Raw genomic sequence first — 72,089 nt, forward strand, 5'->3', positions numbered from 1 at the left:
CAGGGCAATGTTCTAAGGGAGTGAAAACAGAAGGTGAAAAATCTCTCAAAGCCTAGCTATGGAAGTCATACAGCATCACTTCCATGATCTCCGATTGGTCAAAGCAAACTGTACAGCCACTGCGGACTCAAAATGTAAGGAAATCTTCATCTCTTCTTGGGAGGAGCAACAAAGTCACACCGAAGGATGTGCTTACTGGGGTGGGTGGAATTTATGGCCACCACATACGCAAGAAGAAAGGTCTAGGGAGGAGAGTCTCCTGGTGGTCATCTGGAGGAATGTGGCTATGAGAAGAAGCAATCGACATATGATGGGACAGCAGATTGTGCAGTTTGCACCTGCATAAAGGTATCCTATAAAATGGCAAGTAGGACTGAAATGTGAGTCTGTATCCTATTCAGCCATCTTGGCCTGAGGAATTTTGAATATTTCAAAACTGATTTCCTTTAACTTAACTGTATGCTGTGATCCTTCTGTAATGAATATGAATTGCTTAGATGTTGAATAAAAAAGGTTTACAGAAAGAAGATACACTTAGGAAAAGAATGAGTCAAGGATACCTGCAATATCTATAGCAGAGGTCAATGTTCATGCAAGATTATTAGCATGGTTTTGCATGAAATCTCCTTTGGTGCCACTGTGGGAATTTAAAGCTGGCTAGATGGAATATTCGTCTGACTCAGTGTTGCTTCTGTTTGGCTCTTATGCTAATGCTTAAGTACCCTGGAGTGGACTTGTTTCTGATAGGAGGAAGAGTTCATCTACTAACTAAGCCAGGTGTTCAGACTGTTTCTGCCTCATGATAACACATGCTAATTCACTTGAAGTATAATACCTACATGTGAATCAAATATGCATTGTATCCTAGCCAAGAGCTTCAAATATTCCCCTCAGCCCTTCAGAGGATATCTCACCTGGATGATCCCTTTGTCTGCCATTCTTTCCTTCCTTTATCACTTCCTAAGCTCCCCCCACCCCCATCTTTTGTTTTAATTTGAAAAACAGAGAAAGAGATAGGAAGAGAAACAGAGACAGAGACAGAGAGAGGATGTAAGAGAGAGAACACTTCCATCTGCTGGTTCATTCTCAAAATACCTACAATGGCTAGGGCTGGGACTGGAAGTGGCCCTAGGCTAGGGCCAGAGCCAGGAACTAAATCCAGATCTCCCACAAGAATGGTAGGAACTCAATTACTTGAGCCATCACTACTGCCTCCCAAGGTCTGCCTTAGCAGGAAGTCAGAGTCAGGTATTAACAAGGGGAATTAAGCCAGATACTGTGATGTAAGACACAGGCAGATTAACTGTTTGGCTAAATGCCTGCTTTTCCTCAGCCGTTTAATCCTTTTTTACCATAATATCACCACTCTACTGTCCTTTTATCTGTAATCCAAAAACTTGTCCAACAGAAATAAAGAAAATTATTATAAATGTTTCAACAGCTGAACAATATGATCCTCATAGAACTGCTTGCAATAGCAGATTTGGAAGCATTGTTCATTGTCCATCAGTATATGACTGATTAAATACATCCATACAAAAGGATACCATGTGCTCATCAAAAATCATGATGTAAAATGAACTTATTGATATAGATTGATATGTTAAGTATTAAACTCTGGCTGCAAAATAACTTCCCCAAGTGATCTTGTGGTGTTATTTTACAAACGTGGCTCTGCTTTTCTCTATATTCACCATTCTACTGCCCAAAGATTTTCAAGAACAATGACCAAAAAAATCTGAAAATATACCCAATTAGAAAGGTCTGATAGCATTGAGACATCTTGGTATGAGGAATTTTGAGTATTTCAAAACTAATTTCCTCTAACAAACTATATGCTGTGATCCTTCTGTAATGAATATGACTTGCTTAGATGTTGAATAAAAAAGGTTTACAGAAAGAGAGAGATACACTCAGGAAAAGAAAGGGTCAAGGATACCTGCAGTATCTATATCAGAGATCAACATTCATGCAAGATTATTAGCATGGTTTTGCATGAAATCTCCTTTGGTGCCACTGTGGGAATTTAGAGCTGGCTAGATGGAATATTTATCTGACTCAGCATGGCAACTCTTTTGGCTCTTACGCTAATGCTTAAAAGCTTGACACGCTGCACTCTATTCGATATAGTTCATCAAATATTTATTGTGCACCTACTATGTGCCAAGCATCAAGGATACAAGATTAACAAGACATAATTCTATTGCAATTTAAATCGATAAGTGCACTCTTAGAAATGTGTACCTCTTTGAAAATATGAGATGGTTCTTCCGTTAATATTTTTCAAGGCGAAAAAAAATCATTCAAAACAGTATTCAAAAAAGTTCATACTTTTAATGTTTTCACTGTTTTACCACTAATAATATTTTAAATACAATGTAGCATTATGCTGAACCATTATTTTAAAAATACCCACATATTTGTGGCTCTTCCTTGTGGTACTACCACTGTTCTTTTTTTTGAATCAATAGTATTTCAGTTCTTTTACATCTTTTAGTAGAAATTATTTCAATCTGTTTGGTCTTTGAGCCAAATATCTCAGCTTGAGTTTGAGATCCTGACCAGAGAACAGTTCCCACATGAGGAAAATTTGTTTTTAAAGTATACTGAAAACTACGTTGCTAAGTCCCAGGTAACCAGCAAGTTAAAAATAACTAAAAACATTTGAATTTGGGCTTAGTGAGTCTGCATAATTTTACTCATTACATTACATATTGCAATTTTGTATGAGTTAAAATTTTGATTTCAGTTTCATCACTGCTTATTATTATTTTTATATCCAGAAGGTTGGCTTTTGGGCTATAGTTTGTTTTTTGCAAGACAACTGTCTTGGCATGTTTACATGAATCAGAATGAAAAGGAACTTGAATATCATGTTGTATAGCTATCTTGGAGTGTGGAAGAAAAAATTTAAGCCCAAAAGTAAAGTAACTTGTCAGAGTATAAGTTGTTTTGTATAGTAGATTATGGAAAATAGGCATGTGAAGACTGGTGGCTATTGGCATTAAATTTTTCTCCTGAGGCCTGAGCTGTCGTACAGTGGGTTAATCCTTTGCCTGTGACACCAGCATCCAATACGGGTGCTGGTTCTGATCCCGGCTGTTCCTCTTCCGATCCAGCTCTCTGCTATGGCCTGGGAAAGTGGTAGGACTCTCTACTTCAGATTCCCAATTTATTACTCTTATTTGTCCCAAACTATTTTTCTATAATATTGTATTAAAACATTCCTTGGGGGCTGGCACTGCGGAAAAACAGGTAAAGGGACATCCCATAGGTCCACTAGTTTGAGTCCCGGCTGCTCCACTTCTGATCCAGCTTTCTGCCATGGCCTGGGACAGCAGCAGAAGATGGCCCAAGACCTTGGGCTTCTGCACCACGTGGGAGACCCAGAGGAAGTTCCTGACTGCTGGCTCCAGATCAGCCCTGCTCCAGCCATTCCCACCATTTGAGGGAGTGAACCAGCAAATAGAAGATCTCACTTTCTCTGTCTCTCTGTCTCTGTCTCTGTCTCTCTCTCTCTCTAATTCTGCCTTTCACATAAATAAATGAAATCATTAAACAAAGTTCTTTGTATTTGTAATTTGCTTAAGACACTAGGCCTATTGTTTTCTTTATGGTATTTGATGAATCAATTGCTTCATTTAACATGTACTTATTGAGGAACTGTTAAATGCCAGATATTGATCTTGGCATAAATTTAAATGTTAATATTATTAAACACTGAGTATTGTTTCAAATATATATAAATGAACATTTTCTGGTTAGTTCTCTGTGTGTAGTTATACACAGGAATACATAGGAAGAGAAAGATATGTTTGTCTTTTTTCCTGTGTTAAATCTTCCCAATTTTTTTTAACATAATTGCCATTATATACCTAACACGCATTGTTAAAGGAAGCTTTTTTTTTTTTCTGAGAAGCATTTCTACATTATGTCTTCTGGATTTTATTTTCTGATGAAATGCTAATTTTCCTTTTATAAAATAATTTTTTATTTCATCACTTTGGATGGGATGACAATTTAAAAAATCTTATGTCTGATTAAAATTATGGTGTTCAACATTTCAGCATACTAATATCTTTCCGGGTCTTGAAGCATTTCAATCTTATTATAAATTAGAAAAAATTTCATTATTTTAAGACCTTGCCAGCAATGTTGCATGAAACAGTATAAGTAATGCCAGAGAGAGAGACCACTTTCCTTAGTTACATTAACTGTGTGGATTATAAAACTGATGGCCAATCTTTAGTAACTACTGATCATTATGGGTTTTTTTCCCTGCTCTTTTCCCCTCATCATGCAGCATTTTGGGTCCTGCTTGCTTGCTCTCTTTATAAGTCGGCCCTAGCTTCTCTTTTCAGTTGTCATTTGATATTACTAGTCTTCCCATCAATGCCTCTCAGGCCTTGGAGTCCAGATTGCTATTCTCTACACCCATCTGCTGTGTCCCAATTGTCAGTGAAAATTATTGCTCTTTAGCTGGTGGGACATCAAAACTGAAAATTTTTGGCTTGCTGCCTCATTCAGGGCTGGGTGGTGCATGGCAAGTATAGACTTCTTGGCTACACCTTTAGGATTTTTCCCACATTCCCCACAGACTAACATTAACCTTCATTTAAAGGAAAACAGCAAAGCAAGATGTAAAAAATCTCTGAACCAAACAAAAATGAAAAAGAAAAAAATTGGTGGTGGGGGGGCGTTTGTGTTTTCAGTTCTGTATTTATGGACAAACACGACTACGTTAGTCTGGTGACATGAGGATAGACAAGCAGCTCCTGAAGTATTTTGTGGAGGAGAGGGAGCTCAAAAATTGCTTGCAGGATCTAACAATAAAACACCACACACACACACACACACACACACACACACAAAGGGCTCCTTAGAGCTTAGAAAATAACAATATCCAAAAACAAACCAGAATCACCTAACTAAAACCCAATTCCTGGGTGTTGCAGCATAAAACAACAGTGTGGCAGCTAAAACCAATGTGTTAGACTAACCAAGTAGAGGTGCATCGTTGTTAGTGTCCTGAGCAGTATTTTGAACCGCAAGGTTAGGCCACAGACCAGGACACCCGTGAGTAAGCGCCAGGAGAGTATGTGTCAAAATGCAGGAGGAGCACAGCTCAACGTTAGAGGAAAACCTGCCACCATGTATTTAAATGCGCCAGCAAGCCGTTTTCAGATCTTTCTAAACGCTTATCCCCGTGCACTTTTGAAATACAGCCAAAAAAAAAAAAAAAAAAAAAAAAAGCCCTGGGGAAGGTATAAAGACCGTTTTAAGTTCTGGGTTTGAGTGTGTCAGTATCTGTCATAGCAGCAGAGAGAAGATTGAAACAGAAAGTTGTGTCAAACTAGGAAAAAACACGTTAAAAAAAAGTTTTGTGTCTTAATTGCAGCAGCAAAACCCACCGTCCTCCCAGAGCGTGCGTTCTCACGCTCCAGAGGAGATGTGCAGATTTTACACAAACCTACGACAGATGATGCCCTGTCCAGAAAACCACAGCCCGTTTCCACACAAGGACTGCGTGGTGGTGGGGCGGGGGGGAGTCTCTGCCGTCGCTGCTTTTTCTCTCATCTGGGAATTGCTTTGGCTTTGGACCTGGGAAAGGGAGGTGCGCCCCAAGTTAGCGAGCCTCTGCCAAATGCCAGAGGTTCTTCTTCGGAAGGAGGCTGGCTCCTCCTTTGGACGTAAGGCGCCCCTACCAGCGCGCCCGCTCGCAGAAGCGGAAACCACTAGCTGCACCCAAGTGAGTCAAGTGATGAAATCAAGACTGCTTGCGAAGGAAGCTCCCCCCACAGACCCAGCCAGTGACAGAAGCCGCTGAACTCGACCCGAGGAAACCACACGAGCCAGACGTTGCTGCGCCCCCGAAGTGCTCCTCGGAGGCACTGAGCCCGCTCCCGGGCCGCCGCGCGCCCCTTCATTCTCGCGACCCGCGGGGGAAGGGGAGAAGTGCTCGACGGAAAGCTAGATCAAGGTCCCCCAAAGTCCCGCGCTGTGTGCTCAGGTTACCAAGTGGCCACTGCCACCACGTCAGTGCAGGGGTCCTCTCAAATGTAGACGAACGAGTAGGCACACCCGGCGCAGAAAAGCAGCCGTGCCCACGGCGGAGTGGGAAGCGGCTGCTCCCGCGCTGGGTGCGCACCGCGCCCCCCACGCTGCGCGCTCGCGGGCCGCGGTCCTCACCTGGAGCGCTCAGGTAGGGCTTGGGCGGGGCCGGAGGCTGGCGCGCAGGCGCGGGACGGGGGCCTCGCCCCTGCCGACGTCGCAGGCTGGAGCTCACCTGGGAGACTCCAAGAGGAAGCGGAGGCTCGGTTCGGCCTCTCCTGGCAACGCGGGAGGCCCAGCGGGAAGCAGGAGGCGGCGGCGGAGGAGGAGCTCGACTGAGCGGCAACTGTAGCGACAGCAACTCGAGTCGCCGCCGCCACCACCTGCACCTGGCGCCCGGCCCACGTCCGCTCGGCCGCCGCTTCCCGCTGTCCTGCCCTGCCCAGCCCACCCGCCAGGTAAGCCGGCCGGCCGACGCGGATGCCGGAGGGTGATCCCGCCGGTGGCCCCCTGGTAGCGTCGGAGGGGGTGGTGGGACGGCCGTGGGGGTTCACGTGGTGGGGAGAGGGCGGGGGTCTCGTCGCCGGTTAGAGACGGTTGCCCCTCGGGGAGAGGCCGAAAGCGACGCCCGCGGCGGGGGGAGGGGGAGGGAATGGCACCCCGGGGGGGCGGCCAGGTCACCCCTTCAGACCCTGAATGGGAGCCCCAGCCAGGAGCGCCTGGCGGGGCCTCGCCGTCCGGTGGCCCCGGGCTGGAAGGTGGGAGGGCCTCCGAGTCGGGGGCCGGCGGCCGTGGGCCGGGCTTGAGGCGGCCGCGTTGCCCTCGCGTGCTCGCAGGTTGCCCGGCTGCCCCCTGGCTCTGCCCGACAGGGACAAATCCGCGACGGGGAAGGGCATGGCTTCGCCCGGCAGTTTCGCCAGCCAGACCCTAGACAGCTCTGGGCTGCAGACCGCGGCCGCCAAGCCATTGACAGGCTGTCCGAGCGGTTTGGAAGGCGCTTTGTGGTCGGGACGCGGACGTCCGTCGCCCTGCCGGTTTGGACGCTGCACTTTTCCGGGTGCGCTCCCCTCGCTGGAGCTGCGCCTACTTTCCAGTCTGATGGGGGAAGAACTGGTTTCTCCGTGGTGGCAGGAAACCCAACTGCCACGCACCCACCGCACGCCCTCTCTTCCGAGGACCTGTTGACTTGAGGACCTGTGTATCGCGCCTGTGGTTAGCCTGTGGCATATGACTCAAAGGGTCAAAAAAAGCCTTGTTTCAGGGTTGTGCCACGTCTGAACCTGGGTGTGCCTGGCCTGGATTCCAATCCTGCCTCACTGGACTCTTCTGACGCCCAAGAATTGAGGGTGAAACCGGCTCTTACCTCTTACTTTCTTGCCTTCCCTCTCAAACTCAGCAAAGAACCATTTTTAGAACTGCCATCAAATTGCCCATTTTTCTGTTTTCTAGAGAACGTTATGAAGCTAATATATAACTTGTATAGAAGTTACCCTACATTTAAACTCAAATTCCATTGTTTTAAAAAAAGCAGGGAGTTAATTGCATTTCAACTTGCTTTTATTATGTAGATTTTTTTCTTCAAGATTATGAATAAAATACATAAGGTTATAAATCACACTCTAGAATTATGTTCCTTTAAATATAACTTTTGCTTTTAAAATCTGAAGCCGAGCCTATTTGTTAGTTTAAACATTCTGAGCAGTTTATTTGTACCAAGCATCTTTCTTTTTATATTGCTTTAACCAATATTTTTACAGGGGAATTTATAATAAGTAGCAGTTTCACTCCTTAGATGTGTTTAGCTCTATCTCTGCTAATTTTTAGAACATTTTCAATTGCACATTTAATTTAAAATGCCTTAAGTAGTACATGTAGTTTTGAAAGGAAGATGCAATTAGAAACTAAAAACAAAAACAAAAGCAAAAATCCACAGCCAAAAAGGACATAATCATGAATTCACCCAGGGCTTTCCTGCTTTCCTCAAAAGAGACTCACCTGCTTTCTTAAACTTGTCTCCGTACAGGGAAATCAATGTGCTAACTAGTGTTTAATAATTAAAGATAAATGCTCTGTATGTTAATCTTCATTGGTCACTGGGCAGGTGTTATCACCTATCTTTACCCTACCTCTTAGGCAGATGTATAACATGATTTTATTAGCTACAGTAAAAATGTGTCTGCCGGCGCCGCGGCTCAGTTGGCTAATCTTCCGCCTTGCGGCTCCGGCACACCGGGTTCTAGTCCCGGTTGCTCCTCTTCCAGGCCAGCTCTCTGCTGTGGCCCAGGAGTGCAGTGGAGGATGGCCCAAGTGCTTGGGCCCTGCACCCGCATGGGAGACCAGGAGAAGCACCTGGCTCCTGCCTTCGGATCAGCGCGGTGCGCCGGCCGCAGCGCGCCGGCTGCGGCTGCCATTGGAGGGTGAACCAACGAACCAACGGCAAAGGAAGATCTTTCTCTCTGTCTCTCTCTCTCACTGTCCACTCTGCCTGTAAAAAAAAAAGTGTTAATCTAACTGTAAAACAGTAAATATTGCTTCTCTGGAGCAAAGAGGCCTTGAAGAAATCAGCAATATCCACTAGCTTTGGCCTTCCAGGGTTCCTTTTCTCACCTTGGCGATCTGGTCTACCAGTCCAGTTTGTGCTAAGCTGAAGCTTAGCTTTGGGAAAAAAAAAAATTATTTGAAAGGCAGAGAGAAAGATAGAGAAGTCTTTCATCCACTGGTTCACTCCTTAGATGGCTGCAGTGGCTGGAGCTGAGCTGATCCTAACCCAGGAGCCAGGAGCTTCTTCCAGGTCTCCCACGTGGGTGGCAGGGACCCAAACACTTGGTCCATCCTCTGTTGCTTTCCCAGGCATGTTAGCAGGGAGCTGGATTGTAAGTGGAACAGCCGGGACTCTAATCAGCGCCCAGTGTGGGATGCTGGCATCACAAGCGGCAGCTTTTCCCGCTATGCCACAGCACCAGTCATGAGAGATGTTGTAACTTCTCACTCTGTGAATTAGTACTGCAGATGGCATTGTTATTCCAATGGCTTGACTCACAGCTCCTGTATCTTTACTTTCTCCACCTACATTCTCACTTATTATAAGATGTTTATCATTTTTTTCTCAGTACTGTGTAAGCCCCTTCTAATTATAGAAGAGTTGATTGTTCTTTGCTCAGCTCTAATTTACCCTAATTTCTACTAGTCCAAAGGATGTCAGCCTCCATGAAGACCCACTGAGGCCATTGCGTCCTTCCTCTCCTTGTGGATGTCCTGTGTTTTGAAGATGCCATACGGATCATGATTTTTGATCTTTTCTTGGTATTTCAGAGCTGCTGTTCATTTTTTGAGTCAAAACAAACAGCATCACTTAGTCTTCTGATCTTATATTGACTTCAAAAATATTTTATGAGTCAGCAACCCAGTGTCTTTTATCCATTTTGCAGCACTCTAGGTTTTTTGTTTACCTACCTCCTTAACACCAAACTTTTTTAAACCTTTCTTTCCCTGCAGGCCTCAGTGAAATAAACAAAATGCATCTTGTGCCTCAACTTGGTATACACTACTGTGTGCACATATAAATGAAATGTTTCACAAAATAATATTTGGCTTAAAACATAGGTATTCTCTATTTTGTTAAATTGATCTCAACACACTGGATTAACTTTATGACCACTAATGGCCTAGAGCCCACAGTGTGAAAGTACTGCTGTTCTATTGGATTTGCGTTATTTTGGTTGAATTTTCTGCCGTGTTACTGTGTGTCACTCACACAACAAAAGAAATCAAACTTCTTTTTTCCTAACGTCATCCTGTCATCCTAATTAAACATTTACTACAGAGCTTCAGATTCTGGGACCTTTTGCTAGATTAAATCTCTCAAACATTAGGAACTGCATGGGATCTCACTGTACATTATTGTATTTTAAATGGGTTCTCAGCATGCTGTAGTGTATTTAGGGACAAGAAAATTACCAGGAGATTCTGAAGCAACATCAAGTGAAAGTTTGAGAGAGAAAAATAATTATGTTCAGCTGTATTCTTAACTAAGCTTCATGACTGAGTTACAGTTTTCAGTGGAGTCTGAAAAACTTAGAAAAAAACATAGCCCAGTTTATGATTTGTTTTGTATTCTGTTAATATTTTACATTTTTAAAAGATTTTATTTATCTATTTGAGAGGTAGAGTTACAGACAGAGGGAGAGACAGAAAGGTCTTCCTTCCGCTGCTTCACTCCCCAGATGGCCACAATGGCTGGAGCTGTGCCGATCTGAAGCCAGGAGCTTCTTCCGGGTCTCCCACGCGGGTGCAGAGGCCCACGGACTTGGGCCATCCTCCACTGCTTCCCCAGGCCGCAGCAGAGAGCTGGACTAGAACCGGCGCCCATATGGGATGCTGGTGCCATAGGCAGAGAACTAACCTATTGCGCTCTGCCCCAGCCCCTATATTACATTTTATTTATTATGCAAGTATAAGAGGCAGGTTACAGGATTTACATACCACCTCCCTAACATAGACTAGTATGTGAGATTAAGTTAGATTCCTAAGTGATCTGTAGGGAAGTAAACTCTGATTGGATAAGTAAGCCTTCCATAGAAGCTTTCAATATTAACTTGCTTTCACATTCCTGGTAGAAGGAATTTTTTTCCTAAAGAAAATAATACCATTTTTAATATTTTGAGAATAAATAGCACCCAAATCATCTTCAAGTATATTCAGTTCTCTGGTCCATAAAGTGAAAAAAATACATTTGCAATAACATATTTTGTTATTATAAGATTTGATTGAGATGAAAGGTGGTATTTTAAATTACCTATACAAGTATTCGTCTACTTAATATCAGAGTAATTAGTGTTACATATTTAAGGTAACTTTAACACTACTAATGTACTGTCATGGCAACACTGAATTCAAGTTAATTCCAGCAAAGGCAAAAGACCAAAGCGCATTAATTTAGGGCAAAGCAAAGACAAGTAGGATTCTGAATTCTAGGTCATTAGTCACTATTTACAATTAGGTGAAACTTCTGAGTCATTCTCTGAGTTGGGCTCATAGTTTTGGCACTAACTAGAGAATTTCCCTAGGAACACCTTTTCTCCATAATTGTTTCAGTTTCAAAGTCTTCTAAACTGATTTGCTTATCTGCATGATTACCTGCCCAATGTCTTTAGGTTGTCAAAGTCATTGAGATTATAGACATGTAGAGCAGAACCTTCTCTCCATCAATGACCAACCAACCTGTTTCTCTCCTGGTGTATGATCTATGGATATTGGTTCAATTGCCACTTCTCCACAATTCCAGAATCAGCTTTTGAAAACCACAAGCTTGTGTGTGACTCATTTGTTAGTGAAAGTGGAACTCATTTGGAACAAAACAGGAGTGAATTGCCAGGAGGCCATCACCTATCCCACTTGGTGGGGTATGTCTTTCCATAGAAATAGTACTTTGGTTGATTATATGACATTGCCCCAGGCCCTGCTGGAAGAACACTTTGATATTGGATTTGTGAACCATAAAACCTTTCTGTCTCCAAACAGTTTCTGAATTTTAAAAAGCATTTAACTTCAGAGATTTGTGAGACTAGATTATGGGTCTGTACTGCTATTCAGTTGTTAATGCCAGAAATCCTGAGGTTGTTTTGAACTCTTTTTTTTTTTTCTTAGCGCCCACAACTGCTGTGGTCTTGAATGTTTGCCTCTCTCCAAAAGTCTCCTGTTGTAATCTATTCTCCTCCGTGGTGGTATTCCGAAATAAGGTCAGCGGAGCCCTGCCTTCATGGACAGAATCAGTGCCCTTATAAAGAAGAGGTCTCAGGGCACTTGTGAGCTGCTTGTCTTTCCCATGACCTGTGAAAAGGCACCATCTATGAGGAAGGGGCTCCCTCATCAGATGTTGAATCTGCAAGCACTTTGCTCTTGGACTGCCTAGACTCCACACTTCATAGGTGTGAGTGGTAAATTTCTGTTGCTTATAAATTACTCAGTTTACAGTATTTTGTTACAGCAGCCCAAACAGACTAAGACAGTAGACAGTACCCATCAGATCGCTGGATCTGCTGAAATTCCCCCCTCCCCTTCCTGCTCCACCTCCCTTCTGCGTTTACTGCCCTAGGGCAGGATTTATCAACACTTGACCACTTTACCACAGCTGCCTCCTACCTGGTGTCTCCAGGAGAGTCTTATCATCCTTAAAACCATCCTCAGCAGAAACCTTTAGCTAATTCTCTTAATAAGAAAAAAGTTTATTTGAAAGGCAGAGTTAGAGAGAGATCGAGAGAGAGAGATATTGAGATCTCCTCTAGCTGGTTCCTTTCCCAAATGGCTGTAACTGCTAGGGCTGGGTCAGGAAATCCATCCAAGTATTAGCAGTGAGCCGGATCAGAAGTGGAGCAGCTGATACTTGAACCAGTGTTCACATGGGTCGCTGGTGGTGGCTTCACCTGCTGTGCCACAGGGCCAGCCCCATCTAATGATCTTTTTAAAGATGTAAACTGAAGTTTCTTTCTACTCTTTGTAAAATTCTTTAACAACTTTCTAAAACTGCCGGGTAGAACAGATGGTACTTAAAAATGGTCTGACAGAACCTGACCTTTGCTTAAGTCTGCATTTATACTCCACAAACCAGTTTTATGGTGTTTGGTTTTTTTTTTCCTGTGTGCTTACCTTTTCTTTTGCACTCACCAATACTGAGAGTACCTTTCTCTCGATCTTTACCTTTCTGGTCTGTGAAGTTTTTGGCCCCATTTGTAATGATGTTTTATTAGAATAAAAATCATTCATTCATTCATTCATTCAAGAGGCAGAGACAGCCAGTCAGCCAACCAAAAAGAGAATTCCCGTTTACTTGTTCACTGCACAATGCCTGCAACAGTTGGGGCTGAGACAGGCCGAAGCTGGAAGTTGGGAACATAATCTATGTTTCCTTTGAGGGTGGCAGAGCCCCAAGTATTTGAACCGTCACCTGCTGCTTCCCAGGGAGTGCATTAGAAGGAAATTAGAATCTGTAGTGTAGCTGGCACTTGAACCTAGTCACTCTAATATAGGACTTGGGCATCCCAAAAGGTGTCATATAACTGCTAGGCAATGCCTATACCTTTTATAACTCTGTAGTTTGTTTTTTATTTTTGTTTTGTTTTTGTTTTTTAAGATTTATCTATTTATTTGAGAGGCAGAGTGATGAGAGACAGAGCGCGCGCTCTCGTCCATCTATTGGTTCACTCCCCAAATGCCTGCAACAGTTTAGTCCTGCCCAGGCCAGGAGCCATGAAATCCATCCAGGTCTCCCATGTGGATGGCAGGGGCTGCAGCACTTGGGCCATCTTCTGCTGCTTTCCTAGGTGCATTAACAGAGAGTTGTATTGGAAGCAGAATAGCTAAGGCTTGAACCAGTGCTCCTGTGATGGGATACCCGGCATCACAAGTGGCAGCTTAACCTGCTATGCCACAATGCTGGCTCCCAATTCAATAATTATTTAGAATCTGGGGGCTGTTGTTGTGGTGTTGCAGGTAAAGCTACCGCTTGCGACTCTGGCATTCGGTGTCAGCGCCAGTTAGAATCCAAGCTGCTCCACTTCCAATCCAGCTCCCTGCCCAAGTGTTCAGGCCCCTGACATGCATGAGGAAGACCCAGATGAAGCTCCTGGCTCCTGGCTTCAGCCTGGCCCAGTGGAAGGTGAACCAGCGGATGGAAGATCTCTCTGTCTCTCCCTCTCTAACTCTGACTTTCAAATAAACAAATCTTTAAAAAACAAAAGACAAACAAAAACAACTTTTAAGACTCAACTGAGGTCTTGGGAGGAAATCATACTCCCCACCATCACCTTTATATGCACCTGAGCTGGGTGAGGTATCCAATGGGTACTTTTATCATGTGCGTTCCACATGTGATATAAACTGGTTTTGTGTCTGTCTGTGTATACATACACACATACATCTTTTAGATTATTTGCAAAGCCTGGAGAGTTTCTCTTTCCTCTCAGCCCAAGGTGGGGTAGAAATGTTGGAGGAAAAGTGTCACAGGAAGGGGGAAAGTATTGGGCAAGCAGTGAAAGTCAGTTTTCTTTTTTATGGGAAGTGACCAAAGAAATTGGAGAGTAGGAAACTTGCTTCACTTGCTTAGTCTATTTAATTTGGATTACTGTTATTTCTATCTCATCCCTTTGAATTTCATGTTATTTTAGGGCCTTTTGATTCTGTTCCAAAACTGAGGTTTTACTGTTTAGAAGTGAAAAGTTAACTTTGTTATTGAAATGTCTTACAACTTTAGAAATGTTTCACAATGGAGTGCATGAGTAGCAGTGAAGATCCGGGGATCTGGGCAGCGTTTACTTAGGGATTAGTTTGAACTCAAACAGGGCAAAAAATTCCTGCGAGTCTGTGTTCCTTTCGGCAGCCTGGCTAGTCTTTGCCCAAGTTCTGCCAATTTTACCTGCTAAATAAATGCGTCTGAAGTCCACCCTCTCTTGAGTCCTATCACGACCATCCTCTCTTGCCTGGGCTTTTCCAGTGGCCTTCGTGTTGTCGCTCTGAGCTCTTTCTGACTTCTTTCTGATTGATTCCTCACACTGCTCTCAGAGTGACTTGTTTCTTTTAAAATTAGATTGTTAGCCTAATTTTTATTTTATTTTATTAAAGTTTTATTTTATTTATTTGAAAGAGTTACAGAGAGAGGTAGAGACAGAGAGAGAGGCCTTTCATCCACTGGTTCACTCCGCAGATGGCCACATGGCCAGAACTGCGCTGATCCGAAGCTAGGAGCCAGGAGCTTCTTCCAGGTCTCCCACATGGGTGCAGGGGCTCAAGGACTTTGGCATCTTCCACTGCTTTCCCAGGCCATAGCAGAGAGCTGGATCGGAAGTGGAGCAGCGAGGACTAGAACCGGCGCCCATATGGGTTGCCGGTGCTTCAGGTGGAGGATTAACCTATTGCGCCACAGTGCCGGCCCCCATATTTATTCTTGTAGTAAGTGTTGGTCCTTATTTACTGTTTTACTGTTGAGCACTTATGTGCCAGGCATATTTTAAGCAATTTATGTAAGTTAATTCAATGTTCAGAACAACTCTACAGTGTGCATTACTATTTTCCTTCTTATTTTAGAGATAGAAAAAGTTGAGAGATTAAATATTTTGCCACTATGAGGTTAGTGAAATGTCAGATCCAGGATTCAAATCTAAGAAGTCTGATTCCAAATCAAACTTCTCTCCTGCTTACATGCAAATAAAAGTAAACAAGGCTAGTAAAAGGTTATAACAACAAAACAGATTAGCAACAAAAAATTAACCCGCTCTTCTTCTGCCATCTCCTCAGAACTGATGCCTAAAATCAACCACTTTCACCGTTTAGATGTTTTCATAAGCACCCTTTGAATTCATTGCTTACACTGCTATTTCTTAATGTAGTGTTAGGCATTATCCACTGACATTCCCATTATGGTAAATAAATACTTAGCTCTTTTGCACACATACTTATGCTCTCTGTTCTTGGATCTCTCAATATGATCTCCACATTCTTTTGGCTTCATCTTAGTATTTTTATTATTATGATTATGTAGGTACTGTCTACCTTATTATGCCTTTTTACTTGTAGAAAATGTTTTTATACTACAGTTAATAGTTAACCCAAGAAAAGTAATTTTCTAAATTTTTCCATGTAACAGCTGAAATACATTTTTTATGTACTCCAACATTTTCTCAGTTTGACATTCATCATAGTCAATATCATATTTATTAGGCCCTCTTTGGTAATATGTTTTATTGTCTGTATTTGAGCTATGGCTCTCTCTACTTGAGATCTGTTCTGAAGTTGTTTGGGATTTTTTTGCTAACATATCTGATGGAACTTATTCCTTACTATAACTTCTTTTATTTACTTTGTTTATTCTTGTTTAGAGGTACATGTCCTCCATTAGCTCTCTGGAAAACAGCATGTGGAATTGAGGAAGTTGACATATTGCATGTTGGGAAACCTTTATTCTACCTTCACACATTTTCCTGTGTTATTTGTTTAGTTAGTTACTTTATTCCTGGGATTCACAACTTTCAGAAGTAAGACATGTTGTGTTAGTCTTCCTTTGACTGCTTCTCTCTGACACCCAGGTTTCCTCTCTGGAGGCCACCAATACCATCTTTTAAAAAGAAAAACCCAATATGCATATACTTTATCACTTTTTAAAATGGAAGTAAACCTTGCTTTCTATGGAGATCATTCTTTGTGAGCATATAAATTAGTTTTGTTTCCTGCTTGGCATATTCCATCATATGACACTATCACAATTTACCTTTTTTTTCTATTGATGGAATTGATCCTTTTGATACTCAAACAGTGCTTTATTACATATTTACAGTTCTATCATTTCATTTGTGTGTTAACATATCTGTCGGGTAAATTTCTAGAAAGTACCCTCACCTCTAAATGATACTTTGATGGAGACCAATGTGAGAGCTTGCACGTTTGATAATTCTGAGTCAAATGGGATAAGGGTAAAAGGTGAGAATACCTGGTAGAAAATACCTGAGGGCAGAATGGCCTGATTCTGGAGGACAATTAATTAGGCAAAGAAGTTTTTTTTTTTTACTACAAATTATTGTTTTCCTTATGTTGTTTGAGCTTTTGGATCATGACCTTTGCTTTTTCAGGTATCTCCTATCACTTTGAATTGAATAAAAATTGTTTCTGTTGTCACCTTAGTTACTTCTTTATATCTTTTTTTTTTAAAGATTTATTTATCTATTTGAAAGTCAGAATGACACAGAAAGAGAAGAGGAGGCGGGGAGAGAGAGAGAGGGAGGGAGGGAGGGAGGGAGGGAGGGAGGGGTTCACTCTGCAACTGCCCTCAATGGCTGGAGCTGTGCTGATCCAAAGCCAGGAGCCAGGAGCTTCTTCTAGGTCTCCCAAATGGGTGCAGTGGCCATCTTGTACTGCTTTCCCAGAGCTGGATTGGACGTGGAGCAGTTGGAACTTGAACTGGTGCCGTGGCTTTACCCACTGTGCCACAGTGCCAGCCCCACTTCTTTATTGTATCTTCTGTTTATTTCCATTCAACCCCGCTGATCTCTTGCTCATATTTTTTTTTTTTTAAGTTCCAGTTCTGTCCCTGCAGATAATCCGAAACAGAGAGCACTCTGTTAGCCAGTCCTTTTAAGCAAGTTAACAACCTATCCTTAACACACATCATGACTTAGCAACCTCCCCAGGCTGCACTTTGATTCATTTGCTGAGTTCAGCTCAAATCTCTTTCCAAGCCTCCACCCCCCTCCTGCTCATCCCTTGCACGGATTACTTCTAATAGTCTCCTAATTGCCTCCAGCTCCCTATCTGGTTTTTCTGCTCTGCCCCCCAAAATTCACATTCAGCACAGCTTCAAGGACAGTCATTCTAAATTTCAATTCTGATTAGGTCATCATCTTACTTAAAACCCATCAAGGCCTCTCGCCTCGGCCCACAGAATTAAGTATAAATCCCACAGGGTTAGTTACCTCTGCCTTCCATATTGGGAGGTTAGCATTCAGCAAATGTGGAATAGGCCTCAATGTATATGTGACTGACTCTGTATGGTCCTGAGGAAAATTGCCCTACTTGAGGTCCACTGTTGAAAAAGGAATTAAAGTTTAAACTGAATGTGGTTATTTCTAACTGGAATTTGCATTTTTTGAAATTTAATAAATATTTTAATGAAAAGTCTATATTGTCTAAGACAAAAAGGTAGTACCAAAAGTGGCATTGTTTTACAGTTTTGTAAATTTTAAAAAATAAGAATATAAAAACACACATTCTATGAACTTGTATCTTAAAGAGACTTTTCATACCTTCATCTTGAAATTTGGGGAATGCAATAATTTCAGAGGTTGTTAGAGAAATGGAGGGATAGTGTATGCTCTAAATTAAGGGTATGTGTGAGGGGGGCTAATCTTAAAGGCAGATACTGCTTTTATATTTAATCAAAATATTGATGTTATAAATGATTTACAAAAGTTTTATTTTGTTATTTTATGTCTGAGGAGGTGGCAACTACTAGGGAAAGGGGTAAGTATAAGGCAATTTGTAAATAATGAGATTGACATCTTTTAGAATTTCTATAGCAGAGGTTAGCAAACCACAGTTCCTAAGCCAAATTTGGTCTGCCACCCATCTTTGTAAACAAATTTAATTGGAATGCTGCTATGCTCATTCATTTATATATTGACATTTTTTTGTGTGTGCTATAACAGCAAAATCTATCCGTTGCAATAAAGACCATATGGCCTGCAAAGCACACACAAAAAAATTGCTGTCTTGTCCTTTATGGAAGTTGCTGACATTTTTTGTAGAGGGTAATTGAAGTTGAAAGGTGGAGAATGAGCATCTACTGAATGAATTGTGGATAAACCTATAGAACTGTGAATGCAAAGTGATAGCAAACAAACAAGCAATCTTACTCCCTCACTCCCCACACTTCTCCATTACATAATATTCCTATGTCCTTTAAGTGCGCATGAGTGGTCAGAAATTGCACTCTACTTGTGTGGTTTTTGGATTCCTTCCCCAAAATTTTAAAAAGTGTTGTTTGATTAGATTTACAAAATAAGACCTATATGACCATCCTCCAACTACAATCTCCAAAAAGACCCAGTAGACATTCCCTTCAGTAAGGTATAAAGAAATATATTAGTGAGGGAAGTCCTTGCAACCATGAGAAAAAATGTGGTTGCTCTCCTTAGTAGGTCATTGAACTTGGCTCTCTGACTTCAGTGGAGATGATGAGATCCCATAGTAACAGAAGTCAAATGGAAGTAGGATTTAACTACTGAAGACAAAGTAGGTACATCTTCCATAATGGAAAGCAGGGACATACAGTGCTCAGAGTGCATTGCATTGCATTGACTAATGCATTGCAAAGACTAATGTCTTTGGTGGACTCCTAGAGGTAGCTAATAAATGAAATGGATGGGCTGCATGAGAATTTCTCAGGCATGGAAAGCCAAGACACTATGACCAAAAAAAAAAAAAAAAAAAAAAAAAAAAAAATGACCTAAATGAAAGATCTCTGTGAGTGAGATCCCAGCGGAAAGAACAGGCCATCAAGGGAGGAGAGAACTTCCACTTTGACTATGGCCTTGTCTAAATAAGATTGGAGTTGGCGAACTCAAGAGGCTTCCATAGCCTTGGCAGCTCATGACAAGAGCCTCGGGGGATTGCTGACATCATAAATAAGAGTGTCAATTGTTAGATCAACAACAGGAATCACTGTGCACCTGCTCCCCATGTAGGAGCTCTGTCTTTAATGTGCTGTACTATGTGAATTAACGGTATAACTAGTCCTCAAACAGTACTTTATACTTTGTGTTTTTATGTGTGGGTGCAAGCTGTTGAAATCTTTACTTGGTATATACTAAGTTGATCTTCTGTGTATAAAGATAATTGAGAATGAATCTTGATGTGAATGGGATGGGAGAGGGAGAGGAAGATGGGATGGTTGCGGAAGGGAGGGAAGTTATGGGGGTAAAAACCACTATAATTCATTTTTTTTTTAATTTTTTGACAGGCAGAGTGGACAGTGAGAGAGAGAGACAGAGAGAAAGGTCTTCCTTTGCCGTTGGTTCACCCTCCAATGGCCGCCGCGGCCAGCGCGCTGCGGCTGGCCCACCGCGCTGATCCGATGGCAGGAGCCAGGAGCCAGGTGCTTTTCCTGGTCTCCCATGGGGTGCAGGGTCCAAGCACCTGGGCCATCCTCCATTGCACTCCCTGGCCACAGCAGAGAGCTGGCCTGGAAGAGGGGCAACCAGGACAGAATCCGGCACCCCGACCGGGACTAGAACCCGGTGTGCCGGCGCCACTAGGCGGAGGATTAGCCTAGTGAGCCGCGGCACCTGCCAAAACCACTATAATTCAAAAGTTGTACTTTTGAAATTTACATTTATTAATTAAAAGTTGAAAAAAAAAAAAGAAATAGATGGGCTGTGTTACAGTATCACTTTATATAACTGAAAAAACCTTTTAGATAGCAAAAACCCTGGCTTTAGTTGCTACTGTTGAGAATCATGGTATCTCACCCAGTTTCCAGGCCCAGAATTTTTTCTCAAAGGAAACTGCAGCCGTTTATTAGAGACTATGTTTAGGAAAAAGGAAGTACTCAAAGCGTTCATACTGATTCCTAAGGGCCCCAAATATCACTGTGACCCACCAAAGTGGAGTATTTGCTTAGTTGAACTCACCATGAGCTCGAGTGGTAAACAGAGCCATATTATTGGAACAGTCTTTGGGTAACTGGGACTATCTCTATATTGAGTCTAAACCATGGATTGAAGATCAAATGGTAAATTCTTACAACCTCCCCTCTCTTCTAAGATAGCTAAGCAAGTAATATCATATCTCTGAGAAAATTGTTAATATATGTAAGACATATGACATCGCATCCCCTTCTAATCCATTTGGCTGTGCAGAAGTTGAATGTCTCTTAGAAAATGACTGTGAACTATTGAGTGCTTCTAAATGTAGTTGGTCACCCAGATGTAATATATTTATCAAATCATACAGCATCTAGCTTTTTTATGTAGCTAAACAGTTTATTAATACATACTCATTTATTCATTCCAATTTATAAGGACTACCAAACCTAATTTGTTTTCATCTTGTAGGCCAAGTTTCCCTTCATAGTCTTCCCTCAGGTATAGGTTAGTTCTCCTGTCCTAGAGATCTTACTTCCTAACATTCCACAAATTATCATACTGGTCCATAGTGATTATATATGATGACCAGAAAGTAGCAAGCGCATTAGATGGCTCAGTAAAACATGTGAATTAGAAGGTGATAGATCAACTCTACAAAAATTCAAGGGCCCAGCATTTTAGTAACATTTCTGGGCAGCATTTTAGTAACATGTCTGGGCATTCAGTGGCCACTATTTTGAAGAGCTGTTTTGAATGTTGGAAGCAACATATATTACATGTTACTGTGCTACTTCAGCATAAATAAAGAGTAAATCATAAAGCTTCTAGTTTTGACTGATGATCAGAGCAAAAACCAACCAACCAAGAAACAAAGACTGGGGGCAATATAGCCAGTCAAGGACACAATGCAAGGTGTATTAAGACTTCACTTTTATGATCTAGTAAGTCCAATGATTGTCTTAGAACCTGTGTAACTAGGCCTGCTCCATGGTGCCTTTGGAAAACAGCAATAGCAGAATGACAGTGAAGACCTCTACCATTCTGAAATAGATACATTCCTTCTTCAGGTAACTACCTCTGATAAGCAGCCTCTGGCTTGCCACTAGGTACTGAATGAATAATCGTGGGACATCAGGTTGCCATAAGGACTGAGTTTCCCATCTTTCAGTGGTGTTATCTGAGTTACCAAGACATAAGTTAGACCATGCTTGGTAATGGTCTGTCATCAGGTGAATATGATACATGAGACAGAGCGTGGACAGATCAGGAAAGTACCTGTGAAAGTTGCTTGAGAAAGTGATGGTGCCTCCTTTGATACCAGCTCCTGTTGTACTTCCTTATCTTACTCAAACAATGCCTATGGGTTTTTGGAGATTTTCTCAGTCTTGTTGATAGAGGAAAGAAAAAACTTAAGCCTGGTTTACAGACTAGTCTGTCCAGTATGCTGATACCACCCAAGAATGTACAGCTGCAACACTGCAGTCACACTTGTGAGCACTTGTGAGTAACCGTGAAGGTCAATGAAGAAGGAAAATTATTCCAGTTGGCGTGACTGTTCACTATGTTTGAAGTGAGAGATAGTAGGAAGTATACGTCTATATTGGTTGATGGACAATCGGATACAGGTAATATGTTCAAGACTTTGGAAGGAACAGTATTAGAAGATTGGTAACAAAGTCTGAACAAGAAGTATGTATGAGCCTTTGAAAATGGGCTGTCTGCAAAAAAAGTTCGTCCCATCTGTATGCCCAGTAAAGGGCATCCACCACAGAAGAGGTTTTTACTAATCAAGAGGGCAAAATGACATGCTCTGAGGTTGTCAGTCAACCTCTCTCCCTAGCTACCACAGTGCTTATTCAGGTGGCCTGTGGACACTGACATTGGTGGCAGGGATAGAAGTTATGTATGCATGGGCTCAGCAACATGGACTTCCCATTTCTAGAGTTCACTAGCTAGTACACACTGCCTGGTTTTGAAACTAGAGATCAATATTGAGCTCTTGGGGAGGCCAAGGAAACTAGCTAAAGCTATTCAAAATACTAGAACATGCTGCTTATGAATTTTTTATGTCTCAGCTCCAAATTTCTGGCCTGCTCTACAATATTGGAGCAAGGCCTCATAAACATTTCTCTTTTACCCAATGGTGTGATGCTAAACCTTGACAGTAGAGGGCACTGGAAGGACAGATGAGGGTGAAAGGGACCTTTCTTCTTGACTTCAGGGTTGCTCACTGGCCCAGCCCTTTCTGGTCTTTCTTCTCTTCACTGCTCAGCTCCCCATGTGGTTTTTCTTCAGTAAAAACCTGCAGAGCATAACTTTCTCTGAGCCTCTAGCACTTTTTCCAGAGCTTGACATCGTACCAGTGGTATGCCCTGGAGCCACATCCACCTGTTCCCCATCCCAGGCCACTGCTTTCTAGACTCTCTTCTCAGATCCACACAGTGCACATTGGGAGACTCACAAAATTGGGTGTCTTGAGAGACAGCTGCTCAACCTTTGTCCTGGGAAGCCACCCCAGAGCCATTTTTGCCAGGTGGCACCAGGAAGTAGACTCCTCAAAGGACAGCCTCTCCAACTCCAGGCTCCAGCAGTACCCAGCAGTCACTAGTTTCCTTCAGCACCTCGCTACTTCCAGTGTTCCGCACATCTCTATGAATGCTTCTTTTGGGATTCCAGAGGACAGATTTCTGGCACATCCCACCAGTGAGGCAATTCTGTGTTTTCCACCATGTGGAGAAGACCTTACCCTCTTTCTCTGTAGAGATTTCTGGATCTCAGTCCAGGTGAGAGGGTGATTCTTTCTTGGGCATTCATCTCATCCATAGAGGTAGCTGTTGCCCCTTATGTCTGCAACTCCTGTTTTCTTTGGACTCTGTGAATCTGAGTAGCCAATTCCTTGGTATCCCAAGCCTCTGTTAATACAAGATTGTATTAAACCCTCTTTGTTCAAATCACTGTGTTGTTTCTGTTTCCATATGAATCCAAAAACCAACAATTTTTAAAAATTAACTTATTTGAAAGGCAGAGTGGAGTGACAGAGAGACATAGGGAGAAATGAGGGGTAGGAGATCTTCTGTTGGTGTCTATCTTCAATCCCCAAATGCCCACACCAGCTGGAGCTAAACCAGGTGGAAGCCAGGAGCCAGCAACTCCATCTGGGTCCCCCACGTGGTTAGCAGGGACTTTGAGTTATCCACTGCTGCTTCCCAGGCATATTGACAGGAATCTGGGTCAGAAATACAGAGTAGCTGAGGAATTGACCAGGCACTCCCATATGGGATGTGAGCCAGGGTTTCAAGCAGTGACTTAATCCTCTGTACCACAATGTCCACCCCACCAGTTATGTTTATAGGATAACTAGGTGGAGAAGTGTTTTAAAATTCAATCCTCTACTTGGGGGAATGGGAAGTACTTCAAAAAATTCATGGAAAATGGAATTAAAAGATAAGTTCATTTTGATGCAAAAGAAATTGAAGTTCATGCATAGAGGATTCTTCAGAAAGTTAATAAAGTGTATGTTATGAAAAATTATGCATGACTTTCAAGAGTTCTTTGCACCAAAATAGGCTTTTTGTTTGAATTCTGTTTTCTTCTTTTTGAAGTATCTTCCTACCAGTTCTGTGGGTAATCTGTGGATTCACTGAAATTGCTTCTGAGAATTCCTGTACTTCCTAGTATGCCATAAATAATCTATATGTGTCTTTCCTGTTAGGTGAAATTCACTGAGAGATGTAGATGTGGCAGGACAGCGTGGGAGTGTGTAGTTCACCTCCCCATGCAGCTCCCTGTAATTACTTATTTGCCCCAAAACAGGCAAAGATAGAATTGGCTGGCCCACAAACCAAGATCCTACCAGCAACCTTTCATATTCAAAGGTGTTAATGGAGGTGCTTATCAGACCATGTGCAAGTGAAATGAATCCTGTGCCTCACTGTTGCTCCCTGTCACCTCTGTCCCTGGGCTTTTTGTCTTTAACCAGAAGATAGATCCCTTTGTTCAGAAAGTCATCTAGCTCTGTAACAACTGCAGGCTGTCAGCCTCCTAGAGCAACTCTACTTTGTCTCTAGCTGGGATCTTTGAAATAAGGCTGCTGCCGTCCCTGCTGAGACAGCATGTGGCTGTCCCCTTGCAGTTTGCTTTGCATCACTGTGCATGTCTTGTCGTACAGCCCCAAGTGGCTTCCTGCATATTCCAGGCAAATTTGATTCCACCGAGGAATGCAGAAATGACTTCCTACCACTCCCTCATTCCCTAACACTTTCACCAGCAGATGAGGGGAACTTAACAGAAGAACTTCTGCCCAAGCACCAGCTAGTTCATTATCAGGGCAGTTTTGTTTTGTTTTAAATGCAGTTAGGAAATCTCGATGATAATGTGTGGCAAGGATCCAATGAGAATTAATTCACAATAGTGTACTTTTCTTACTCTGCAATCTGTACTAGGATTTTAGGATATAATTTTGTATTTCCCTGCTTGATGTGGTTATCCTTAACTCTTTACAGCATGCTTCAACTCAGTTGCAAGGACGTTTTATATATCAATTAGGCTTTGTGCCAGTTAAATTCACCTGGAAACAGAACTTCCTCCCTGGAATTGCAGTGCTTTATTGTCACAATACAGAAACAAGAAATGCTAAGAATGCTGTCCTCTTATCTTATTAAATGTTACTTTCGTGTGCACTTACAAATTCTGCTTTTCACTGCTTTAGAAAATTGCTTCGGGGGAATTTTTAAGTTGAGCTAACAGTGCTGTAATGTATGCTTTCCATTTGGAGGCAGAACCATGACTATAATCTTGACATTTTCTCTTATGAATCTACATTTAAACAAGATGCCCAGGTGATTCACAGTCACATGGAGTTTGAGAAGCAGGAGTCTAGATAACTGCAAGCCACAATGTTGTGGTTAGATTATTTTACCTTTGCAACATTGTAGGGCTGTCTCTTCAGATAGAAACATATTTTTACACTGAGAATAACCCATGAATTTTAAGCCAGTCTTGCAGTCTGAAAGAATTGTGCATATTGTTTTAGCTTTTCATTTTGTGGATTTTTTTTATTGTTATTAACACTTTTTTAATGATGTTGACATCTATACTGAGAAGCAGATTTATATTTTTAAAGACCAGGCTCTCAATTTATTTTACTTTTAGAAACTTAAAAAATATAGAATTTAGAAACTCTTCAAATTTTTTTTCTGAGTTTTAAAAAATTTTTATGGTATTTCCTTCTCTTCTATGAATCTGTTATTTAGTAATTAGCAAATTGCCATTTTGAATAGGTGAATTTCAGGGTTTTAGGAAGATTACCATAACAACCCCTTTATCTGCTAAGCGTTTCTAATATTCAAATATAACCTGCTATGTCCTGAGTGGGCTACTGCTGTTCAACTTTGGGATTCAACTGATAGTTTACTATAAGAAAAATTTGTTTTGTTTTGTGAGCTGTTTTCACATAGGTTTTCAGATTTGGCAGGTAGCATGGACTGTGAACATGAGATTATTCCTGGGGAAAAAAATTAAGAATACTGGTTTTATCCTACTCTTTTATCTATTGCATCTCTTTCAGATTAAGTGTTTCATTCATATTTCAATTTTCATATTTCATAGTTCAATCATAACATTTATGATAAGAATAAAGCATTTAAAATGGTTTTATAGCATTATAATTTGCAGTAACACTTCAGTACCTCATTTTTATCGCTATTAATCCTTGACCTTTTCGGAAAATACTGGGCTATTCTTATTTTAGATTTTCTCTTACTCTAAGTCTAAATAACTTTAGCTCAATTTATACCAATAATCATGAGGAACAATGTGTCCTTACATTTTTAAAAATTAATAATATGGTTGACTTTGGGCAGATAACAGCCCACTGCTTATCAGGTGTTAGTTATGATTTGCCCGATGTCTTCTGACCTAGACTATCAGTCTAAACCCTTGCTACCCCCTGGAATTACCTAGGAAGCTTAAAACAACAACAGAAGTATAGTGTGGTGCCTAAGATATTTCATTTATTTTTATTATTATTTTATTTTTTAAAAGATTTTATTTATTTGAATGACAGAGTTACAGAGAGAGGTAAAGATAGAGAGGTCTTCTATCCACTGGTTTACTTCCCAGATGGCTGCAATGGCCGGAGCTGTGCTGCTCCGAAGCCAGGAGCCAGGAGCTTCTTCTGGGTCTCACACGCAGGTGCAGGGGCCCAAGGACCTGGGCCATCTTCTAATGCTTTCCTAGGCCATAGCAGAGAGCTGGGTCTGAAAAGGAGCAGCCAGGACTAGAACTGGCGCCCATATGGGATGCCGGTGCTTCAGGCCAGGGCTTTACCCTGCTGCGCCACAGTGCTGGCCCCTATTTTTAAAAAGATTTATTTATCTGAGTGTCAGAGTTACAGAGAGAGGAAGAGACAGACAGATGTTGGATCTGTTGATTCATTCCCCACATGGCTGCAGTAGCTAAGACTGGGCCAGACTGAAGCCAGGAGCCTGGGACTCCATTATATCTCCCATGTGGGTGGCAGGGGCCCAAGTACCTGAGCCATCTTCCCCTGCTTTCCCAGACACATTAGCAGGATACTGGATGAGAAGTGAAGTAGCCAGCCAGGACTCAAATCGGCACTCATATGGGATGCCAGCATTTCTGGCAGCAGTTTAACATACTGCACCACAATGCCAACCTCAGGCATTTCATTTTTAAGAGCTTTTTATTAATCTGTATCCAGGGTTGAAGAAAATAGATGGGAATGCTTAATGCTGAGTGTAATTTTTCATGACTGGAAACTTAATATTGCACATTAGGAGCCAAGGACAGATACGTCTATGAAAATCCCTGGAGCATCTGTGTTGAAATCTTCAAATGAACAGGAGTTAAGAGAACATTCTTCTCTTCAGAAATAGTCTGAAAAGAGCAAGCCCTCCTAGTCTACTCCTAGGCTACCTCTAGAAGATTCTTGACCTCTTAATCCTCCTTCATTCTCTACTTCGAGGCTGCTTCCAGAAGGTTCTTTTTTATTTCAGATTTATTTATTTGAAAGGCACTGTTAACAGAAATGGAGAGAGAGATTCCATCTGATAGTTCACTCCCCAGATGGTTGCAATGGCCAACACTGGACCAGGTTAAAGCCAGGAGCCAGGAACTTCTTCCAAGACTCCCATGTGGGTGACAGAGGCCCAAACACTTGAGCCTTCTGCTGCTGCTTTCTGAGGCCATTAGCAGGGAGCTGGATCAAAAGTGGAGTGTCCGAGACATGAACTGGCACCCATATGAGATGCCGGCATTGCGGGCAGCAGCTTTATCTGTTAACGCCACAGCGCTGGCTCCCAGAAGGTTCCTGACCTCTTAATTCTTGATTGTCAGGATCTACAATCTGATACTTAGTCTTCATTTTTTTAAAATATGCTTTGAAAACAGGTTTTAAACTCACTTTCTGTAAAACATAATCTGAAGTGATATGAGGCTATTTGTAGTTTTAGGGGCATTTCCTTCAATTGTTTTCTTTTGTCCTTCTATTTAGGGGGGGATAAGTTCTTGTCCTTAAATAGTCTATTTCAGATATTTTCAGTTAAAAGCCCAGAATTTCACCTGAGTAAATGCTATTCTTGTGTTTAAACCAAATGGACTTGGCCAACCAACCCGATTAATCTATTTGACTCTGTGTCTGTAAAATTGAGAAAATGTAATACTTCAGACTAAAGAGATGGAGAGCTTACATGTTAAATGTTAAAGCATCAGGAACCTAATGAACTTTTCACAAATGTTAAATATTGTTTTTATAGTTATATCTAATGAGGTCTTGGCCTCATTTTCCCTTTTCCAGTCAGCAGACACTTGCTGGGTATGCACACCATCAGCAACATTGTAGTAAGTGCTGTAAAAAATGACCTTGAATAAGAGAGGCACTACCCATGCCCTGTCTGGGCTTTCCTGGACTCCCTTGTTAGAGGTATTCTAAACTAAAAGCTACTAATTGAGTGATTCCTGAGGTAGATACACATTCCCACACACACCAATGGGAGAATTACTGCCCTATTGATGAAGAACTGCTCTACTTTATGATTTATCGCTAAAAGAGAGAAATAACTCTCTTCCAAGTGCTTCATTCTTCCCTTTTTTAAAATTCTCCACCCTGGCCATATATATGACTTCTGGCATAAATGTTTTAGGAAAGCCATCACTACTGTACAAAAATCTTAACTCTTCCTACTCTGTGTTTTTCCTGTTCTTTTTCTTGTTCTGTGTCCTGTTAAAATATGTTGAGGCCAGCTCAATCCTTCTGAAATTCCTCATCTGTCCTATCTTTGGCACTGAGGAATCTAGTATTAGTGGATAGCACTGGGGAAGGAGATGTCTTGTGGTTCCATCTGGGAAAGAAAGAAGAGTATGTGTAGGTTGATTAAAATCTTCTATCAAGCTGCAGTTAGAGTTGATCAAGTTGATCTCACAGGCTGGGAACTATTGTAATGTGGGATCCCAACAGTTGGCCTGTTCTTATCTTCCTAGCATCTCTTAGACTGGGTTACTGCCCTGTGTCTAAAGGTTCTCTGAATCCTAAGCCCTAGGATTTGGGGGGCAGGACTGCTGTTTCCCTCTGCCAAGGTTTATTTCTGCTTTTATAGTAAAGCCTATTGGACAAGATTTCTTGATGTTTACTTTTTAATGATCAACCAATTGTCAATAAATATCTCTGAAGAATAGCATGAAGATTGCAAAATCTACCTCCACCTGACATGGATACCTTATTTCTTCTGTTTGTTTTGTTTTCTTATTCTCCACTGCCTGGTCCCAGAATAAAACAAAGACTGGTCTCGGGGCAGGCGCTGTGGCACAGCAGGTAAAGCTGCCACCTGCAATTCCAGCGTCCTATGTGGCTGCTAGTTCAAGTCCCAGCTGCTCCTCTTCTGATCCAGCTCTCTGCTATGGCCTGGGAAAGCAGTGGAGGATGGCCTAAGTGCTTGGGCCCCTGCACCCATGTGAGGGACTTGGAAGAAGCTCCTGGCTCCTGGCTTTGGATTAGCCCAGCTCTGGCTATTGCAACCATTTGGGGAGTGAACCAGTGTATGGAAGATTATCTCTCTCTCCCTCTCTGTAACTGCCTCTCAAAAAAAAAAAAAAAAAAAAAAAAAAAAAAAGATTCATTTATTTGAGAGGCAGAGTTACAGACAGTAAGGAAGAGACAGAGAGGTCTTCCTTCTGTTGATTCACTCCCCAAATGGCCCCAACAGCCAGAGCTGTGCCAATCTGAAGCCAAGAGCCAGGAGTCTCTTCCAGGTCTCCCAGGTGGGTGCAGGGGCCCAAGCACTTGGGTCATCCTTCACTGCTTTCCCAGGCCATAGCAGAGAGCTGGATTGGAAGAGGAGCAGCCAGGACTAGAACTGGCACCCATATGAGATGCCGGTGCCACAGGCGGAGGATTAACCTGTGCCACGGCACTGGCCCCAATAAATAAATCTTAAAAAAAAAAAAAAAAAAAAAAAAAAGAATGGTCTTTCTAGTGTCTCTCATTTCCTCCCCCTATAAATGTGTTTCTCTGACCTTTTTGTATACTCTGCTGGTGAAATCTTTTGTACTGAGACTAATTATCAAATTTTTATCTCTAGCACAGAGCTTTTCCCTGATTTATAGTTATAGTTTTGTGTGTGTGTGTGTGTATAGAATGGAAATTCTCTTTGGAAATCCCATTAGCATCTCAAATCTAAGACTCAACCAATATTGTTCCTATTACTTTTTAAATGTCATCAGTTTACTGACTCATCTCCCATTCTTCCATTTTTCTTGTCAAGTTCTGTTGTTTGCTTCTGTTTCCTAGACTGTGTTGAATCGTTCTTCTCCATCCTAGTAGCTCTCTTCTCTTTAGTATATTCACCTTGACTGGGGCTGAGAAGCCTATGATTTTTCTAAAACGTAAATTTAATTATCTTTCCTCAAACTCATTAAGTTCTTTGCAGTTCATCCATTTGGAACCAAATTTGTAAATTCTGAATTCACTTGCAGATATACAATAGGCTTTTCATGAGTGGGTCTTTTACTGACCTCTTAGCCTCCACCACCATTCCCTTACTTGTGCCTTACTCAAGGACTGACCTTGTCTTGTCTTCCTTCTCTGCCTTTGCCTCTGACATTCCTTCTCTCTTCTCTGTCTTGTCTACCTGCCTGAAATTTGCTTATCCTGAAGATTCTGCTCAACAGTATCATTTGTGGAGATTTTTCATAGCATGTCTTCTTGCTGCTGATGGGACTTGTTTCCTAGCTGTTCTTTCATGCTACTTTCATAGTCTCCTAGCATAGCTCAAGGACGCTGCTTTGTGGTTGCCTGTTGATTCACCATATTACATACTGGTCTGCTTCTGGAAGCTAAGGGGCTGTCTTTAATTCTGTATCCATGGCCTAGCACAACATTTGACCCAGCTGTAAGTGTGTGATTCTGCAACTCTTTACATAAGTCTTCAAATGAAATAGGAAAAAGGATCATATTGTTCTTTACATAAAGTTCCTAAGCAACACTTAAGAAATATTACAACATCATGGGCAACATCATAATTGAGTTATTTTTAGGGGCAAAAGTGTGCATTCCATACTGAAAATATGAGGTCACCTTAGAAATAGTATATAGAGCTAACTGCTGCCTGTTTTGTTTATTCAACTTAAAATTTCATGCCAAAGGCCAGATTATTCATCTTAGAACTTGCTTTTCTTATTTTCAACTTCTGATAACTTTGGAAGAGAAGCTGAATAATGTGTCAGAGTTAATTTTCATTGTTGTAAACGACATTTGCTTTCAAATATATCAAGGGTTCAGTGAGAACAGGCATTTTTCAGTCTTTACCTCTGCCAGCTACTTGAATGTAATGATGCATGATATGCAGTTGTGTATTAAAACCCCTTCACATGATATTATTAAAGCATCAGCATCATGAAGAAAGTCAGTGTTCACTGATTCATGTTGTCATTAGTGCACCATTTTTTTGTCCTTTTTTTGCTCCTGGTGTCTCAAATTTGGGTTCAGAAACTTATTGCTCCATTCTTAGAGTCAATTGCAAGCAGAGTTCTGGTTTGGTTCATCAAGTCAAATTCTGCTTTTTTAACCCTAGAGACTCAGAGACACTTCAGGTAAAGCTAATGCATTTTCTTCTTGCTATTAGATTTTATATTTGTATGAGCTATTGAAAATAGCATTTGTATAAGAACTAATTGGATGCTCTTGATTTTCTTGTCATGGGTCTGTCAGTAGTCACAAGTACTATCAAGTGAATGCTAGTTTACTTATTTATGTAGCTGCTTTATTATTTTAATTGGATTAGTTGGAGTAGCGGTTCATATATTGAGGGCAAACATAAAATGAAGGCCACCTCTTTAGAGGGATGTGATGGCCCCTGTCAGTGTACTTGCTTTCTGTGGCTGCCCCCTTTTTAAAAGTATGTTTAATGAAGATTTTTCCTTAGTTACCAAGTAAAACTTATTTTTAAAAACTCAAAATATTTTACAGAAAATAGTTTTGTGCATATCATAGTGTAGACATTAGCCAGGGTTATAGAAAAATGTTTTCTACTGGAGAAAAATCCTTGACATTTTGCAAACCAAACAGATTATAGTTAATTATAGCTATTTTTTCTTCCAAAAGTGTAATGTTCTTGAGAGCAAAGTGTCTTTGTGTTCTTGTTAATCATAATAGTACATTGTATTTTATGTTCAGTTGTTGGTTGAATGAATGGATTAAACCATGCCTGTATGAATGAATAGCTATTGATACAATCTATCATTTCTGTTTATAGGTTTTACCAGTTAAAGAAATCTTCTTGCCAGCAAATCTATGATAAAAAAGATAAGTAACAGAGGAAATCATAACTGTTATTTGTCAGGTGACAAGATTTTAATGTCAGAATGGCTCACCTAAAGCGCCTAGTGAAATTACACATTAAAAGACATTATCATAAAAAGTTCTGGAAATTTGGTGCAGTAATTTTTATCTTTGTAATAGTTTTGATTTTAATTCAAAGAGAAGTAAGTGTTCAGTATTCCAAAGAGGAATCAAGAATGGAAAGAAACATGAAAAACAAAAACAAAATGTTTAATTTAATGATAGAAGCTGTAAACAATATTAAAGATGTAATGCCAAAAATGCAAATAGGAGCACCTGTCAGGCAAAACATTGACATTGGTGAGAGACCCTGTTTGCAAGGGTATTATACAGCCGCAGAGTTGAAACCTGTTCTGGACCGCCCACCTCAGGATTCCAATGCACCTGGTGCTTCTGGCAAAGCCTTCAAAACAACCAATTTAAGTATGGAAGAGCAGAAGGAAAAAGAACGTGGAGAAAAAAAACACTGTTTCAACGCTTTTGCAAGTGACAGGATTTCTTTACATCGAGATCTTGGACCAGACACTCGACCTCCTGAGTATGTTGAGTAATATTTATTGTTAACTGTCACCAGGGTTTGCAGGGGGAGAAGCATTTGCTAAGGAAGTTGCTTGTTCTTTAGCCGTTCTAAGGCAGAAAATCAGCAAATGCTGTTTTTTTTCAATCTCTGTTATTTATTTATTGCTTATCATTGTTGTGCCTAGATGTCCATGTCTGTGCTTGATGAAGCAGTACAGATGTGAAAAGTTGTTAGCTTAGATATTAGAAAATTGGAATTCTATATCAAATGCCTCTCCACAAGGAAATGCTTTATTTTTAAATGCTGCAGTTTTCTCATCTGTTTCGGAGGAAACATTGGACAGTTCTTTTATGGGAAATGTAGAAGGATAGAGGAGGAATTGTTTTGTCTCTTTACCTGTTGCTATAGAATAGAAATGTTAAAAAAATATGCCAAGATTGTAACACTGTGAGATGATAGTAGTCTATGGGTTTTCTAGCTAAGTCAAAGACTCTGGCTACATTCCCTATGATTTGTAAGCTTTCTCTTAAGGGAAACTATTGTTACAATTAATATCCCCACTATGACTTTAGAGTTTTGCTAATTAAGTTCTCATATCTGTGGAATTGCCTCCCATTGGCTACTGGAGAGGCCAATGTTCTTTTTTGTTGAGTCACTTGGTTTACGTGCTTGCCTATAGTATTCAGTATTTTGGTTAATATTTCCCCCCAGTTTCTGTTATGTTGTCTCTTTATCCATTTATAGCTGTTGTTTTCTGTGAGGCAATGTTCAAATCCTATATTTGGACTGCAGTGGTTAAAATGATGCCAGCACTTTAAAAAAAAAAAAAGATTTATTTATTTGAAAGTCAGACTTAGAGAGAGATTGATTGGTCTTCCAGCTGCTGGTTGACTCCTGACATGGTCACAATGGACAGGGCTGGGTTGAGCTGGGCTGGGCTGGCTGAAGCCAGGAGCCAGGAGCTTGTTCTGGGCCTCCCGCATGGGTGTCAGGGGCTTAAGCTTGTGGGTCACCCTTTGCTGCTTTTCCTAGGCCATTAGCAGAGAGCTGGATTGGAAATGTACTAACTGGGATTTGAGCCTGCACCCATGTAGGATGTCAACATCATAGGTGGTGGCTTTACTTGCAAGTCACAACACTGGCCCCAAATTCTAACACTTTTAAGCCCTTGGTAGAATTTTGAGAGCACGGGATAGGCAAACAATTCCTACATATTTTGCTTTCTGGTTACAACAGAAGTACCTTTGGCAGAGAACCTGAAGAAAGGGAAGTTTGTAGGCTGTGCTATATTGCTTCACTCAGATTGTTCTAAATTGCTAATGCCTGCAAAAAATTTATTACTCCCTTAATGTAGAAGTTATGTTGACTTCTGTTCCTGTGTTCTAACCCATGTCATCCATGGTCTTGCTTATTGTTTTTTAAAAATATTTATTTGAGAGAGATAGATGGTGTTTCCCTTCCCTGATTCACTATCCTGAATGCCTGCAAATAGCCTTGAACCTGGGTCAGGGCTGAGTCTAGAAGCCAGGAATTCAATCTCTCCTCCCATGTGGGTGGCAGAAACCCATAGTACTTAAGCCACCACCACTGCTTCCCAGGTTCTACCATAGCAGGAAGTTGGAGTCAGGAGCCAGATCCTGGAATTGAACCCAGGCATTCCAGTGTGGGATTTGGTGTCTTAACAGGCTAAATGTCTGTTGCTTCTCATCATTAGCTTTTAAACTTTTAATGTATTTCATTTTATTTGAAAGGAAGAGAGTGAAAGAGTGAGAGCAAGAGAGACAGAGACAGAAATAGAGAGAGGAGAGAGAACTACATCTTTCTTCCCCTAGCTCACTCCCCAAATGCCCACAATATCCAGAATTGTGCCTGGCTGAAGCAGGATACGAGAATTGCATCTAGATCAGCCACATGGATGTTAGGGACCCAAGTACTTGAACCATCATCTGCTGTGTCCAGGATATACATCAGCAGGAAGATGGATCAGAAGTGGAGTAGCTGGGACTTCAACCAGGCACTCCAATATGGATTGTGGATGTCTGAAGCTGTGAGTTAAGCTACTGTGCCGAATGCCCACCCCTCATTTTTAAATAAATATGTGAAGAAATGATATCTATAATATATTCTCCCTGTTACCATGTTGTATAGTTTCTTTTGTATGTTAAGAGATTTGAACAAAACATTTCACTTTATTGATTTGGAGTGAGGTCTTGACTGAAAAGCAGTCCCAGAAATCAGTAATCATGTTGATTCTTTGACAGGACAAACCACTGTTAGCTCAAGGTGAGCTCTCCCCCTCCTCACCATATAGCATTAAGAAGATGTGGTAGTTTTCAACAATGTAAATCCTTAAGAAGTGAAAAACAACTAAGTGTATTAAGTATATTTTTATTAGAGCTGAAGATTTAATTGTAGATTACTTTGAGTAGTATTTTGCTGATGTGATAAAAATTTGATTGTTTACTTTGATTGTAACCTGTATCACAAAGGAATACATTTTCTGAAGAATTGCTAGTCTTTCTTTCATACTCAATATAAGTATTAGATCTAATGTCTTCCGAAACCATATGGGCATGTGATTAATAATTTAAGTGTGTCTATAAATTAGTTTTTTCAAATGGTTTGACTAGAAATATACAGTCAATTTGGCAAGTTATTTTAATTGCAATATTTTAAAATAGCTTGAAATAATTTTTAAACTATAGATTTAGTGTGTTTAAAAATAAATAGAATTTGTAAGATCATACTGTGAAATTTCATCATTTGCATTAATGTGTAACATGACACTTTTAACTGATATTAGCTGCTATCAGTTAAGCAAATAGTTTTCCCTAATTTAAACTGCAGAGAAACCCTGAAAGATTAAAGTGATAACATTTTATTAGTGTGAACTTTTATGTAGTTTTTTATCTCAAGTCTTCAAAACCTGTTAGTAATTCTTGATAAATACTGTATTCATTAACTAAGTGACAAACATAGAAAAAAATTTAATCATAAATTCCCACTCCTCCCCCAACTGCTTATAAGATGATATTTCATGAGATTTCTCTCTTTTTTCTTCCAAAAGGAAATACTATATTATAAAGTTTTTCATAATTTTTATTTATAATTTACATTGGTTTCTATACCATTATGTATTACAATATAAGCTTTTATGTATATATATGTATAAATATGATTCGAATGTACTTAAATGTATGAATCCACATAAGTGTTGAACTTTATTTTTAGTTGATGCTTTATACAAAAATTTAATTTAGAACAAATAATTTGCCCTCTGCCTCAGTGAGGAAGAATGTGATGATTTCCCTCTGACCACGCATCTGTGTTGCACTCTGAAATCATGAAGGCATTAGAGAACAAAGCCACTTTCACCCAGAGTCACCCTCCCCTTTTCCCACTTAGTGTTGTTGACACCTTATCTTGATATTTTATCTCTAATCTGATACACTTTTTGTCACTACATTTCCATCCTGAAGACTTCCTGCTAAAAATGGAGCTAAGGCATGACAAGCTATTCCTCTTGAGGCATGGTTGTGAAAGTAATGAATGAGAGAGTTTGTAGATCTTTTTTAGGGTGGCTTTCCCCTCATATGACACTGGGGGCCACAATTGCCCTTTCAGAGCAACTGAAGTATATTAGGCTCTTATCTCCCTGAGTGGATGATTTGCTTCCTTATCTTTGGGTTTGAACAGCACTATTTGTTCACATGTTGTATTTATAGTGCCTTTGGACTGGCTGGGAAGGTATTATAATCTGTTGTCCAAAATGGTACAGCGGTTTTTTTTTTTTTTTTAAGATTTATTTGTTTATTTGAAAGACAGAGTTACGGAGAGGTAGAGGCAGGGGGAGAGAGAGAGGGAGAGAGGGAGTATGGAAGAGAAGGAGAGACGTGTCTTCCATACACTGGTTCCCTCCCCAGATGGCCATAATGGCTGGAGCTGAGCCAGTCCGAATACAGGAACCAGAAGCTTCATCTGGGTCTCCCATGCAGGTTCGGGGGCCCACTGCTTTCCCAGGCCAATATGCAGAGAGCCGGGTCAGAAGTGCAGCAGCTGGGTTTTGAACCGGTGTCCCTATGGGATGTTGGCACTGCAGGCAGTGGCTTTACCACTATGCCACAGCGCTGGCCTGCTTATGGCTTTTCAGTGACCTTAGAGATACAGTTGCTTTATTTGTTTGTTGCATAGAAAACATATGGTTTACTTTATGTCCTGTCCTGATATTTTGGGGCTCTCTCCTGTATGTTATTTTAATTGATTCTTAGCTTAACCCTGTAGAGTGAGAACTGTGATCATCCCCACATCTAGAGTCACAAAAGCAGGAGACTGTATAGACCCCCTCGAACCCAGCAGCTTAATATGTAGATTGTTTTCATTGAGGAAGATACTTTCATAAAATTAATTTGAGATCAACCTATAGTTAATGTCTTTAGCTAATGCATAGCACCACTAATCAGTCAAGAATCAAGGATCTCTACCTGTTCCCCTCAGTGTTGTAGCTGGTGGCAGAAACACAAGACTTTTAAAATGGATTTAGACCTTTATTCTAAATTTATACATTTTTTTTCTATTTAAAATTTTATTTGAGAGATTCACTCCCTAAATACCTACGAGTGCTGAGACTCTGCCAGGGCCAAAGCCAGAACCAAGCACACTATCCACGTGGGTGACAGGACCCATTTCTTTGATCCATTATCACCTCTCAGGCTATGTGTTAGCAGGAAGTTGGAGTCAGGAACTGGAGTTGGGAATCAAACCAAGGTATACAGGCGTCTTAACCTCTAGGGTAAAGGACTAGAGGGGAGATATAAATATTATTTAAAGGAAAATTTTTTGAAGATTTATTTATTTATTTGAAAGTCAGTTACACACAGAGAGAAGGAGATGCAGAGAGAGAGAGAGAGAGGTCTTCCATCCGCTGGTTCACTCCCTAATTGGCTGCAACAACCGGAGCTGGGCTGATCTGAAGCCAGGAGCCATGAGCTTCTTCTGGGTCTCCCATGTGGGTGCAGGGGCCCAAGGACTTGAGCCGTCTTCTACTGCTTTCCCAGCCCATAGCAGAGAGCAGGATCAGATGTGGAGCAGCTGGGACTTGAACCGGTGGCCACTTGGGATTCTGGTACTGCAGGCAGCGGCTTTAGCCGCTATATCACAGCGCTGGCCCCTAAAGAAAATTCTGAATTGCTGGATCTTATTTAACTAAACTATAGATTATTAGAGCAAAATCTTTATTACAGAATGTGGCATCATATATCACATACTGAAGAACAGATCTAATTTAAGATGACCTCCACAAAAATGAGTGTTTAATAACATTGCACAGTGTTTTAAAATTGGAAATGAAAAAGTGGATGACTTCTGAAAGACAGGAGAAAAATGGATTTTTATTTGAGCAACTCTAAGTATTAGTCATTTTTATATGTCTTGCAGCTTACATTCATTGTATAAAATCTTGTTTGTATTTAAAATTATATTATGGAAAAAGGTTTCAATAACATGTTGTAATCCTTGACATGATATCCATGTCAATGGACATGATTCTTGGGTGAACAACCTACTTGTAAGAAATTTGTTTTGATCTCTTCTCTGTATATTTAATTAATATCATTCCACATAGACACTATTTGTTGTTTTTTAAGTGATAAAGATTAAATAATGATATTTTAGCAGTGGAATAACTGTGAAATAAAGTAATGCAGTTCATAACTGTTCTACTTCTTTGACTTCTAGATGTATTGAACAAAAATTTAAGCGCTGCCCTCCCCTGCCTACCACCAGTGTCATAATAGTTTTTCATAATGAAGCATGGTCCACGCTGCTTAGAACTATCCACAGTGTGCTCTACTCTTCACCTGCAATACTGCTGAAGGAAATCATTTTGGTGGATGATGCTAGTGTAGATGGTAAGAAGCACATGCGAAATAGATTGCTCAACAAATCCATGTAGTGGCATCCAAAATCTACCTCGTTGTATTGTACTGTCTATATGCAATCTCAGAGCTTGAATATAATAGTTTGAATGGTATGTATGATAGATGGAAGTAGAATCCAAAAATGTCTATATTCAGATTTTTTGGAGTGCAGAAATGTATGTTTCCATACTTTGTCTGTTCATAACTTTATCTGCCTCAGTGAAAAGCTTTTACTGTAAGGCACAGTGGTTGGAAGCACAGACTTGAGCCTCAGGGGAGGCTGCTTGACTTGGTTCACAGATCTGGTCACCACAGCTGTGTACGTGGGCATGTTACCTCTTTGCTTCAGATTCTTTATTGTCAAATGGAGATAATGCTGTATTTCATCAGCTACATGTCGTTTGTTTATAAGCCACTAAGAAGAAAAAGAATCACTGGCAATTAAATGAATGTACATTAACTAATTGTATAGTGTGGAACTGAGGAAACAGAAATAGCAAATACTCCTTAGAGTAATTTTAAAAATTAAGTGAGTTATATAAATAACATAAATTAATAAATAATATAAGTGATTGCTAAAAATCTCTAAAGTTTCATTATTTTCTGTTTTATTTTGGCTGTTTTAAATATTCCAATATTATCTATTAGGATAGCCAAATTCTTTCATGTATTTCCTCCTAAAATTACTAATGAGATATTAAATTACACACTTTAAATTGGAATCACAGGCTAATCTGACAGATACTCTAGTTTTCTAAGTTTTGGTATTTAACACCATACAGATACCAAGTATTTCCATGATTATGTAATTTATTCCTGAATAAACTTTTGTTTGCAGCCAGATTCCTGAAGGTCAAATCTTAGCTCTAGCACAAATTAGTTGTTTCCTCAACTGTAAAATGAGAATAAATTCTATGATCAAATCCAGAGTATTGTCAATTTTAAGATACATAATTATATACACGAGAAAAGAAAAATGTTGCCTTTTAGGTGACCTTCCAACCATTGTAAGGTATTATCAGATTCCAGAAATAGTTAATAAATGAAAACATGAACTTCTTATTCTTTTTTTAAAAAAAGATTTATTTTATTTATTTGAAAGGCAGAAATACAGAGAATGAAAAGGAGAGATCTTTCAACCATGGTTCACTCCCCAAATGGCCCTAACGGCTGGAACTGGGCCAGGCCGAAGCCAGGAGCCAGGAGCTTCTTCAGGTCTCCCATGTGGGTGCAGGGGACCATGCACTTGTGCCATCTTCCACTGTTTTCCCAGGTGCATCAGCAGGGAGCTAGATCTGAAGAGGAGCAACCGAGTCTCAAACCGGCACCCACATGGATGCCAGTACTGCAGGCAAAAGCTTAACCTTCTACACCACAGTGCTGGCCTCAAAACATGAAATTGTAGACTTAATTTATTTCATCGTTTCTATATATAATTATAAATGTTTCCATGGTTTCAAAATTAAACAACCTTAGTGTATTGCTGTTATATTCTCAAGTTCAGTTAGTAACTAGGTGAAATCACAGGATTGTTGACCTGGTGTCAAACTTATCCTCCAGATGGGAAAGTTGAAGGGCCCTGGAGTCAACATGTCATAGGTCTCTAATTTGAACATCTACTGCCATGACTCAAATACTTCACTACTCAGTGGTAATCAGCTGATTTATTTATTGCTTGATTTGTTATACATTTTTTTCTTTTTCTATCTAGTTGAATCACAGTCCTTGATACTTTAAGTGACATCTAATTAATTTCTGTACAATTCTCATATGTTGTCCCTTAGAAAGAAACTTTTATCTTAGACATTTTTTCTCAGATAATCTTTATTTTACTTGATTTTCTAAGCTAGTGGAACATTAGGAGCATGGTGATCTAGTTTTAGTAAACCTTCAGTTGAAGGTACCATATTCATTTAACTGTGCAAGCAAGATTATACAATTAAAGAAAATCAGAATGTAAATCAGAGTTCACTCATAATCTTCCTGTCTCAAATATTACAGTCTTTTCCCTTTCTTTTCTCATCACTATCTACATAAGCACAATAGCATTTAGTTATATCTGTGTCAGAAATCCTGTTTTAAAATTTGATGTTTTCACATAATATTGTTTTAGCCTGTTTATTTTACCTTTGAAGCTCCATTTTTATATAAACATTTATTTTTGTTTTATTTGAAGGGTAGAAAGGGAGATGGAAAGTTGGTTTTTAATGATAATAATGGGCTATGTACATTTTACTTAACTGTATTTTTTTTTACTCTATAGTATTGTAAGCTATACTATGATGTGCTTATATCATTTTTGTTCTTTTGCAGTATACCTTTAATAAGAAAAGTATGACTATGGCCAAAGGAAATGGCTATTTTTATAATATTTTAGAGCAATCAACAATAGATTTGGAGCAGTTTTCTTAGCAAAAGTTACATTTATTTTATTGGATTGAGTCAGTCAGAGGTCTCCAAGGAATCCTCAGTGTGAAAAATAGGTCCCGCCTTGCTGTAAATTGGCCTAACTGGAAACTGGCCCTTGATTTCAATTTGCTTAGGGAAAAGACACAAATATATGGATAATCAGGAAAGAAAAGAGTTAATTAAAGCCCATAACAAAACATAATCAAGATCTTTGGAGCAGAGACCAGGTAGCAGGCCTTGTCTCCAGTGTTGTATCTGGGCAGTAGTCTCTCGTTTTACCCTCCCAACAGTCTCCTGCAGTATGTCAGTCCTATGATTCCCATCCTAGAGATAAAACAGACTAGGAGAATTAAAAAAAACTTGCCCAGTGTCTCACAGCTGACAGTGACGGCATCAGAAATTCAACCCAGGGTATTTGATTTCATGTAGCTTTATGCTATCTGAAAGTGTATTACTCTTTGCACAATGTTTAGCTAGGTTTGTTTTTACACAAGGTCTATTCCTAAACTCTTACCTCACTTATGAATATTTAAACTTTAGATCATCAACACTCATATTTGCAGAAAAAAGATGTGTATTTTGTCACAGATAAAGTCTACATTTGCTTCTGAAATTTGGCAAAAGCAAATATCTACCCCAGCTTATTCTCAGATCTCTCTGAGGCCCCAATGTGCCATTTTAAATTTATTTATTTATTTTTTTTTTGACAGGCAGAGTGGACAGTGAGAGAGAGAGACAGAGAGAAAGGTCTTCCTTTGCCGTTGGTTCACCCTCCAATGGCCGCCACAGCCGGCGCGCTGCAGCCGGCATGCTGCAGCCGGCGCACCACGCTGATCTGATGGCAGGAGCCAGGTACTTCTCCTGGTCTCCCAGGCCGGTGCAGGGCCCAAGCACCTGGGCCATCCTCCACTGCACTCCCTGGCCACAGCAGAGAGCTGGCCTGGAAGAGGGGCAACCAGGACAGAATCCGGCGCCCCGACCGGGACTAGAACCTGGTGTGCCGGCGCCACAGGCGGAAGATTAGCCTATTGAGCCACGGCGCTGGCCCCAATGTGCCATTTTAACAACCTTACTAGGTGCTCAAGAAATTATTTAAAAGCATGACTAACATTTGATTGATTTTCTTTCACCTTCTGTTTGAACTTTTGCATATTATGTATCTCAGCAAAATTGGAGATTAGATCTCTCAGACGCCATTACTGAAATTTTGTCTGTGTTTCTTTGTTCCTGATTTACATGATTACTTTCATATATTTACTGGAAAAAATTCTGATAAAAGACTCCAAAATTTTCAAAATTTTTTTTACTGACTTTGTAGAAATGTTCCCAAACTGTGTAGATCTAGACTTTGTTTCTTACTCATGCCTTTCTCAACATTTTGGTCCCAAATTATTTTGATCAGAGTCTTTTTGATACTTGACATTTTTCTTTAAGATTTCCAGATCTAAATACTAATTTAAAAAAATGTTTAATACTTGTTGGCCAAATTCTCTTTACTTCACTCCTATAGGCAGTGGTCTCACATCCCTACATGACTCTTCTTATGTCTTGGGGACCTCCACTTGAAGTTTCTCACCCCATATGACATTTGTTGAACTGAAATATACAAGATAAGTATGTGTTACACTGTTATATGTCATAGTACTTTTAGTTATGATTTCCATATCCTTACCCCCCAGGCAAGATTTAAAATAAAGATTTAAAATTTTCACTGGAAGAACATTTGCAAGCGTTAAAGATCATGAACTTGAAGAGATTGCTGCTCTGGCATTTCATTTGCTTTCATATGTTATGTATGAAAATACCTTCAGAAAGTTAATTCTGATTTTTTTTCCTTACAGAGTACTTACATGATAAACTAGAGGAATATATAAAACAATTTTCTATAGTAAAAATAGTCAGACAAAGAGAGAGAAAAGGTCTGATCACTGCTCGGTTGCTAGGAGCAACGGTAGCAACAGCTGAAACGCTCACATTTTTAGATGCTCACTGTAAGTATCTATGTAGAGACCTAGTTGTGGCATTTTTCCCTCCCACTCCTTCTAATTTAAAAAGTAAGGAATCCTTGTCTATAGTGCCTAATTGCATTTTCTTTAACAGCATTTTCAACTGGTGGTTCTAGCAATGACAGCCCAAGCAGATAGCAGCTTTGTGTAGCAACTTCCTTTACTTCCTACCTCCTCAGTATTTAATCTCCTCAACTTTCCCGTCATGTAGTGACTGGCTTCCCAACAAGTTTTCTTAGCCTGGGATATTATTTTCCACAGATGTTCATTCTGTCAAAACAAAATCCAAAAAAAAAAAAAAAACCCAAAAAATCAGAGGTGTTTTGCCCTTGTTACTGGATACCTACATTCAATGTAATCAACATGATCATTAAAGTTTTTCCTAGTACTGCTACTTCTATTTTTAATATTTCAGTTCTTTGTTGTGTTTTGAAAATTTTTTAAAACTCTTTTTCATGCCACCTTAAGGTGCCTGGCTCCCAGCATTTTCTGATTATCTCTTCCATTAACATAGTCAGTTTCTGTTTGTTTTTATTGCTATCGGATTTTGTCCCTTTGTATTTTAATATTTTTTTTTCTGGTTAATGTTTTTAAAGTATTTAGAAAGTGTTTTTAGAGTTAACATTAATAAGCATTCTAGGTATTAATAAATGTTAGTCTTTGAGCAGTTAGTTTAATGGGTTTCACTCTTTGTATGGCTGTTTAACTTTCAGCTGGCCAGCTCTTGGGTTATGTGTGACCCAATGACTAGTTTTGAACAACTGCTAATTATTACAGAAGGGCTTTTGGATTTTTTTTTTTTAGTTACTTATAGCCATAATATTCAATACTGATAATGCCCAGCAATTGAAAAATGAAAAGAGGTAAAAAGATAACCCTAGAGACATGTTTTATGAAAGAAAAGGTGAATGTCTAGTATTCCTTGTCCTGGTCCAGAATTACAATAAGGTCAGGCTGGGCATTCTTCCCTCAGGAAATATGTCTGATGGTCCTCCCGGAGCATAACTACTGCCCACTTTCAGCCACTGGGGAACCCACAATGGGACTGCACATGCATGATCTGAACTCACTATGTGATATGTGAGACAGCCTGACCTATGACCAAACCTCTCATTTGTTTCCATTAGGACTGGGGCAGCTTTTATGGGTTCTTTCCAACTATTTTGGGGGGGGGGGTGAGGTTTTTATTTACTTATTTGAGAGAGGGAGAGATCATTCCCAAAATGCCCACAATAGCCAGAGTTGGGGTAAGCCAAATCTAGGAGCCAGGAACTCCTTCTGGGTCTTCTGCATGATGGCAGGAATCCAAGTATGTGGGCCGTTATCTGTTGCCACCCCACACAGATTAGCAAGAAACTGCATCAGAAGTGGAGGAAACGGGACTGAAGCCTGAACTCTGATATGGGATGTGAGCAACAGCTTAACCTACACCACAATACCCACCCTCAGTCGCTTTAGTCAATGTTTGTTTATTCATTTTCACTTATTTGAAAGGCAGAGCAACACACACACACACACACACACACACACACGCACACAGAATGAACTTCCATGCATTGGTTCACTCCCTGAATGCCTTCAACAGCTAGGATTGGGCCAAACCAAAGCTGGGAGCCAGGAACTTCATTCCGGTCTCCCACCTAGATGGCAAGGACCTAAGTACCCAAGCTATTATCTGCTGCCTCCCTCGGTGTACATTAGCAAGAAGCTGAATCAGAAGTGGAGAGGAGAGAATGAGACTCCATCCCGTACATTCTGATATAGGATGCGAGCATTCCAAGCAGCAGCTTTACCCATTGCACAACATTGATCCTTTCGAAAATCAAAGTGTTCTGATCCCTTGACTTATTTTATCCTAAGATTCAATTAAGGAAATGAATGTTTCAGTTACTGTACCATACTCGGGGAGGAGACAAGTATAAATAAATCAGAACACAGTGAGAGGTAGGTGATATGTACCTGGAAAGCATTATCTTTGGTTTACAGCCCATTTTAAAGGGAAAACACCTGAACTTTATGCTCATCAGCGTCGTTTTGCTTATTTTCTAGGAGAAAAAAATCATCTATAAAGAAATTGTCTTAACTATTCTGATCCCTGCTTTGCTTTCTTCATCCTATTCTTAGCTCTAGAAGCCTTTAGGAAGCCTCCGCTGCTGTTGATCTCTTGCTCAGCATGGTGACTCTAGTTAACAATCACGTATATCTGAGTAAAAGTTAAATGTTCTTACCACACACATATACCCACAAAGATAACCATATGAGGTTATGGATATATTAATTAGCTTGATTGTGGTGATCATTTCACAATGTAAATATTCGCCAAAACTTCACACTGTACACCGTAAATATCTAGAGTTTCAATTTGTCCATTTATACCTCAAATCTGGAAAAAGAAATCTCCCTTATATAAAAGTTTGGAATACAAATGACTTTGTTGTTCTTAATTCTCTGTAAAGCTTCACCAAAAATAACTAGAGGAAAAAATCAAACCCTTCAGTAGTTTCATTAAGTTCTTTAAAATTCTCATTCCTCAGGTGAGTGTTTCTATGGTTGGTTAGAACCTTTGCTGGCCAGAATAGCTGAGAACTACACTGCCGTTGTGAGTCCTGATATTGCGTCTATAGACATGAACACATTTGAGTTCAACAAGCCTTCTCCTTATGGAAGTAACCATAACCGTGGAAATTTTGACTGGAGCCTTTCATTTGGCTGGGAGTCACTTCCTGATCATGAGAAGCAACGAAGGAAAGATGAAACCTACCCGATTAAGTAAGATGATTGCTCTCAAAGTCTCATACTTGTGCCATAAATCGTACATTGAACATGTATTCACTCTACTTTTAGAGCAGTTGCTACTGAGGTAAATCATGCTAACAAAGAATGCACATATTTTCTGTAGAGAGAGCAGAAAAATCTTTTATTTATGCACAACTTGTTTATGTATGTACATGTGATATTACTGACTAGGAAGCAAAATTTAACAAAATAAATGTAATCTTATGTCTTCCTTATAAATCATTCCTTAAGAATCTTTAAGCATGTTTATGAGGACACGCTGTGTTGGGAGAGAACACCTAAAGTGCTTTCCCAACCCTGACTTGATTTTGAAAACAGCATTTTTAGTTTTTGTTAATCTATGTAGAAGTATGGAAATTATAATAACTCCTTAATTTGTAAATTTGATTCAATTCTTAAAATAGGCTATTTTATCTTGTTTAGTTTTTGTAACAGTTTGATGATGGATTATCTTTCAGAACACCTACTTTTGCAGGAGGCCTTTTTTCCATATCAAAAGAATATTTTGAGTATATTGGAAGTTATGATGAAGAAATGGAAATCTGGGGAGGTGAAAATATAGAAATGTCTTTCAGAGTAAGTTTATGGAGATTAAATATATTAAGCAATGAAATAGTTTCTGTTCTAATTGGCTGATGCAGATGATTGTGAACTTTTTTGTGCTTTGTAAAATTAAGTTCCTGGAAATTTGGGGATAAGAATATTTCCTTTTAATATGTAACTTAAAAGTTTTACTTATTGTTGCCCATATAACAAGAGGAGTCAGTTGACCTCCTGTTTCCAGGCAATAACACCAATTAATACACTTGTAGTTACTGGATTCTAGCCAAGATAAACATAATTAAATCTAGTGCTTCAGGAAATGGGTTGATTATCAAGGGAGTCAGAATGGAAAAACATTCATGTATAATTTTAAAGGACATTGGACTTAACTCTTTGAATTAAATGAGTTTTTCTCAAATATATATTGAAAGCAAATATAAAAATCAAAATGAAGGCTTTGGATATTCTCAACATGTACCTTATTTATTTGGTTGTGTGAGTTCAGTTTGTATGATAACTTGTCATTCATTTTTCATCCCTTTGGCTGGAACATAGTAGAAAAAGGACTGAATGAGGAATCAGAAGATTTAAGTTTTGATTATGGCTTCATCACAATAGTGATAACTGTAGCCAACTTTGAACTGCTTACAGGCAGAGATCTTGTTTTATTCATTTCAGTATTTCCAGCCCCTAGCACAGCAGTTTGCTGAACTGAACATGTCGCTGAGTTTTCTCATTTTTTTGAAAAGAAAAAGAAAAAAGATGATACAATCACTTTGTTGTAACATAACATTAGCCTGTACTATTAAAGATGACTTCTTTATGGAATTTTTTGCTTAGTTGGATATTCAGTGCACAATTAAGACTTTTAAGTGAAAAGGCAATAATGTCATAATTTGCCATTTTATTTAGAATTAATACAAATATATGATTTTTGATATTTTCCTTTAGTCAGCATGATTTTTTTCACAGTGACCAATTACTTCAGAAGTACAGATTGTATTTTGATAATAATGGCTATGTGGATTTGTTTTCTTGATTACCTGAAGTATACATAGAGTCTGGGTCCTTTCTTCCAGACTGCTAGCTCTTGCCTTATAGAGAAACCCTGTGGTGTGAATGAAATGACCATGTGGCTCATGTGAGGTGGAAGTCAAATGCACCGGAACCTTTGGTCTTCTGTCCACATTAGAGAATCTGCATAGCTATTTACAAAAAATAAACACTCCAAAGAACCAAAATCACTCTTTTGTTAACTTTCTGAAAATGTACTGTTGTTGTTTTTAGTGTTTATTCCATTTAGGAGCATAAAGTGAGCTGGCAGGGAACAGGCTATTTGTGAAATTATATTACATTTCTTCTCTGTATTTTGTTTTTGTTAATATCTTAAAGGTGAACATAAAAGCAACACTTTGATTTTCCTAAAATACTGTGAATTTAAACAAATATCATTAATTATCAGGTATGGCAATGTGGTGGGCAGTTGGAGATTATGCCTTGCTCTGTTGTTGGACATGTTTTTCGCAGCAAAAGTCCTCATTCCTTTCCAAAAGGCACTCAGGTGATTGCTCGCAACCAAGTTCGCCTTGCAGAAGTCTGGATGGATGAATACAAGGAAATATTTTATAGGAGAAACACAGATGCAGCAAAAATTGTTAAACAAGTGAGTCTAACCTAAAACTGAATTATAGTTAAAATCTGCTCCAAGTTCAAATGTCCTTTTGCTTATTTGAGTCACTTCATGTGCAAAACATTATAAAGGTTATTTTTGTAGTGAAGTTTTTTTGTCTTAACTCTTAAAACATTATTTATGTAATACAAGTTTTCTCATTTTCAAGGAAAAAATTAGTAAATTGCTTTTAAAAAATTCAATCACTCTACTTGATATTAAACATTTTAATATGGAAGATAATTGCTTTTGTAACTCCCTTTCATGGTTTAGTATTTTCCTGAAAAGAAAACAATATTTAGAGGAGCTGCTTTCATTGGTTTTAGGAAATGTGATTAACATCTAAATAAGGGTTCTAAAAATGACTTTCTGATTCAAGATAGACAGTGTTGTAATGTGACGGGACCCTGAACCAGGATATCAAGGCTTTTTTTTTTTTCTTTTTTTTTTTTTTTTTGAGATTTAAAACTATTTGTTAGCATCAGGGCCTCCAGCCAGAGTGGCATGGCAGGGAGCTTCCAAGAGAGGAAAACCCAAAGGGACTGGTGGCAGTCAGCTTTAAGTACAGTTTTGAAGGGAAAAAAACTTGACAATCAGATTGGCTTGCAGTTACCTGGCAGGGACAAAAACCATCAAAAGGCCTCATTTACAGTTCTTCATCCTGTCTGGCCTGCTAAGGGTGGGATAGGTAACTTGTTTTCACAATAAGCTCTGAGCTCAGGAAGAGCTCTATTTTTTTTTTTTTTTTTAAGATTTGTTTATGTATTTGAAAGGCAAAGTTACAGGCAGTAGAGGTTGGAAAGGGGGGAGACAGGGAGAGGGAGAAAGATCTTTCCACCCATTGCTTCACTATGTAAATGGCTGCAAATCAAAGCCAAGAGCCCAGGTCTTTCTCACTGGTGGCAGGGGCCACCTTGGGCACTTGGGCCATCTTCCATTGTCTTCCCAGGCATATTAGCGGGGAGCTGGCTCAGAAATGGAGCAGACAAGACTGGGACCAAAGCTCAGTGGGTGTTGCAGGCAGCAGCTTAACTTGTTGCACCACAACACAAACTCAAAGGTTTTTTTCAACTTCAAATTCCAATACTCAGTGAAGGTGTTACCTTGACAAAGCCCTTTTGAGAATGTGATGGAGATAGTACTTCATTGGTGGTAGTTAAGTGGCTGGGCATAGAGAGTACCTCAGAATGTTTCTGTTCTCTCCTTCCCTGTCCTGACATAGGAAATTCATGTCTTGCTTCTCTCCCAGAGTATCTGTGAAGTAAGGAAGTGAAAACTACTCATAACATATGGTATACTTGTTAATACTTGCTCTGTAGAACCTCAGAATCTAGTACGTTAGAACTGAGTGCCATCTGTCTTAATATTGGATGTGGTAAATTAACTAGATGTTAACAAGCTTCAGTGAATGCCACCCAATTCTTTGTAGGAAACAGATAGTGTTAGGGTTTTTTTGGGGGGGAGGGGATATATTTATTAGGAGTGAAGAGAATCAACATTTTGATTGTTGGGGCTTGTGTGGTGGTGAAGCAGGTAAAACTGCAACCTGCAACACTCACATCCCATGTGAGGTGCCAGTTCATGTCCTGGCTGTTCCACTTCTGATCCAGCTCCCTGCTAATGGCCTGAGAAAAGCAGTGGAAGATGGCCCTAGTATCTGGACTCCTGCCACCCATTTGGGAGACCCAGATGAGGCTCCTGGCTCCTGGCTTCATCCTGGCCCAATCCTGGTGGTTGCAGCCATCTGTGGAGTGAACCAACAGATGGAAGATACTCCCCCCAACCCAGTGTGTGTGTGTGTGTGTGTGTGTGTGTCCCTCTCTCTCTCTAACTCTGCCTTTCAAAATAAATAAATATTTTTAAAGAAAGCATTTAATTGCTCATAAATACTAAATCTATTAAAAAGGGCCGGGTAAGGGGGAGATTGTAAGGTTTTGTGGCACAGGTTAAGCTGAGGCACCAGCATCCATATCAGAGTGTCAGTTTGAGTTCTGGTTGCTCCACTTCCTATCCAACTTCCTGTTATTGTACCTGGGAAGGCAGAAGAAGCATACTTTGCCCCCAGCCACCCATGTGGGAGAACAAGATGGAATTCCTATCTCCTGCCTTCAGCCTGGCCCAGATTTGGCTGTTGTGGCCATTTGGGAAGTGAACCAGCAGACAAGAGATATATCTCCCTTTCTCTCTCTGCCTTTCTAATAAATAAATACTTGAAAAATTTTTTTGATTATTGTTGTAAAGAATACAAACTCAAAGCACTGTTCGTAGATTGCTTCCCCACCCCTCACCCTGCCAAAGCCACTAAGACAAATTGAGCAGACTGTGAACTGTTCAAGAGTACTTGGCTAAGCAGGCAGATGAGTACTAACTGAAGCTTCTGCTGTGCCTGTCGCCCTGTTTTTACCACAGGGCAGATAGCTCTTCCTGGCAAATTCCCAAGTCAGCTGCAACTCCTTGAGAGCCATGCCTTTTGCTAAAACATCTGGGTTCAAGACACTGAAGTTGGCATAGGGAAATGTTTCTTAGTTGAACTGATAAGCTTTAACATTTACTTGTTCATAAATTTAGGTATCAAATGCAATTTTTCCTGAAACTTTACTGGTACGCAAAATACTTTAAAAAACATTTTTTAGTCCATTAAAATAAGAGAAAATAAAATAAAATTAACTAAAAAATTGCTTTTTCTACAAGTTGCCTAGTTGGGGATGTTATTAATAGTAAGCAACACTGTTAAACTAGAAAGATGTTGTTCTCAAATGTGTTGAGAACATCTTGACAGAAGAAAGAGATAAATCACATATTTGTCTATACCTGTCCTCACACCTCACTTTATAGGACACTTTTAGTATAAATGAATCAGTTTTGGATGGCCACCTACAGAATTTCACTGGAGATCTTTGTCCTGTAAGGGAGGTTACTGGCACAAATGAAAAATAAAATAGCACATTGTTAGTACTTGATTCTGAAAGCAACAGACTTTTTATCAGAATGAATGTTAATAATATTAAATTACATCTTGTAGGGGCTGGCACTGTGGTATAGCCAATAAAGCTACCACCTGCAGCAGTGCCAGCAACCCATATCAGTGCCAGTTTGAGTCCCTGCTGCTCCACTTCTGATCTGATCCAGCTCCCTGCTAATGCACCTGGGAAAAAAGCAAAAGATAGCCATAGCCCAAGTGCTTGGGTCCTTGCACCCACATGGGAGACCCAGAAGAAGTTTCTGACTTTTGGCTTCTGCCTGCCCCAGCCCCAGCTGTTGTTGCCATTTGGGGAATAACGCAGTGGGTGGAAGATCTCCCTGTCTCTCTGTAACTCTGCCTTTTAATAAATAATTTTTTAAAAAAAATTGTATCTTGCATTTTGGCCTCAATTTTTTTTTTTTTTAAAGATTTATTTTATTTATTTGAAAGAGTTAGAGAGAGGTAGAGACAGAGAAGTCTTCCATCCGCTGGTTCACTCCCCAGATGGCCACTACAGCTGGATCTGCGCTGCTCCAAAGCCAGGAGCCAGGAGCTTCTTCCAGGTCTCCCATGCGGGTGCAGGGACCCAAGGACTTGGGCCGTCTGCTGCTGCTATCCCAGGCCATAGCAGAGAGCTGGATTGGAAAAGAAGCAGCCAGGACTAGAACCAACGCCCCTATGGGATGCTGGTACTTCAGGCCAGGGCTTTAACCTGCTGTGCCACAGCACCAGCCCCATCAATTTTTAAATATGTACATATAAACACAAATAGTAACATATCCTGTTTGCTTTTTTATTTGAAGGGCAGAGAGAGAGCACTGCTTTCATCCACTGATTTATTTACCATTTATTTACCAAATGCCTGTAATGGTTGTGGCTGGGCCAAGGCCAAAGTTGGAGCTGGTAAATTAATCCAAGTCTTCCATTTGGATGTCAGAAATTTAATTATTTGAGCCATTACTGCTGCTTCCCAGGGTCTACATTAACACTTTGATGTGGACTGCAGGCATCTTTACATCTTAACTGCTAGGCCAAACGCCAGCTCTAATAGTAGCATTTGAAGTACATTATCAGTACTGTTTTGAGTAAGTATTCCCTTCACTTCTCACTTTTTTCCTCAGAAATCATTTGGTGATCTTTCAAAAAGATTTGAAATAAAAAACCGCCTTCAATGTAAAAATTTTACATGGTATCTGAACACTGTTTATCCAGAAGTGTATGTGCCAGAACTTAATCCTGTTATATCTGGATATGTAAGTATTTTCCTATTCCTTTTTTATTTGATGTGTTTCTTGCCATCAGCATTTATGTGGTTCAGCGAAAATTGCTGAAATACTTTCTGGTGTATTGGTTTTGAGGTTTTACACTATTATTATTAGTAACATGACTTCCAGAAACTAGATGAGAAAATATATAAACTTTGTAGATTTTCAAAACATTTTTATAACTTTGAAATTTTCCTTTAGATTAAAACTGTTGGTCAACCTCTATGCCTGGATGTTGGAGAAAATAATCAAGGAGGCAAACCATTGATTCTGTACACGTGTCATGGACTTGGGGGAAACCAGGTGAGCGCCGTACCTAAGTCTCCCTTCTTAAGGCAATTAAAATCTCAAGAAAGATGTGTGTTTTTCAGAAGTCCTCACTCAGTTTTTTACTCAGGGAAAGTAGTGGGTGAAATGTTTTTAGACTAAGTTTGGCAACTTATATTGAAGTTGTAGAGTATTTTGGTTTACACTCTGGGGCTGAAAACAATTTCAGTGGAAAGGAAAAAGAAAACAATGGGATCATGCCATTCAGAGTTTAAAAATTGTGATGTTCTATGCTGATGTTTGCATTATTTTTGCAAGATTGTACATAAAGGCCATATTTAATTGGATTTAATAACAAGTTGCATCATATATTAATACTCAAACAGCAGTACTTAAGTATTTTTTGTGGGCCACAAAAGTATTTCAGTACCCCCTAACCCCCCACGCACACAAAGGTGTGCTCCTGATTCTCCTTGATTTATGATACCACAGCGTGTTACCACCCTGTTTTACCAATTCAGACTCCAATGTCAAATGGTACTATTTAGCCTACTATGAGTCAAAGATAAATAACTTTATGATTTTTAAATTCCTTTCCTTTTGCAAGTTAACTACAGGATGGATTCGACCATATTCTTTTATTTGTTCATTTAGCAAATTCACTGAGTGACCCTACATGTTAGGGACTTTGGTATGTTCAAACATACCAAAATTTAGACTCTTGGTCTTTCTACAAAACTTTCAAAACCAGCAATTATAGTCAGCATGAGAAGGTCTGGGATAAAGTATTCAGAATACTGTGGGGGTAAAGAAAAAGGCATCGAAACTAGACTGGAGGGCCATATGATTTTCTGGGAAAGGTGACATTGCAAAATGCTTTTGAAAGGAGCTAGAGAAGTCGCTGGTGATGTGAGAACAGAGTGAGAAGAGTGTGAAGAAAGACGTTGTAAGGAGAGGAGCCTGCTATGTATCTTTTCTGGGAACTACAGGTGCATTGGGGTAGTAGAGTCCAACGTTATGTGTAGAGGATTGTCATACTATTTTGATTTGTGTTTAAAAACGTATTTAGTTGAGAGGCAAAGGAACAGAGAGACAGACAATTCCCACCCACTGGTTAACTCCCCAAAATGCCTGCAGTGGCCAGGACTGAGCCTGGGTTGGGGCCAAAGCCAGGAGTCAGGAATTCAATATTGGGCTCCTGTATGGATGGTAGCTATCACCACTGCCTCTTAGAATCTGCATTAGGAGGAAGCTGGAGTAAGGAGCCAGAGTCAGGTATCAAACCCAGATACTCCAGTGTGGCACATGCGCATCTTAACATTTTAACTACTAGGCTAAAAACTCATCCTATGATGTCCAATTTGAACATGATAGAACTTTGGTGATGTTAGTTTTAAGGAGAGAGGCTAAGTACTCTTCCATATTTTTTCCTACTCATTAAGCTCACCTTAATTTAATTTTAATCTTACTCACTTAAAGCAATCACTCTAATAAGGGTTGGAGGTGTAGATGCCCAGAAACCAGAGTGGTAAACTGGATCTGAAAGAGTGTGGTCAAAATGTAATTCTGAATTAGAATGGAGATATAAATATTCCCTCACATAGGCACACACATGCATACAGATTTACTTATACTATGTATACCTATCTGTGTGTATATGTATGTGTATAAATTATATAAATATGAGTATACTTTTTTTTAAAGACTTTTTGTTTATTTGAGAGGTAGAGTTACAGACAGAGGGAAAGACAGAGAAAAAGGTCTTCCATCTGCTGGTTTACCCCCAGATGGTTGCAACAGCCAGAGCGGGGCCAATCTGAAGCGAGGAGCCAGGTCTCCCATGTGAGTGCAGGGGCCCAAGGAGTTGGGTCATCTTCCATTGCTTTCCAAGGCCATAGCAGAGAGCTGGATTGGAAGAGGAGCAGCCGGAACTTGAACCGGTGCCATATGGAATGCTGGTACCATAGGTGGGGGCCTAGCCCACTATGCCACAGCGTCAGCCCCTGAGTATACATGTTTGAATGTCCTTCCACCCCTATCTATTAGGAAAAAAGTTATATAAACAACTACTTTCTTTTGGAAATAACACTGGACTATGCTGGTAAAAATTAAGGTTTTGAGCAAAGGAAAATATTTCCTCATTTGTAAAAATTTTATCTTTAAATGTAAATACTTATAAATTTCTCTAGACTTCCTCTGACATATTTATTTTGTTATGAATTTTGACAATATATTATATATGTTCTTTATTCTGTTTTTCTACTATCATTACCATTAAATTTTTTGATTGTTCTATGTCAAGGTTTTTTTTTTAATTATATGCTGATATAGCTGTCTTTTAGAAATTTGGAAATGAAGAGAAAATATTTAGTATCTATTTGTGTAGAATCTGTACTGAAACATACACTGCTAAAACAGAATAAAGCACAAAGCCTCTGGCCCTGTGAAGCTTCTGTTCCACAGGAAGGGAAAAAATAGACATGAAATGTGTGGAGATGGAAGGGTGTGGTGGGGTGGTTAATTTTAGAGGTTAGGGAAGACCTTTCTGGGAAGATGGCCTTAGAGTGGAGCCTGCATGCATTGGGAGAGGAACCAGGTCCCAGGAGGTAGGATGGGCAAGGGCAGAGGCCTGGAGTCAGGGATTAGAGAAAACAGAAAGCCAGTGTGGCCTGAGCCAAGTGGTCTGGGTGAAGAGGGACAGGAAGTGAGGTCAGAAATAGCAATAAGAAACCTTGTCTCTCAGGGCTTTGTTGTCTCCATTAAGAAACTTGGATTTAATTCTGAGTTAGGAGCCATTGAGCTGGACAGCAGCATTTTGAGCAGGAAAACAATATTGTCTGCCTCATATATACATATATATTTTTAAATATTTATTTTATTTGAGAGGGAGAGACAGAAAGGTCTTCCTTCCATTAGTTCACTCCCCAAATGGCTGCAACAACCAGAGCTGCGCCGATCCGAAGCCAGGAGCCAGGTGCTTCTTCCTGTGGGTGCAGGGGCCCAAGCACTTGGGCCATCCTCCACTGCCCTCCTGGCCAACAGCAGAGAGCTGGACTGGAAGAGGAGTAGCCAGGACTAGAACCGGCGCCCATATGGGATGCCGATGCCTCAGGTGGAGGATTAACCTGCGCCACAGCGCCTTCCCCAGTCTGCCTTATATTTTATTTATTTGAAAGAGTTACAGAGAGAGGTGGAAACAGAGAGAAAGAGGGGTCTTCTATGTGCTGGTTCACTCCCCAAATGGCCACAATGGCTGGAGCTGAGCCAATCTGAAGCCAGGAGCCAGGGGTGTCTTCTGGGTCTCCCACGTGGGTTCAAGGGCCCAAGCACTTCAGCCACCTTCATCTGCTTTCCCAGGCTATAGCAGAGAGCTGGGTCAGAAATGGAACATCTGGGACTCAAACTAGTGCCCGTATCGGATGCTGGTGCTACAGGCTGGGGTTTAACCCACTGTACCACAGCGCCAGCCCCTGTCTTTGAAACCTTAAGGTTACCTTTCTTGGATAGGTTTAATTATAATATTGTTTTCATTATCTAAACCTGTTTCTTCAATATTTCCATCTCTTCAGCTACCAGTTACCAAAATGATTGACAGATTTTTTGTGAGAGGAGATAATTTAGGCACAAGGCTAAGACTGGGAGGAACTCAAGCTATGTGACTCTGTTAATTCAGTTATTTGTTGAGTGCCTACTCTGAGACAACAAAAGGTTTAATACAGTACCACCCTAGTACATAACAGAGATTCAATAAATACTAGTGCTAATACTAATTACTTCATGACTGAAATCAATGTGCTAACTTATTTTGTCTTCAAACTGTGAACATTATGAAATATTTTATGTATAATATATGTTATTGCTAGATAGGATGCTTGACTTTTGGGAAAGCAGGTAGCTGCACACACAATTTTAACAGAATGCTGTAAAAGTTATCGCTGATGTGCAAGGAAAGCCTTGAGCAAGGTGTAACATTGTGAAGTAGGGCAAATTCAAGGAAAGCTGAAGAATGAAGCTAACATTTAAGTTGGCTCTTAAAGGATACTAAGGAGTTATACAGCTAAAAAAAGGGTCAGAAGGGTATTCCAGGCAGAGCACAGACTGTAAAGCAGTCTTTGTGTTGTAGACTTTCTGCATGGGTCGTGTTTTGTGAAAAGAACATAGTCTATGACTGGGACACTGGTTGATGTAAGATTGAAACTGGGAAGTTTCATGTACCAATTAAGAAATATGGACTTCATTGTAGCAATAGTAGTGATTCACTTAAGCGAGGCAGTAGGCACTCAAACCAAGGGTTTAAAAAACTAACTTGCAACAGATTGAATTGCCGGATTGTAAGAACATAAGTCAGAGGTTATCAGGGGTGTTTGAGTAACAGAAGTAAGGATATGGAAGTAATAAGGTATACTAAGCTGATCTTCTGTATATTAAGATAATCAAAAATGAATCTTGATGTGAATGGAAGGGGAGAGGGAGTGGGAAAGGGGAGGGTGGTGGGTGGGAGGGACGGTATGGGGGGGAAAGCCATTGTAACCCATGAGTCGTACTTTGGAAATTTATATTCATTAAATAAAAGATAAAAAAAAAAGGATATGGAAGTAAGAAAGCACAGGATGGGAACATCTGAGAGAGAAATCCTGTAGGACTACTTACTAATTAGTTAATTGGATATGCAAGAAGAAAGCATCCCTAATAGTATCAATAGCTAAAATGTACTGAGTGTTTACTGTGAACTTGTTGTTCTAAGTATTTTATGCATCTTAACCCATTTATCTTCATAACTGTATGTAGGTGAGGAAACTGGGACATGGAAAAAATACTTTATAATTCATAGAATAATGAAACTGCCTCTAATTGAGATGAGTAAGAGAAAGGAGACAATTTTTCTTATAGCCAAACTTTTATTTTTTATTTTAAAATTTATTTTAGAAAGAAGGAGAAAGCACACTCTCATCTTTTGGTTAACTCACCAGACACTCCCCAGAGCTGGGGCTGGGCGGGGCCAAAGCCGGGAACTGGGAACTCAATCCAGGTCTACCATGTTGCTGGTAGGGACCCAACTACTTGGGCCATCACCAGTACCTCCCAGGGTCTGTGGTACCAGGAAGCTGGAGTCAGGAGTGAAGCCAGGTGTTGAACCCAGGTACTCTGATGTGGGACAACAGTGTTTTAACCTGCATCATTACTGCTAGGCTAAACACCCACCATGAGAGGGAACATTTGTGGGAGAAAAAAAGCAGTTAAAATGTCCTTGCCAACTTCTAGGCCCTTTTTTGCATTGTGCTAATGCTAGCCTCCATTTACATGATAGCTTCTGCTATCTGGTATGGTGAGGAAGACAATAATAGCTTGTTAAGTAACCACCTGAAGGTGACTGGCTGAAGGTCGACCATAACATGTTCAATCGTAAAATCTCCACTTTTATTTTGAATAACCACTTTTTGCTGTCTTATTTTGTCTTATTTATACTGGGAGTTGCTGAATGCTTTTCTGTTTTGCAATGGAGCTCACTGGGGTGCTTTTGTCAGTAACAGCACTTTTTGTTCCATAGTACTTTGAATACTCTGCTCAAAATGAAATCCGGCACAACATCCAGAAGGAATTATGTCTTCATGCTGCTCCAGGTAACCTTCAGCTGAAGGCCTGCACCTACAAAGGTCACAACACAGTTGTCACTGGAGAACAGATCTGGGAGATCCAGAAGGTACTTCTTGCCATTAATTCACCCTTTCACTTAATTATTGTGATGAGCTATCATTGCTTATCTGAGAAGACCCATGACACATAGTCCATTAATGTTATTTATCAGAATTCTAAACCTTTATTAACTTAATTATTCTTTGTCTGCCCATATGACAAGGGAATATATCTATGAATTAAATACCCTTAGAGGCCAGCATCGTGGCTCACTAGGCTAATCCTCCGCCTTGCGGCACCGGCACACCGGGTTCTAGTCCCGGTCGAGGTGCCGGATTCTGTCCCGGTTGCCCCTTTTGCAGGCCAGCTCTCTGCTGTGGCCAGGGAGTGCAGTGGAGGATGGCCCAAGTGCTTGGGCCCTGCACCCACATGGGAGACCAGGAGAAGTACCTGGCTCCTGCCATCGGATCAGCGCAGTGCACCGGCCACAGCGCGCCGGCTGCGGCGGCCATTGGAGGGTGAACCAATGGCAATGGAAGACCTTTCTCTCTGTCTCTCTCTCTCACTGTCCACTCTGCCTGTCAAAAAAAAAAAAAAAAAAAAAAAAAACCCTTAGAAGCAAAGTTAGTGTTTAGGTTGCTTGGTTTGAAATATTGTTTATACAGATCAACACTTCTATGAATTATAAATAATTGTGTACATTTTTTACTTTTTTGAGTTCTTACTATGCTTTTTATAATAGTCACAATTTTTTTCTGGCAGAGAAAAAAAAATCATTAGTTGTTTCTCACTTAAAGCAACTAATTTTTTCCTCTCCTGTTTCAAACTTTTTCATGAGTCTAGAGTTAAGGGAATACATGACAATTCTTACCTAAAATTGTTTTACGCTACACTAGAATGCCATAAGACTATCTGTCATTCACCAATTGAGATTTTTAAGAGCTTACCACTGATATATCAATGGGGTACTTCTTGTTGGAAAACTGGATTCAAGCCTTATTTAATGACACTTCTGTTTAGTTATATGGTTTTTTATGTTAAAGAGTAGTGACATCAATGGCGGTGTTTGCATCAGAGACAAGTTTTTGTTTGTTTGTTTGTTCTTTGACAGGCAGAGTTAGACAGTGAGAGAGAGAGACAGAGAGAAAGGTCTTCCTTCCGTTGGTTCACCTCCCAAATGGCCGCTACGGCCGGCGGCAGCACCGATCCAAAGCCAGGAGCCAGGTGCTTCCTCCTGGTCTCCCATGCGGGTGCAGGACTCAAGCACTTGGGCCATCCTCTACTGCCTTCCCGGGCTACAGCAGAGAGCTGGACTGGAAGAGGGGCAACCGGGACAGAATCTGGTGCCCCAACTGGGACTAGAACCCCGGGTACCGGCGCCGCAGGCAGAGGATTAACCAAGTGAGCCGCTGCACCGGCCCAGAGACAAGTTTTGATAACACCATAAAGTCATTTTCATGATTATCAATTAACTATGAGTCTTGAAACTAATGTGTGTTTCCTTTCATTCTAGGATCAACTTCTGTATAATCCGCATTTTAAAATGTGCCTTTCAGCAAATGGAGAACATCCAAGCTTAGTGTCATGCAATCCATCAGATCTACTCCAAAAGTGGATTTTTAACCAAAATGAATAAGTGTTCCTTAAAATTAAGGAGTTGGAATGGAGATGTTCTTTCTCATAAAACTGTGATGAGGCATACACTGTAGTTTTGAAAATTATGCAAAAGCAGCTAATCGTAACTTATTCCAAGTGCATTTTTCTTATTTATATCTAAAATGTCTATGTAGCACTGCTGCAGAAATCCTGTAACTTTCTGTTTCAAAGCACAATAACTAGTAATACCAAAGATTATTTTGAAGTGTCCAGAGCTAGGGGAAGAGATGTTTACAGTATGAAGAAAATAATTTTTCAAGTAAAGTGATATTTGGGTGTTTTTTGCACTTGAGGATATGCATAGTTATAGTCACATGCTCACAATTTAAAATATTTCCTCTAGTTTTTTGGGGGGCAAGGAGAAATATTTGATACTGTATTTTTTTAACTATATTGAAATGGATCAATGAAGGTCAAACATTGACCTTTGTGTATAAACCAGGAAATTTTTATAGCTATAGAATTTATTATTTTAAAATGCAAGTAAACATTTTTTGCCATTTATTTACTTGTCTGTCAAATGTTTCCTTAAATAAGAAATTGAATAATAAGAATATTTTAACACTTAAATTTCTTGGCAAATTTTAAAATATTTTTTAGTCTGAAGCTCACACTACTTGATACACTTAAGTCTTCCTTAAAGAGTTTTCTTAAGTAACTATACTGGATGTCTTCCCAAAGCAACTAAAAGATTAAAAAAAAAATTTATAAATTACCTTCTGTTGAAAAGGTATCCTTTTCCTTTCTGCTAGTCTTTTTTCTTACCAAAATTCACTAATCTTGAATGTTTGTGATATTGAATTTCAAATGCAGAATACTTGACTCATATAAAGCTAAATTTTATTTGTTACTGATTCAATTATAGATTGTCTTGGTAATGTTTTTTCATCTAAAAACCTTATTTTTATCTATTTGGAAAACACAATAAAAAATCTTGAACACTATTGTAATCATCTGATTAACTTTTTTCCTCTTTTGTGTAAAATCTATAATTGGTAAAATGTGGGGCCACAATGAATTTTATATATTCAATTTTAAGCAATTATAGGGCTACTTGATGGTTCTTATGTAAAATTCAAATGCTTGAGAGTAATGGCATAAAGATTGGAGAATAGGGGAGATTCTATGTTAGATATTTAGAACTTTTTATACTAATTTCTAATATTCTTTGAGCATCTGATAGTAATTTTTAAATTGATGCTTAGAAAATTTAGCTCTGTTGTCATTATATGTATATATAATTAAATATATAAAATATATAAATATATATAAAATGACTATGTATATATGTTTTTATATCTCGTGTTTTTATTCCAGAAGTTAAAATTTGATTGCCTTCATATTTTAAACTTTGCAGAGCCTCAGTTGTACTTTACTGGCCCCATCTTATTTTCTGTAACTTTGAAGTTGCATTTAAAAAAACTCATTTTCTAATTGATTCCTATGCCACCTTTCATTTCAACTCAACTCATAGTTATTGTATACCTAATTTTGTATCAGAAGTTATGGTAGACAGAGTAAGATTTCTCATTGCCTTTGAGCTATGTCTTGTGAGACAGAAAGAAAAATATTTTGGAAATAGTGAAGGTAAGTGGGATGTTATATCTTATGATGAGCTCGCTATTCATATTTGATATGTAAAGACATATCTCCAATATAGATATAACTAAATATATTCTAGTGCCCACTTGTTTAATTTCTGTTTCTCAACTTGATCCTCAAGATGTGAACAACCATGAGCAAATACTGCCCTTAGAGCTTGTCGTTGCTCTAAAAGCAAACTTCTCCAACATGTGTTATAAATGACTTTTAAAAACTCGATGTTCCTCCATGGCTCAGTCATGTCATCATCACTGAAATCTAGATGGATACTTCCAAAGGTTCATAGAAAATATAATTAAAAGATAAGGATGCAAAGATCATTTGAAATCCTATTTATAGTTTTTTGTAATATGAATTTTTTAACTTGTTGAAGACACTTTGTATTTAGATTAGACTGATTTTATTATGACTGAATAAAATTCATTCACAGGGCAAGTTCTGCTTACTTGATTATAGGAGCCTCTGGCTGTTGCTCAAATGTCTTACAACTAATTTCATTAAGGATTGGCCCATTAGGGTGAGTGGTGCCTTTGAAAAATCTGAGTTTTGGAACCATGCTAACAGGGTGGTATTTATGGAGCCTGGCAGCTGTCCACCTGAGAAATTTGAAGGCACTCAAGTGTGAAATTGTGAAATTCTTGCTCAATTTGAAGCTGCTGTGGCGAATGGTCTAGTTGCTACAGAAGACCTGGCATGTTGCTTTCAGAACCAAGACCTGAGAACCCTGGATGGATAAACTGTACTGCCATCCCTCGTTAGGTCAGCAGAATAGGCTCATTGAAACTGAATCATGACCACACAATTAACTATAGGAGAAAACAAGAAATAAAATAAAATTGCCTATTACCAATGATGATGAATTTTGTTAAGGCTTTGCATTACCAGAGAATGGTTTTGCTGTTAGACAATGTAACAAGTACTGTGCTAACCATCAAAAAAAGTGTAAAACTATAGAGAGCTATTTCTGGGAAAACCAAGTTCAATTCTTACGAAAATCTAGAAAAAAGTCATTTTTTAAAAAAATTTAAGTTATGCAAGTTTCATGTGTTTCATATATATAGATTTAAGAACATAGTGATACTTTCCCCACTACCCTCCCTCCCATACATGCTCTAACCCTCCTCCTCCTCCCTCTCACATTCCCACTCTTAATTTTTATAAAGATATACTTTCAGTTTACTTATTGATCATAAAGTTAACCCTACACTAAGTAGAAGAGTTCAACAGAAGAGACAAGAGCTATCAACAATCATTGAATCTCAAAATGTCCATTTCACTCCAGTGCATTACATTTCAGGTACTCTATAAGTTATCTTGGATCAGGGAAAACATGTGATATCTGTCTTTTTAGGACTGGCTTATTTCAATAAGTAAAATGGTTTCCAGTTGTGTTTATTTTGTTGCAAAAGACAGTATTTCTTTTTTTTTTTAACACCTGATTAGTACTCCATAGTGTATATATACCAAAATCTCTTTATCCAGTCTTCAGTTGACGGACATCTTCAGTTGATGGACATCTGGGTTGATTCTATATCTGAGCTATTGTGAATTGTGCTGCAATAAACCTAGGGGTGTAGATAACTCTTCCAGATGCTGATTTCTTTTGGTTTGGGTTAATTCCCTGGAGTGGGATGACTGGATCATATGGTAGGTCTATATTCAGATTTCTGAGGTATCTCCATACTGTCTTCCACAGTGGCTGCACTAATTTATATTCCTACCAATAGTGGATTAGGGTACTTTTTCCCCTACATCCTTGCCAACCTTTGTTTGTTGATTTCTGCATGAGAGCCATTCTAAGAAGGTGAGGTGAAACCTCACTGTGGTTTTGATTTGCATTTCCCTGATGGCTAGTGATACTGAGCATTTTTTCAAATGTCTGTTAGCCATTTGAATTTCCTCTCTTGAAGAATGCCTGTTCAAGTCCTTTGTCCATTTCTTAACTGAATCGTTGGTTTTGTTGTTGAATTTCTTCAGCTCTTTATAGATTCTGGATATTAACCTTCATCATTTTCATAGTTTACAAATATTTTCTCCCATTCTGTCAGTTGCCTCTTCACTTTGCTGAGTGTTTCTTTTGCAGTGCTTGATGTAATCCCATTTGTCAATTTTGGCTTCATTTTTTTTTTAAAGCTTCATTTATTTGAGACACAGAGTTACAGACAAAGAGAGGGAGGGGCAGAGAGAGGTCTTCCATCCACTGGATCACTCCCCAAATGGCTGCAACGGCGAGAGTTGGGCTGATCTGAAGCCAGGAGGCAGCAACTTCTTCCAGGTCTCCCGCATGGGTGCAGGCCTGAGCGCTTGGGCCGTCTTCTGCTGCTTTCCCAGGAGCATTAGCAGAGAGTTGGATCAGAAGAGGAGCAGCTGGGACACAAACCAGCACCCATATGGGATGCTGGTGCCACAGGTGGAGGCTTAACCTACTATGCCATGGCACTGGCCCCAGAAAAAAAAAAGTCATTTAAAAATGCCAAGTCATGGGTGGGTAAGAACTGTAAAAGATAAGGAAAAAATTATCCAGGAAGATTCACAATTTACTTAAAGACAGTAAAAATATCATAAGACAATGCCTTTTTTAGTGCGATTTGTGCAGGAAAGGTGCAGGACTCTCAGACACTAGTTAACAGCATTTTCTTTCTTTATTTTTTTGACAGGCAGAGTTAGTGAGAGAGACAGAGAGAAAGGTCTTCCTTTTTCTGTTGTTCATCCCCCAAATGGCCGCCATGGCCGGCATGCTGCGTCGATCCAAAGCCAGGAGCCAAGTGCTTCCTCCTGGTCTCCCATGTGGGTGCAGGGCCCAAGGACCTGGGCCATCCTCCACTGCCCTTCCGGGCCACAGCAGAGAGCCGGACTGGAAGAGGAGTAACCGGGACAGAATTTGGCGCCCCAACCAGGACTAGAACCCGGGGTGCTGGCACCGCAGGTGGAAGATTAGCCTAGTGAGCCGCGGCACCGACCTAATAGTATTCCTAAAGCAATTAATATGTATGCAATATAGGTGTGAGTTGAAATATTTGGTGTCCTTTTTTATGGGTTTCTGTTTTTAATTGCCTTTTCCAAATCTTAAGCCATAATCACATTGTGCTGGAGAAGAGATTTCTTCTGCACATTTAGTCACTCTTCCTCTCCAGTTTTCAATATTTAGGAAATATATTTTGTGTTTTAGGAATATTAGGCATGAGGGACTAATAATATACAAAATAGTATCTGTTTTCAAGAAGGTCACAGTCTAGTAATGTCATCAGTGAGGTGTCATGACATAATGATGTTTTGGAGGAAGACAATTCCATGATAGTCTATACTCGCAGCTTCTGGTGGGTCTACTGCCAGACACAGGAGAAAATAGAGCCATCATATTTTACAGGTAAATAATTAACACTTACCAGGGCTGGCACTGTGGCATAGCGGGTAAAGCTGCCACCTGCAGTGCCAGCATCCAATATGGGCACTGGTTCGAGTCTTGGCTGCTCCACTTCCTATCCAGCTCTCTGCTGTGGCCTGGGAAATCAATACAAGATAGCCCAAGTCCTTGGGCCTCTGCGCCCATGTGGGAGACCTGGAAGAAACTCCTGGTTCCTGGCTTCGAACTGGCACAGCTCCAGCCATTGCAGCCAATTGGGAAGTGAACCAGTGGAAGGAAGACCTCTTTATCTCTCTGCCTCTCCTTCTCTCTATGTGTAACTCTTTCAAATAAATAAATAAGTAAATCTTTAAAAAATAATAATACCTTTCTTAAACTTTATTGCACATACCTGAGGATATTCTTTGCCTATAGATTCTGATTCATTAATCCTGAGGGTACAGCCTGTGTTCATGGTACCTTGGTGGCTGGCCCAGAGACCACACATGGAATAGACAGACTACCCACTGAACAATGTCTAGGGTTCCGTGAGTTGACTGTGGTGGCCTTCAACAAACTTTGCATCCCTTTTTACTTCAAGCACCACTGTAAGTCAGTGACTTTGTATCATCCGTTACTGTTGTTATACTCTCTGGCAGCTCCTACATCCTCTGTATATCTCTAAATTGGTCTGTCTCCACTCTCATATCAACTTCTACTCTGCCAACTTTTACTCTTCTTTGTTGATCAGAAAACTCTTATATGAAAGTTCCACTCATTGCTTTGCCTTCACTGAAACTGCAGACCTAATGCTACCTCTTCTGGTTCTGTGGAGAGTTACTGTATTGTTGATGTTGTTTTTCATCATTTCTCTTGTATTTCAAATACAAGGATCTGGAATAGGTAAGTTCCTCCTTCCAAAATGCTCCGGCTTATTTGAAGTATGTCATGTGGATATATTATCTTCTACTTCTTCAGGCAACCATCAACTATTATTCTGTAGGATATTTCTCTTAACTCATTCCCTCCATTAACAGAATAATTTCTGTATGATTTTCTTTATCACCCTACTTCTGACATCTTCATGGGCAGCTTCATTATCCATGTAAGTGACTCTAGCCAGCATTTAGAGACCACCCCATGGGCTTCCTTCAATCACACACTCCCTTGCTATCACTAGTAACCATTTCTTTTCTGAAATTGTGATTACTTTAAACTCTCCAACCACCATCTTCCATCCAAGTTCTTTTATTGTAGCCCTCTTCCAGAACTTTTTCCTACCTTTTTGAGACCTCCAAACAATGGGTTTTGCAATTTACCAGCTGTCACTTTCCTCCAGTCTATACTTATCTTCTTATGGAGACTTGTTTCAATGTATCCTCATTATAAGTTCTCTTCTACTCTCAATTCATGTATCCATTTTTCCATCATGCTTACCTGGAAAATCCAAAATCCTGGATAAATGAAATTATTTGGGGATGGGCATTGAAGTGCAGTGGGTTAAGCTGCTACTTGGGATGCTTACATCCCCTATTGGAATGCCCATTCAAGTCCTGGCTCCTGCTTCTGATCCAGGTTCCTGCTAATGCATCCTGGGTGGCAACAGATGACAGCTCAAGTGCTTAGGCCTCTGCAACCCCATGATGGACCCAGTTGGCTTTCTTGGCTCCTGGCTTCCATCTGACCAAGCTCTGGCTGTTGTTGATATTTGAGGAGTGAACCAACAGATAGATGATACCTCTCTCCCCAACCTTGCTCTGCATTTCAAGTTGATGAATATAAATAAAAAATAAGCATTAAAAATTATTTGCACCCACTTCTTTACCCAAACACTTGTCATGCTGGGATGACAGATTCACCATCATTTTGGAATTATTCATGTTCCTCTCTCATATTGGGTCTCCTGTTTTCATGAGTTCTATGCCTTCTTCTTTCTTAGTTTATTTCCTATTTTGAGAGGACTCTGTTGTACCATTATCTGGGAATGGATCCAAGGTGCACACTTTTTTTTCTGGTTTTTATTTCTGAAATACCTTTATTCTTTCCTCACACTTGGCAGGAAAATTCAATATATATTTCTTGGTTGGACATCTCTTTTTTTTTAACTTTGAAAGTGTTGCCTTGGCCGGCGCCCCAGCTCACTAGGCTAATCCTCTGCCTGCAGTGCTAGCACCCTGGGTTCTAGTCCCGGTTGGGGCGCCAGATTCTGTCCCAGTTGCTCCTCTTCCAGGCCAGCTCTCTGCTGTGGCCAGGGAGTGCAGTGGAGGATGGCCCAAGTGCTTGGGCCCTGCACCCGCATGGGAGACCAGGAGGAAGCACTTGGCTCCTGGCTTTGGATCGGCACAGTGCGCCAGCTGTAGCAGCCATTTGGGAGATGACCCAATGGAAGGAAGACCTTTCTGTCTCTCTCTCTCACTGTCTAACTCTGACTGTCAAAAAAAAAAAAAAAAAAAGTGTTGCCTCATTTTCTTTTAAATTCCGGTATTGAAATCTCCACTGATTCTTGATCTTTTGTTAGTGGTCTTATTTTTTCCTTGCTGAATACTTAAAGATTTTCTATTTGCCCCAGTGTTCTGAAAATTCATTCATAAACCTTATGTTACAATATATTTTGCTTTTGCTCTTTAAATACTCATGTCTTTAAATTCTGAGGCATTTTCTGAATATTTTTGAATTTTGAATATTTTTTCTGAATATTCCTTTTTTGAATATTTCTTTTTCTGAAAATTTCTTTTTTGAGATTTATTTATTCACTTGAAAGGCAGAGTTACAGAAAGGCAGAGGCAGAGACAGGGAGATATCTTCCACCTGCGGGTTTACTCACCAAATGGCCGCCATGGCTGGAGCTGGGCCAGTCTTAATCCAGAAGCTTCTTCCAGGTCTCCCTCTCAGTTCAGGAGCCCAAGTACTTAGGCCACCTTCCACTGCTTTCTCAGGCACAATAGCAGGTAGCTAGATTGAAAGTGGAGCAGCTGAGACTTGAACTGGCACCCATGTGGGATGCTAGCACTGCAGGTGGCTACTTACCCTGCTATGCCACAGCACCAGCCCCATGAATTTTGTCTCTTTTCCGTTCTTAGTTTCTTTCTGGAAATCTTGTAACAGGTCCTGATATACTAATCTACCAATCTATTTAGGAGAGCAGCTTCACTCGCCTACACCATACTATATATATCTGTCTATTTTCCAGAAGATATTCTTCATATAATTCTCTAAGCTTTTTATTGAGTTTCTTCTTTCTTTTCTTTTCTTTTTTTTTTTTTTTTTTTTTTTTTTTGACAGGCAGAGTGGACAGAGAGAGAGAGATAGAGAGAAAGGTCTTCCTTTTCCGTTGGTTCACCCTCCAATGGCTGCTGCAGCCGGCGCACTGTGGCCGGCGCACCGCGCTGATCCGAAGCCAGGAGCCAGGTGCTTCTCCTGGTCCCCCATGTGAGTGCAGGGCCCAAGCACTTGGGCCATCCTCCACTGCACTCCTGGGCCACAGCAGAGAGCTGGACTGGAAGAGGAGCAACCAGAATCCAACACCCTGACCGGGACTAGAACCCAGCGTGCTGGCGCCGCAGGCGGAGGATTAGCCTAGTGAGCTGTGACGCCGGCCATGAGTTTCTTATTTCTGTCATTTGTAATTTCTAAGAGCACATTCTTGTTCTCTGAATGCTTCTTGTATACAGCTCTGTTATTTTATGAATGTTTTTTGTTTTTATCTTTTTTCTAAAAGTTTTTATTTGACAAGTAGAGTTACAGACAGTGAGAGGGAGAGAGAGAGAAAGGTCTTCCATCTGCTGGTTCACTCGCCAAATGACTGCAATGGCCAGAACTGTACCAAGCTGAAGCCAGGAGTCTCCTCTCATTCTCTCATGTGGGTGCAGGGGCCCAACCACTTGGGCCATCTTCCACTGCTTTCCCAGGCCATCAGCAGAGAGCTGAATGGGAAGAGGAGCAGCCGGGACTTGAACTGGCACTGCAGGTGGATTAACCTGTACCACAGTACCAGTTCTTCTTTTTATCTTTCTAATATAAATGGTAGATTTCTTTCCAATTATTTATTTACTTTTTCATTTATTTATTTATTATCACTTGTATTTGAAAGAGAATTTCCATTCACCGGCTCACTCTCCAAATGTCAACAACAGCCAGAGTTGGGCCAGTCAGAACCAGGAACCCAGAACTCAAGCTGAGTTTCCCTCATGGTGACAAAGACCCAGGTACTTGAGCTATCATCTGCTGCCTCCCAGCTTGGGTGTTAGCCAGAAGCTGGATCTGAAGTGAAGGAGCCAGTACTCAAACCCTCTGATAAGTGATGAAGGAGTCCCAAGTGGTGACTTGTGCCAGATGCCCATCCTGTAAGTGTTCAGTTACATTTTCAGCTACTTGTAAAGTCTGTTTCCTCCAAGCTGCTGCCATTTATTTATTTAGCTTATTTTTTCCCTATTGGTTATACTCTGTGTTTCATAAAGATGCTTCCCTGAAATGTCTGGTGATTCTCAAATTGACTAATTATCTATAACAGAAGGGCATCAAATATTTATTGAAAAGCTATATAGTGTGAGACAATCCTAACTGGGGCCTTCGCACTGGAAAAGAAAATAGTAAGTTTGCTCCCAGGAGGAAATCTTTCAGTCAGTGCCTGGAGGGAGTAAGCTCAGTTGTTCCTAGGTGAAGGGAACAGGGTGTGCATTTTCTTTTTCCTTTTTTTTTTTTTTTTTTTTTTTTTTGACAGGCAGAGTTAAAGAGAGAGACAGAGAGAAAGGTCTTCCTTTTCAGTTGGTTCACCCCCAAAATGGTCGCTATGGTCGGCGTGCTGCGCCAATCCAAAGCCAGGAGCCAGGTGCTTCCTCCTGGTCTCCCATGCAGGTGCAGGCCCCAAGCACCTGGGCCATCCTCCACTGCACTCCCGGGCCACAGCAGAGAGCTGGACTGGAAGAGGAGCAACCGGGACAGAATCCAGCGCCCCAACTGGGACTAGAACCCGGAGTGCCGGCGCCAATGTGCATTTTCAATACAAGACCCCTGTCTTCACCTGTGCTGGTGTCTGCTGGTCGAGAGGCCCTCTGTTTCACTCTCTCCTGTGAATGAATCTCAAGGTCTATGCTTGAGTGTTGGGGAAAACTGGCTGGTCTAACTCACTGGAACCTAGACTGATAGCCAATTCTGTTGAGAACCCAACCTCTCCCTCCGGCGTGAGGCATCAGGTACCGTGGTTTTCTGATCCTTTCTGTGTCCTGCTGGGCAACCTGGATTACTTCTCTGCTTTCACTCTTGCTTGCTTTGCATTAACCTTTGTCCATCCTGTTGACACTTATACTAATTAATGTGCTTTCCAGGCTTCAGAATGGTGTTGTCAGGGAGCCTCTCTCACTCTTTCTCCTCAAGAATATATGAAACTCTATTATATATTTGCTGTCATTTTCAGGGGATTCTTGGAAGAAAGTAGAAGAGGGTAGAATCTGGTATTCTTGGTGAGAAATCTCCTTTCTTTTTTCAACAAAAATAACCTCCAATCTTAACCTCTCTGTTGCCAGCTTCCAAGTTGTCAAACCCAGTACCCTCTTTCCTGCATGCATTTACTTAAGCTCTGTGGCATTTGAAACAATTGACTAGAATCCCATTTTGGAAATTTGTGAAACTCTCCTCTTTTGGCAACATGCATTGCAAACTCCTGTCTCCATCCAATGATCATTTAAGTCATCATCACATCTCCTGTGCACAAGATGATCTCCTCACTGATTTCCCTGGTGTCTGATCATTCCTCTAGTTGATTTTTTCAAAGCATCTTGAGTTAGTTTTTTTTTTTTTTTTAATAAAAACTGCATAGTTCTCTTGCTATTGTAACCTTCCACTGGCTCCTTGTGGTTCTGCAATAGAATTCACCCTCCCTGATCCCGTCCTTTCCTGCCTCATCCAGGCCCAGTTGTTCTCTGCCTCACTGTGCAGAGACACAGCAGTTGCCTGCTGTATGTGTGTATCACATACAGCTTGTTCTTGCTTCAGAGCTCATGTTTTCTCTATCTGAATGCTCTTGATAACATTATACTTAACACATTTCAGTTCAGCTCAACACATTCTCAGAAGAGACCACCCTTCATAAAGTAACTCAGGCAGTACTGAATCACCATGTTTATTTATTGCATTTACCTGAAATTGTTGTCTTCTTCTACATGTAAACTTGTCTTTTGTCACCACTAAATGTCATCTTCATGAAAGCGAGGCAACAAACAGTGAAATCCACATCACACTGCAATTTAGGTAAATTTAGTACAGCATTTACATAAACCAACTGTGATTTTCTAAGATGCTTACGTTAAACATGGAATGAATGAGTTCCAAATAGGAAGGGCTATGAGCATTGGAATGAAAAATGAAGAGCAAAAAGTGGGCAACTAGAAACACAAAGGTCAGATTTTGCTTGGACTAATGAAGATTAACTATAAAGAAGCCTTCATAAGGGTCCCTATGTGTGGCACAGCAGGTTAAGCTGCCGCCTGCAATACTCCCACGTCCTGTGTGAGCACTGAGTCCCAGCTGCTCCATTTCTAATCTGGCTCCCTGCTAATGCACCTAGCAAAGCGGCAGAAAATGGCCCAAGTAGGTGAGCGTCTGCCACCCACTTGAGAAACCTGGATGAAGTTCATGGCTTCTGGCTTCAGCCTGACTCAGCTCTGGCAGTTGTGGCTATTGGGGAGTTAACTAGCATATGGACTCTCTCTTTCTGTGTTTCTCCCTCTCTCTCTAACTCTGCCTTTCAAATAAATCTTTTTTTTTTTAAAGTCTTGATAGGGAAAAAATTATCTGACTATATACATTGTTTCTTCAAAAGACAATTACAAACAAATGTATACTCACAAAATCCGATAGTACAAAATAATGGAACGGAAAATTAAAGTATTAGTTCATATAGCATAGAGTAAGTCCATGAAATTCCTTACACAGAGTTTATGTAGGGGGAAATGTGAATGAATATGAAGTAGACTCAATACAAATTGTGGCTGACACATTCACAACTGATAAGGAAATGTTGATGCTCAGCAAGTCCCTGAGCTCTTAGAGTAGAACAGAAAATGACAGCATCTTCCAGAACACATCCCAGGAAGACGGCTTCAGTCACATGCAGAATATGATCCCTTGAAAGTTGGTTATGAGAGTGTTTGTTTCTACTTAATAAATAATATCATAATTTTAAGGCATTCCCATTGAAATTCAGCCATCCATGGGGTACATTATTATGGGAGAAGTCTAATTTTTTCCAATAGGTGTTTTGAAAATGTTTCCCCTTTAGAGCATAGCATTAGCTATGAAAATACTTTAAAAAGCAGTCCTGTGGAACAGTGGTCTTTCTACTTTTTACTTGCTGACTATTGTGGTTAGTGGTGCATTAAGCCTGTGATTATAAAGTAAATTAAAATTATGTTTTTACAAAGATTAAAAAGAAGGAAGGAGAGAGGGAGGTTGAGGGAGGAAGAGGATAGGAAGG

General features: G+C 40.1%; 1 protein-coding gene across 3 annotated transcripts; it reads left to right on the plus strand.

Annotated features, from left to right (window-relative positions):
• The first annotated feature begins 5,804 nt into the window (after nt 1-5,804).
• Nucleotides 5,805-60,617, plus strand: GALNT3 (polypeptide N-acetylgalactosaminyltransferase 3). 3 transcript variants are annotated; one of them, XM_008258695.5, is made up of 12 exons: nt 6,260-6,509; nt 11,698-11,980; nt 31,946-32,569; nt 38,285-38,457; nt 42,717-42,866; nt 45,416-45,650; nt 46,136-46,253; nt 47,683-47,883; nt 51,973-52,104; nt 52,318-52,419; nt 57,932-58,084; nt 59,531-60,617. In XM_008258695.5, exons 3-12 carry the CDS (start codon nt 32,055-32,057, stop codon nt 59,651-59,653), a joined length of 1,902 nt encoding a protein of 633 aa, XP_008256917.3. In that variant the 5' UTR covers nt 6,260-6,509; nt 11,698-11,980; nt 31,946-32,054; the 3' UTR covers nt 59,654-60,617. The 3 variants fall into 3 exon arrangements, 2 of the variants coding, with proteins under 2 accessions (XP_002712292.3, XP_008256917.3); XM_002712246.6 differs by lacking the exon at nt 11,698-11,980 and having other exon boundaries at nt 5,814-6,509; XR_016231525.1 differs by lacking the exons at nt 11,698-11,980; nt 52,318-52,419; nt 57,932-58,084; nt 59,531-60,617 and having other exon boundaries at nt 5,805-6,509; nt 47,748-47,883.
• Nucleotides 60,618-72,089: the final 11,472 nt, after the last annotated feature.

This window comes from Oryctolagus cuniculus, chromosome 3, assembly GCF_051225735.1.
Source record: "Oryctolagus cuniculus isolate XC-2025 breed Fujian yellow rabbit chromosome 3, ASM5122573v1, whole genome shotgun sequence".
Classification (NCBI taxonomy): domain Eukaryota; kingdom Metazoa; phylum Chordata; class Mammalia; order Lagomorpha; family Leporidae; genus Oryctolagus; species Oryctolagus cuniculus.

Bases quoted from the DNA above. Each gene is read 5' to 3' on its own strand.
- GALNT3 (XM_002712246.6), top strand. From the start codon at position 32,055: ATGGCTCACCTAAAGCGCCTAGTGAAATTACACATTAAAAGACATTAT. The intron at 45,651-46,135 runs GTAAGATGATTG...ATTATCTTTCAG, and splicing joins GATGAAACCTACCCGATTAA to AACACCTACTTTTGCAGGAG. The intron at 46,254-47,682 runs GTAAGTTTATGG...ATTAATTATCAG, and splicing joins ATATAGAAATGTCTTTCAGA to GTATGGCAATGTGGTGGGCA.